Genomic DNA, 72,089 nt, shown 5'->3' on the forward strand with positions numbered 1-72,089 from the left:
GTGGAGACAATGGAGGAAATTTGATCTTAGAAATGACAACCCTTTAAAAGACAAAGCTGAAGTAATAATGCAAGAGTTAGATAGAAGGAAAATTCTTGTTTCAGAAGGGAATGACCAGCTAAGATGGGGCAACAACAATGAGGGCACCTTTAATCTTAAGGATGCAAAAAAAATTCTCCTTGGTTTGGCTTCCCAGGCTCCGGATAAAGCATGGCAAAGACTTTGGAGACAACAAGGTTGGATGAAAATTAAACTCTTCACATGGCTGGTGCAACACAGGAAGATTTTGACTTGGGACAATATTAGGAAAAGAGGTGTTCTGGGGCCCTCCAGATGCCAGCTCTGTGAAATGCAAGAGGAAACAATGGAGCATATTCTCAACAACTGCTCCTTTTCCTCCAAGCTGTGGGATTCTTTTGCCTCCATATTCCAGCAGTTGGACAAAGACCTTGGAAGCATCATCAACACCCTAAGCAAATGGAGAAGCAATTTCACGAATAACGAAGTTCTTAGCATTGCCTGGGCTCTAACACCAGGCTTCATCATCTGGAACACATGGAAAGAAAGGAATAACAGGATATTCAAGGAAAAAAAAACCGCCCCTGTTCCTTCATGATCAGATCCTAAAACAACTACAAGAGACTGTGAGCTCCATTGTCTGAAATCTTCTTGTGAATCCTCCCTCGGCTTCTGAGTGGAGGATTCTCTGCCAGCTTGGATTACAAAGTTTGACTCCTCAAAGCCTGGGAGGGAAGAATCTCTTTAAAGACTCAGAGCTTGATTTTTGGCAACCTCCCCCCAAGGGATTTTTGAAGTTCAACATTGACGGAGCCTCAAAGGGCAACCCGGGTACAACGGGTCATGGTGGAGTTTTAAGGGATGAAAAAGGGAATATCTTGTTTATTTTCCATGGCCATCTTGGAAAAGCCACCAACAATATGGCAGAAATTCTGGCTATGGAACATTGTTTAGAATTTTTGCTTCTAGATAATCGACACAATGTGATTGTTGAAGCGGATTCTGAGTTAATCATTAACTCAGTCAAGAAGATCAGCTGGGGTACTGCACCGGAAAAGGTCTCAAAGAACTGGAGGCTCAATCAGATCTTTCAAAGGATCCACAACCACCTTCTAGGCCTCTGTACCATAACTTTTAAACATGTTCGAAGGACGGCCAACAAGCTAGTGAACCTCCTGGCCAATCAAGGAGTGAATTGCGCATAGGAAAAGTTTGCAACAAACTGGCAAGAGCTAACTCAACTGAGTCTTAAGGTGAAATGCCATGATCAAGCCGAAGAAGATTGGTTGATGTTCAGAAGCAGGACCATGGAAGGTAACACTGATAACCCAGAAGCGGTATGAGCAGAGGAGTGGACTCTTTTAGTTTTACAGTGTATAGAAAGCTTTGGCGGTTTAGTGGTCAGAGAAGCAAGCTCATTCAAAGCCTCTGTGGCTGCAAAGCGGGTGGCTTTCCTCTAAGGGTTTCAGACAGGCCAGTCAAGGCCTCTTCTCACAATATCTCTGGCAAACTAGTTTGTCGTGTGGATGGGAGCAGGGCACTCTTGACGCCCTCGACTTACGTTTTCTTTTGCCTCCGAAAGGTTTTCAGTTTCCCGAGCGGTTTTCGCAAGCCCCATGAGTGGGAAGCGGTTTCAACTTTTTCGCAGCGATCACATTCAACGATTGACACGTGGCAGAGGGACCATTTGAAAAACCGTCGTGATCGCACGTTAAATGGCAGCATATAGGGTTCAACGATATTCTTTTCCGCCGTTGGATCTGTTGAATGAGATCTACGGTCGATTTTTAATGGGCTTGTTTGTGGGGCCAGGGTGTTTAGGTCGGACCGTCGGTTTAAATTATAGTTTAGTTTTATAGAGTTCTGTTACGAACAACTGTTCGGTTAGCTTTTAATTGCGCATTTTGGGTTGCTCTTTTTCCGAGAATGTAGTCCTTTGGTATTGGATGTTTTTTCCGCACCATTGGTTGGCATCACCATGGTTTGGTGCCCACTCCGTTCGTGGGTGTGTGTAATATATGTAAATCAGTTTTGAATTAATGCCATAGAAGGATCGTCTCTTGCACCAGCAAAAAAAAGAAAATATCTAATGTTGAGCTAATAAGAAGTTGTAAATGTAAAAGAATTTATTAAAATTTAGTTCAAATTAATAATTAGGAGTTCTTTTGACGTTTATGTAAAAATATTTAGAGAATTATAGTGAATGATTATGAAATTATCATTGAATGATTATTTTATAATTTTCTTCCTATAAAATTTTTGAATGCTTATTGATTGTCTTATTATATGGTTGCAATGTGCTATTTTGTGTAAGTGTGAATTTGATATGCAATATTGTATCGGATAAATGTAACATTGGAAGTGACGTGAAATTAAAACTTGGTTCGAGACAAGGGAGATCATGGCTCCTAAGCGTCGAAGACAAACCCAAGTCACCCCTGAGGTGGAAATCTCACCTCCCACCACTACAGAGATTGAAACCCCAGCTGAGCAAGCTATATTACGTTCCCTTGGGGAAATGACAAATATCTTTAAGGATTGGGTCACAAGGCAAGGTCGAGGTCAAAGAAATGATCAAGATTAAGGAGGGGAGTTGGAACAAAAACAAAGAAAAGACTTAAATTCTTAGTTCAATGCTGAATATAGATAAACAAACCTCGATATTATGAAAGAAGTCCAAAAAAATTCCAAATTTCTAGAGTTCACAGGTCAAGATGGGGGTTCAATAGCAAAATCTTGGGTAATCAGTGTTAAGAGAGCACTTAGCTTTAAGGCATATACTTCAAGGGAAAAGGCCCAAATAACAATGAGTCTACTAAAAGGAGAAGCTTTATTATGGTGGGTAAATGAAGAAACTAAGATGCAAGTCACCCCATTGCAAGTTACTTGGGAAATGTTTGAGGAAGCCTTCAAAACCAGGTACCTATAAGAGGAATACAAACACCAACAAATAGGGGTTTTCCATGCAATGCGACAGAATGGTAGATCTATCAAAGACTATGAAGCTGAATTCTATGTGTTGGTCCATCATGTGGACTATATGGCAGATGATAAACGTCAAGCTAAAAGATTCCTACATGGGCTCGATCCTTTGGTTCGAGCAAGGTCACCATGTGGAAACCCACCACTATGGCAACAACCACTAGTTTAGCCAAACAAGTCCTAAGGACGATAAATATGAAAAATCAAATGGTGGATGATGGAAGCACAAGGAAGGAACCCCCCAAGGCGAGGGTAAATAGAATAGGGGGCACCCATATGGATTCCAGGGAAAACAAAACAATGTTTCCCAAATTTCCAGTGCAACTTTTGGGTTGCCTCCAGGAGGACGTAGGGGTCAACCCTACTTGAGAAGAACTAATGGTGGAGGTAGAGGATTTGGTGGCCAAGGACAGGGACAAAGTGAGAATCGAGCTCAAACAGAATGTTGGGAATGCAGAGGTCCACATTATAGAAGGGATTGTTCGAGGTATCAAGCAGGGATTAAACAACAGGGACATAAAGCAAAAGGAGGAAGACCACAAAACCCACATTGAATTCATGCTGCCATAAACCATCGCCAGGTCGAGCACCAAGCCACCATTGTGGAGTCTGCTAGTATGATAAATAACATTATTCTATCTGTGTTGATTGATCTAAGGGCACTGATAGTTTTATTTCTCCTTCAACGTTGCTTAGATGTGGATTGACAACTCATGAGAAAAGTAAATTTAGGATGGTAGAAATGGCATCGAGCTCTCAACAATCAGTAGGATCATTGGTAAGGGATTGCATTGTTAACATTGGGGGATGTGACACTAACATGAACTTGTATATCATGACTCTGTGGAATTATGACTTAATTGTAGGAATGAATTGACTTGAATATCATCAAGCTATAGTGGATTGCTACAATAAGACAATTCTCTCCAAAAATGACCAGGGAACACCCACAATAATCGAGGGAATTAAACATGATGTTACATTGCACCTCATATTAGCCAAGAAGGTCAATAAGTGCATGAGGAAAGGATTCAAGATTTATGCAGTAGAGATGTTTCATGCCAATGGGAAGTCCTATGATAAGTTGCATCCCCTACTTTCTGAATTTGTAGATTTATTTCCTCTAGAGCTACCAGGCTTGTCTCCTATTTAAGAAATTGATTTTTCCATTTCCTTGAACTGGGAACAAAACCCATATCCAAAACACTTTATTGAATGATTGTCCCAGAGCTTAGTGATTTGAGTATACAACTTAAAGAACTGCTTGATCAAGGATTCATCTGACCCTCTGTATCATCTTGGGGTGTGCCCATGATCTTTGTGAAGAAAAAGGATGGAACTCTTAGGTTATGTTTTGATTATTGAGGTCTAAACAAAGCCACCATTCGAAAAAGGTACCCCATGCCTCGCATATATGACCTCTTTGACCAAATAAAAGGAGCTTTAGTATTTTCCAAGATAGACTTACGGTTAGGTTACCACCAACTAAGAATCAAATAGGAGGACATACCTAAGACAATATTAAGAACATGAGTTTATTGTGGTGCCATTTGGTTTGACTAATGCTCCAACAACATTCATAAAATTGATGAAAAATGTTTTCCGCAGATACCTAGATTGTTTTGTTCAAGTGTTCTTAGATGACATCCTCATTTATTCCCGCAATGAGAAGGAGCATCAAGAGCACTTGAGATTGGTACTTCAATGCCTTAAAGAACATAAGCTATACGGGAAACTTAATAAGTGTTCTTTCTTTGAGAAGGAAATTCAATATCTATTCCATACCATTAGTGGGAAAGGCATTGTAGTGGATCACAACAAGATTGAAACTATAACGGATTGGCCTACTCCTTAGAATGTCAAAGAAGTACACAACTTTATGGGGTTGGAAGACTATTATAGAAGATTTGTAGAAGGATTCTCACGGATATTCGGTCCCATCACAAACCTTCAAAGGAAAGGGGTTAAGTTTGTTGGTATTATGACACAGGTTTGGCGCTATGACATAGGTGTTGTCCTTGATGGCAACTCACTTAGATGACAGATCACAGTTCAGGATCACATAATGAAAGAAAAAGAGGTATACGCAAGTTCCCCTTGACCAAACTGCGTATACACGCGGGTTAGCAGACCAAAAGGCGCGTATGCGTATACATGCACTTTCACGCAAGGAAAAGCGCGTACATGTTGGAAAACTTGGTTTTGGTCCATGGTATTTGGTCCTTGGTATTTTGACCCATGGTATTGGTCCAAGGTATCTTGTCCGAAGTATTGACCCTAGGTATTTGGTCCAAGGTATTGATTCTAAAGTGGTTTTGAACCATGGTATTGAGTAAGGCCTAAGACTATAAAAGGAGGAGGAGATCATTAGGCAAAGGCACTCAAGCATTGAATATCTAATGAAGAGCAAGATCTAGAATAATGGTCATTGGGTTATGGTGCATAGCTGGATCTGAATCAAGGAGGAACCTGAGCGCGTGAAGAAGGATAAATTCTATTGATGGGTCAAGATCTTTAAGATTGAAGAGAAGTATCTTTGTGTGGTTTTGATCTTTTATAATTAGCGCATGTCGTAATCTGTAAATCTGATGATATGGGTATAACATATGTTTGAATAGCTATAAAGGTTAAATAATCTTTTACAGATTTGTACGTAGGTTCAATATAGCAAAGGCGCGTATACACGCTGGTTCGACATTTCAAAACAGCGTATACGCAGGTCTACCTTCAGATAACAACGTATGAATGCAGGTTCGACACATTGAAGTAGCATATGTCTCATAAAATATGTTTTAGCTACTTCTGTTTGTTGTTACAGTGTGCTAGGTTCTGCATTGGGTTCTGGTTACTGTTACTATGTTTTGGTTACAGCATTCAGAAAAGTGATTGTTTGATTCAGTTTTGGTTGGTGCAAAGGAGATTGATTGATGCTGATATATTTGATGTTTGATTGATGTTATTAACGGATCCAGTCTGAAAATTTATGAAACGTGGTCCCTGGAAGAAAAGAGAAGGTTGTAGCCTTCTGTAGGTCAACACCTACGTATTAGTATACACATCAGCTAGTACAAGAGCTAGGGGGTTGTAGCTCCCTTCTAGGAGAAGCTAGAGAACGAGAGAAGGTTGTAGCCTTCTGTAGGTAGAAGCCTACGTACTAGCATAAGACTGCACCAGTACAAAATTTGTAAAAATAAGTTTCTTATTAAAGAAATATAAAGACTATTGCAGCAGGTGGTTTTCACCCACATTGGGTTTCCACCTTATATCTTGTGTTCATGTGTGTGATTGCTTGTTCTGTTTGTTGCACTTGGTTACTGTTTATATGGTTTTGATACATAGATTAAGGATCAACTAACCAAATTATAAGTTTGCAAGATATACGCTGGTTGCTCTAAATACAGTTGCGTATACACGCAAGTTTCATTAACAGAAGTAGCGTATATAAATTTGTGTATGGAAATGTAAAATTTTTAAATTGATAATATTCATTCACCCCCCCCTTCTCAGTATTATTTCCAACAATTGGTATCAGAGCAGGTCCTTCAGAAGAAGCTTGATCGCTTGAAGGAAGATCTATCATCATGAGTACCTACGAAAGAGAGGGATCCATTAGACCACCAATCTTCGATGGGAGCAACTTCGTCTATTGGAAGGTAAGAACCACAACCTATCTTCAATCTCTTGGAACAAATGTTTGGGAAATCGTGGAAGGAGGATACACATTTCCATGAGAAATTCCTACAGATACTGCAGGTAAAAAGCAATATGAAACAAATGCCAAGGCTATTAACACATTATTGGGGAGTCTGTCACAATCAGAATTTGTCAAGGTTATGCAGCTCAAAACTGCCAAAGAAATATGGGACAAGATCGTTCTAAGCTATGAAGGAGACGATCAGGTAAAACATGCAAAACCACAATCTCTCAGAATTCAATATAAAACTCTCAAAATGCACAATGATGAAAGTATAGCTAATTACTTCTTACGTATAGATGAGATTGTTAATCGCATGAGAAACTTGGGTGAAGAGATAAAAAAAGTTCTTGTAGTTGAAAATGTTTTGAGATCCCTGTCTTCTAAGTTTGAATCAAAATTTCTGCCATAGAAGAAAAGCAAAATCTTCAAAGTATTACTATGACACAGCTGCACGGAATCTTAACTGCTTTCGAAATGAGAAAAGGGGATCCATCAAATATGAGAGAAGCCACATTCAAGGCTTCGGGAAGAGAAGATCTCAATGAGTCGGGACACATTTCAGAAGGACATGAAGAAGCAAACTTTGTCAAGAACCTTCAACGAGGTTTTGGAAGATTTAGAGGTAAACTACCTTTCAAATGCTTTGGTTGTGGAAGAGTCGGGCATTATGCAGCCAAATGTCCTCATAAAGATAAGCTGGATAAAGGTAAGGAACCGACAAAATGGAATAGAAAACAAAATGTAAGTAAGAAGAGCTACTATACACATGAAGATAACGATGGTTTATTAAATAGTGATGAAGATGAACATGGTAATGATTATAGACTTTTGATGGCTTTTGAAGATGATGATTTCTTCGATGATTTAGATGAAGATGGTCTCTATGAAGACATTTCTAAACTTAAAATCTGTTTAGAAGAAAAGGGTATGATTATAGATACTCTGACATTCCAACTTGCTGAAAGGGAAAAACACAATGAAAAGTTAGAGTGTGAAATTGTGGGTCTAAGAAAAGATATTGAGAAAACAAAAGCTCTCAATCTTAGATTTGCTAAAGGATCAGAAACTTTAGATGAAATTATCAAAGTGTAGCGTTTTCCTCTGATAGAGACAGGTCTTGTATATACAAAAGAAGCATCTCAAGCACATAAGTCATCAACCTCCAAAAGCTATCTTGATGCAGCAAGGAGAAGTGAACAGGTTGACAATAGTCAACAAAGTCATAAAGCAGATCACCAGGTAAATCGGGTTCAATCTACTTCAAGGATGAACAGAGGCTACAACCTACCTCAGGTAAATCATTTTGCTTCAAGAATGAATGCCGATGGAAACTACAATCATCAGGTCAGTAGATTCGATAATCGCAGGAATTTCTTTAATGCCAATGTTTTTCATGTCATAACTTTGGACACAAAGCTACTCAATGTGTTGCTTACAAGACCATCATGACTAGAGAAGTACAAAATCAAAGGAATGTGACTGGGATCATGAAAAAGACCTACAATAACTTTTCTGCTCTTGAAAATGAAATAGAATGCTCTATCTGTAACAACTTCGGTCATGAAGATTCTGAATGCAGGAGTAAATTTCAGCAAACATCTCAGAAGGAGCAAGCTTCATTGGGTCCCAAAACATTGAGAAAGAAAGAATCGCAAACAAAAAGATGTGGTATAGCCTTGTATGTAGAAGGACAAGAAAATCAGTGGTACATCGATAGTGGATGCTCGAAACACATGACAGGTGATAAATAAAAACTTCAGTCATATAATACCTTAGAAAAGGAAAAGAAGGTCTCATTTGGTAATGACACTCCTGCAGTCATAAAAGCTAAAGGTTCCGTTCTCTTAAAAGAAAAAGTTAAAGCTGGGAATGTTATGTATGTAGATGGTCTAAAGCATAATCTATTGAGTGTTAGTCAAATGTGTGATCAAGGAAATGAGGTAGTATTTCGATCAAATGGATGTGTTGTTCGTGAGCTTGATACAGGAGAAACAATGATCAAAGGTGTAAGAACTCCAAACAACCTGTACATACTCAAGGGGGGACAACAACAGTGCTACCTAAGCAAAAATGATGAACACTGGCTATGGCACAGAAGATTGGGGCATCTAAGCTTCCCTCAAATAAGAAAAGCATGCAGATACAAGGCTGTTCGTGATCTTCCAGATATCAGCATTCCAGAAAATACAATATGCAAATCATGTCAATTTGGTAAGCAAACCAGAGCACATTTCCCTGAGAAGGAAGGATCAACTAGTAAGCCTCTTGAACTTGTTCACATTGATTTATGTGGTCCATCTAGGAAAAAGTCACCTCGTGGAGAAGAATACTTTATATTGTTCATTGATGACTTTTCCAGAATGTGTTGGATAGGACTTCTAAAGCATAAAGACGAAGCTTTCGAAAAGTTCAAAGCCTTTAAAGCTTTGGTTGAAAATGAATCAGATTGCAAAATCAAATGTCTCAAATCTGATCGAGGAGGGGAATTTACCTCGGATGAATTCTTTGACTTCTGTGAAGAACATGGAATAAGAAGGGAATTCTATACAACAAGAACTCCTCGAAAAAATGGAGTGGTAGAAAGGATGAACAAAACTGTTCAACAAATGGCTTGTGCTATGCTAGATGAGTCTGGAACTCCTGCAACCTTCTGGGGTGAAGCTGCATTTGCTTCCGTTACTATTCTCAACAAAACAAACGTCCGGGTAAACATCACTCAAACTACTCATGAACTATGGTATGGTAAGACTCCTACTGTAAAATACCTCAAAGTTTTTGGAAGCAAATGTTACATCAAAAGGACTGATGAAAAACTTGGAAAGTTTGAAGTTAGAGCAGAAGAAGGCATTCTCCTTGGTTACTATTCCCGAAGTAAAGGATATAAGTGTTATAATAAAAGACTTGGGAAAATTGTTGAAAGTATTGATGTTGTGGTTGATGAAGCAGGCAAAAATCCAAAGCAAGTAAAAACCAAAGATTATGAAGAAGATGAGGACTATCCTTCCACATCAAATCAAACTAATTCTGAAGAAGAAGAAACCAATGAGGCACTAGAAGAACAGATAAGGGTAGAAGAAAAGACTCCATCCAGGTATGTTCAGAAGAATCATCCAGAGACTCAAATCTTGGGGCAGAAAGAAGCAGGTGTGCAGACAAGAAGAACTATTACAGAAGCTTCAAGCTATCTAGCATTGCTTTCCTCTGTTGAACCGCAAAATGTCAATGAAGCATGCAAAGATGAATGTTGGGTCAAGGCCATGAATGAAGAACTTGAGAAGATTGAAAAGAATAATACTTGGGAATTGGTTCCCAGACCTAATGATAAGAATGTCATAGGAACCAAATGGATATTAAAAAACAAGCTGAATGAAAATGGAGAAGTAATTAGAAACAAGGCCAGACTTGTTTGTAAAGGGTATGCTCAACAAGAAGGAATAGACTTTGAAGAAACTTTTGCACCTGTTGCTAGACTTGAAGCCATAAGATTTTCCTTGCTCTTTCTAGCTTTCAGAAGTTCAAAGTATACCAAATGGATGTGAAATCTACCTTTCTTAATGGAGACCTAGAAGAAGAAGTATATATTGAGCAACCAAACAGATTCATCCTTGGAAATGATCCAAAACTTGTATGCAGACTTAGAAAGGCTCTCTATGGTCTAAAACAAGCTTTAAGGGCTTGGTATTATCGTCTTGACAAATACCTTCATCAACAAGGTCTTTTAAAAGGATCAGATGATAGCAATCTATATATAAAAATTGACAATGATAAATTTCTAATACTTGTTGTGTATGTTGATGATATCATTTTTGGTAGCAATGAAGAAGCCATGAGTCAAAACTTTGCTTTGGTAATGCAGAAAGAATTTGAAATGTCCCTGCTTGGTGAGCGCACATATTTTTTTCGTTTACAAGTTCAACAAAATAAAGATGGTATTTTTCTATCACAAACCAAGTACTTCAAGCAGATCTTGAATAAATATGGCATGGAAGATTCTAAACTAGTATGTACCCCTATGGTAACAGGAGGCAACCTCAGCGCAAATGATGAATCAGCAGCAGTACATCAACCAACCTGCAGATCCATGATTGGTAGTCTACTCTATCTAATAGGTACCCGGCCAGACATCATGCATGCCGTGGGAATTGTTGGAAGATTCCAAGCAAATCCAAAGGAAGCACACCTTCAAGCAGTCAAAAGGATTTTCAAATATCTTCAAGGAACACAAAACATTGGTTTATGGTTCCTAGAGATACAGATCTTACACTTCATGCATATATAGATGCAGATTGGGTAGGAAGCGTTGATGACAGAAAAATCACTAGTGGTGGTGCATTCTATATGGGCTCCAGATTAGTGTCTTGGTTCAACAAGAAACAAAGTTCAATTTCATTATCTACAACTGAAGCAGAATATGTGGCTACTGCATCTCGTTGCACACAACTCCTTTGGATGATGCAAACATTGCAAGACATTCATATCACATGTACTCCACCCATCTCCATTCTATGTGATAATACAGGTGCAATCAATATTTCAAAAAATCCAGTCATGTATTCCAAGACCAAGCACATACCTATCAAATATCCTTTTCTCTGGGAACCAGTGCTTGAACAAAAGGTAAAATTGGAGTATGTTCCCTCCAAGGAACAAGTTGCTGATATATTCACCAAACCACTGCCCAGAGAGACATTTGAATACCTTAGATAGAAACTGGGAGTACTTGATGCATCATCTTGCTATTGACACTTATCTGTTTCATAGACAATGGTTGTACGCGAGTTTCATGAAGTGTATCTGCGTACATATGCCGGTTTCTGTGGATACAACCTCGTATATGTTGGTTTGACGAATATCAGTGGGCTAGACTCAGGATGAAAAGAGTTTGATATGGGTCTAACAATGATCATCTGGCACAGGTTCAGGGGGAGCATAATAATGCATTATCATTGTTGGAATTACCTTAGAGGATCTTGGTACAATTTCATGGTTGTTTTTGATTCAGGTGGAACAGGTGCAGAGGGAGATCATGGTTGCCGGTTTGGATGGTGATTGACAGATGCTGCTGATGACTATCATAGTCTTGTTTTAGGTATTTTGTCTCTATGTTATGTATAACTTTTATTATCAAGGTCATGTAACGACCTATTTTATTTCCCCACTATGCCTGGGATGGATGACGTAATGTTCTTGTTTTATCATGTATAAACTTTTGATGTATCCCCACCTGGTTGGGTGGATGAGTAATCTTGGTATATCCCCACTTGGTTGGGAGATGGATGTATGTATGAGTAATTTATGATGTATAGAGTCATGTTCTTCTTGTAGAACATCTTTTCGCATACCTTGCTTACAGTCAGGGGGAGCATGAACAACACACTTCAACATATTAGAGAATTCAACATGTACTCAGGGGGAGCATAACCCTTTGCCCTTGATGACAAAGGGGGAGAATGACTTGGGGTTGCCATCAAGTCCAAAGGGGGAGATTGTTGGCATTATGACACAGATTTGGCGCTATGACACAGGTGTTGTCCTTGATGGCAACTCACTCAGATGACAGATCACAGTTCAGGATCACAGAATGAAGGAAAAAGAGGTATACGCAGGTTCCCCTTGACCAAACCGCGTATACATGCGGGTTAGCAGACCAAAAGGCGCGTATGTGTATACATGCATTTTCACGTAAGGAAAAGCGCGTACATGTTGGAAAACTTGGTTTTGGTCCATGGTATTTGGTCCTTGGTATTTTGACCCATGGTATTGGTCCAAGGTATCTTGTCTGAAGTATTGACCCTAGGTATTTGGTCCAAGGTATTGATTCTAAAGTGGTTTTGGACCATGGTATTGAGCAAGGCCTAAGACTATAAAAGGAGGAGGAGATCATTAGGCAAAGGCACTCAAGCATTGAATATCTAATGAAGAGCAAGATCTAGAATAATTATCATTGGGTTATGGTGCATAGCTGGATCTGAATCAAGGAGGAACTTGAGCGCTTGAAGAAGGATAAGTTCTATTGATGGGTCAAGATCTTTAAGATTGAAGAGAAGTATCTTTATGTGGTTTTGATCTTTTATAATTGGCGCATGTCGTAATCTATAAATCTGATGATCACTGTATAACTGATGCCTGAATAGTTGTAAGGTTAAATCATCTTTTACAGATCTGTATGCAGGTTCAATATAGCAAAGGCGCGTATACACGTTGGTTCGGCATTTCAAAATAGCGTATACGCAGGTATGCCTTCAGATAACAACGTATGAACACAGGTTCAACACATTGAAGTAGCGTACGTCTCATAAAATATGTTTTAGCTACTTCTGTTTGCTATTGCAGTGTTCTGAGTTCTGCATTGGGTTCTGGTTACTATTAGTGTGTTCTGGTTACAGCATTTAGAAAAGTGATTGTTTGATTTAGTTTTGGTTGGTGCAAAGGAGATTGATTGATGCAGATATATTTGATGTTTGATTGATGTTATTGATGGATCCAGTCTGAAAATTTATGAAACGTGGTTCCTGGAAGAAAAGAGAAGGCTGTAGCATTCTATAGGTTAGCACCTACATACTAGTATACACATCAGCTAGTACAAGAGCTAGGGAGTTGTAGCTCCCTTCCAGGAGAAGCTGGAGAACGAGAGAAGGTTGTAGCCTTCTATAGGTAGAAGCCTGCGTACTGGTATAAGACTGCACCAGTACAAAATTTGTAAAAAGAAGTTTCTTATTAAAGAAAGATAGAGACGATTGCAGCAGGTGGTTTTCACCCACATTAGGTTTCCACCTTATATCTTGTGTTCATGTGTGTGATTGCTTGTTCTGTTTATTGCACCTGGTTACTGTTTATATGGTTCTGATACACAGATTAAGGATCAACTAACCAAATTATAAGTTTGCAAGATATACGTTGGTTGCTCTAAACACAGTTGCGTATACACACAAGTTTCATTAACAGAAGTAGCGTATATAAATTTGTGTATGGAAATGTAAAATTGTTAAATTGATAATACTGATTCACACCCCCCCCCCTCAGTATTATTTCCAACAAAGTTTAAATGGACATGTGAGTGTGAGAGAGCATTCAATGAGCTAAAATGGTGATTAACAACTGGCCCAATATTAAAGGTGCTCGACATGGACAAGGACTTTCGTGTATGCATGGATGCATCAGGAGAAGGATTAGGTGCAATCTTGATGCAGGATGGAGGGGTTATCGCTTATGCTTCACGTAAACTCAAGACCCATGAAATCAATTACGCCACACATGATCTAGAATTAGTTGTAGTTGTAATGGCCTTAAAACTATGGAGACATTATCTAATGGGGTGTCCATTTGAATTAAGAACGGATCATAAAAGTCTTGAGCATATCTTCACCCAAAAGGACCTTAATGCTCAACAACAACATTGGAGTGAGATATTTAGTGAATATGATTTCAGGATATCCTACATCAAGGGGAAAGAAAATAAGGTTGTATATGCTTTAAGAAAGAGACCCAGAGTTCATTCAATACTATCATTGAAGATAGGCTTGAGAAGCCGGATTCTAAACCACCTAATAGGGGACCAACAATACCAACAAATAAAATTTTCCTTACAAGAAGGAGTACCAGTGGCATCCAACTGGGAAGGATACACCTTAGATAATGATGGATTGCTATGATATAAGGGTAATATGTACGTGTCGGCTGATGATGAACTTCAAAAATTAATAATGAAGGAATCCCACCAAGCTCCATATGTTGCACATCCAGGAGTCCAGAAAATGTATGCGGATTTAAAACAACTATTTTTTTGGATAGGAATGAAAAAATATATAACAAAGTTCATGGCCTGATGTTTAGAATGTCAACAGGTTAAAGCTAAACATCGTCACCTTGCAGGTCTTTTACAACCCCATGATATACCAGAAACTATGTGGGAAGTTGTTTCAATGGATTTTGTTGGAGGCTTACCTATGACTTCCAAAGACATGACTGTATTATGGTCATTGTTGATAAATTAACTAAGAGTGCTCACTTCATTCCAGTTAAGAGCACCTTTGAGGCACCAATTATTGCTCAAGTTTTCCTAAAAGAAATAATTCGCCTTCATGGAGTGCCCCAGAAAATAATATCTGACATAGATGCATGTTTTACTTCTAGATTTTGGCAAATCCTTTTACAATCTATGGGAACACAACTCAACTTCAATATTGCATGTCATCCAAAGATAGATGGAAAAGCACAGAGAATAAACCAAGTATTAGAGGACATGCTAAAAATGTATGTCATGGATCAACAAAATGAATGGGAGAAATACCTTCCCTTAGTGGAGTTTGCATATAACAATAGTTATCACAATTAAATTGAGGCAACTCCCTTCGAAGTCTTATATGGAATACCCTGTCATACTCCATTAAGCTAGGATTGATTAGAGGATCGAGTCATGTTGGGCCCTGAAATGCTCCAAGAAATGGAAGAACAAATAGTTATAATTAGGTAGAGGCTAAAAGAAGCCAAGGATCACCATAAAAGTTATGCAAATGCAAAGAGAATTGATAGAAGCTTTGAGGAAGGAAGCCAAGTTTTTATTAGAGTAAAACCCTCTAAGAGTTCCTTCTTATTTGGCAAGGGAACAAAGTTATCCCCTAGATTTTTCGTCCCATTTAAGATCCTAGAGAGGATCAGACTAGTTGCTTATAAGCTCGAGCCGCCATTCCATTTTAGAAGGATGCATAATTTGTTTCATGTTTCTATGCTTAGAAAATGTGTACCCGACCCATCCCATGTGTTGAAATTTGAGAAATTATAGGTTTCTGAGGAGGAAGTCTGTTGGGATAATTTATTAACACAAATTAACACAAATATTTCATTATCAATCTAGGTTTGTAAAAACTTGGAAGCATGTCCAAAATGTATGGATATCAGATGTAGTCAAGGTTAGAAGATAAAATATGAAGAACTAAAGAAATACATATTATAAATATAAATCTAATTAAGTAATTTCTAATTCACTTATGCAATATATATGAGATGAAGTGACTCGTAACTTAGGAGAACCAGTTGTGTCCTTCCTCTACAATATTACTTGATGAATATAAATAAAAAACCATTAATTGACAATAGCTTAAGATGCACAAATCAATAATGAAAGAGGCTCCTAACTTAGGAGATCCTTGATATTCCTCATCGCAAATTTATTCATCATAATACTATTGTTATAAAACTGAAACTTCATAAAATTACTTGAAAGCAAGAAGGATGAACTTTAGTTTTTATTCATTAATCCAATAGAAAGAGGGTTCAACTTGAACACTTGGTTGTCCCTTCATATAAAGATGATAAATAAACCAAGATTCATCAGCAAACATAAATCATCATACATTAAATCAAGTAAACAAATCTGAAGCAAAACAAGTAAACAAATATGAAGCAATTAGTTTATGAAAATCATGCTAGATTAACCTGAAGTGTACTTAGCTTCTGCAAATTCAGTCAATCATCCACACCATTGAAAAAAAAAATGAAGATAGAATAGGTTTATCAAATTAACTCAAAGTATTCAGATGTCTCAACATAAAATTATACAAACTCTACATACCATAATCTTTCAAAGTTTTGGCTTAAATAGAAGATTATGAAACAAATTGATATAAAGTATCTCTAACAACTATATCTATCCATATCCACTTATCTAAGTCGAACTCATCCAACTTATCATTAAAAATATGGAAAATCCCATGAAATCATAAAACTGCCCTATTTCCTAGGGATTTTCTTAATGACTGGTCTTGTTTGACCGGCTTTGACCGGCCTGATTAAGCTTGATTTGACCGAACCAATAGGAGTTAGTTTAGTCCTAGTTCCCAAGCTTTCCATAAATGTATCCAACTCATGCCCAGGTGTCCTACAAATATGACATCCATATAGCCATTACGAAAATTTCTGATTCTGTCCAAAAATGCACTTGAAATTCAATTTTCATAAAAACTTCTAAAAATTGCAAAATTAAATTTATATACCTGAATATGCATAAATACATCAAAATGAGGTGGATGTGATGACAAATGGATGGAAAATATAGAAATTAAGTATGTTTTCTTAAGAAAAATTGGACCAGAAACGAGGGCTAACATCTCCCCCTTGTTGATTCACAAGCATGTCCTCATGCTTGTTTCTTCCTCTTGGATCTTCTAACCTCTGTTGTGAACCCTGTGCCTGACCCTGATGCTTCCTGCTGTGCTGCCTCTAGAAGATAATCTATCCCCTTGCACTGTTCTTCCTTGTAAATAGTAGCTTTGACCTTCTATTTCTCATACTTGTTTTTCCACATGTTTTTATCTTTAAGCCACTTGAAAGCTTGTTTGCAAAGTAGATCATTCTTTCTTTTCAGTTTTCCTACCTCCTCATTTAGTTTTTCATTCTCCCTCACTAACTTTGCATTATTTTTCTTGTATGCTTTATTTTCTTTCTTCAAGTGCTTCTCTAAGATCTTGTTTATTTCTAACTGATTTGTCAATTCTTTTATCTTACTCAAGTGCAATTCTTTTTCTAATTCCTATGTATCTTTTGCAAATGATGTTGCCTCTACATTATCAAAGTATGAGTCTTTTTCTAAAGCTTCTTTCTCCAATCTTTCAATTATGTCTTCTACTTGTTTTTCTGTAGAAAATGTGTCTACAACTTGTACTTCGGGGCCTTTGCTACTTGTTTTTTGTTGGGCTCTTTCTCCTATGCCTCTGAGGAGTGGATATAAAGGATGCTTCCTTCTCAATCATGACAGTGTTGTGTTGCTTCTTAGATCTGGTTCTTGGATAGAGTGGTGAATTCATGATGCCTCTGGTTTCCTAATCTGTTTTGTACTGCTCCTCTATGACTTGTTCTTCATGCTGGTTTTGGACTAAAATCTCTTTCCAGATTATATCTTGAGTTTTTACTTGATGCTCTACAAGAATTTTTATAAGTCCCTGATGATAAACTTGAGCTTTTTTTGGTTTAGTTTCATTTTTTACTGACTCTATCATCTTGATTAGATTCCGGGAGAAGAAATATGGCAAGTTTATTTTTACTTCTCCTTTAATGTGTTGGAGCAGCCTGACATGGTAAAGGTGTGCCACACTATGGCCTCTATCACATGTGATTTTTTTTTGAATGATCAAAACTAACTCTCCCCATGGCTCGTTGAACCATTCCCTGGGTATGCCTTTAGTTCTATCAAATGATCCATTCCTGTTCTTTTCTAAGAAGAAAGTCCATGATTTTTCTTTAAAGTGTACATCTTTATGATAATTTTTTCTTGTCAATGGAAGATCTAATGCTTAGGAGATGTATTCTGGAGTCAATGGAATGATTAAGTTTCCTACCATAGTTTGATCATGGGCATATTTGTTTACAAACTCCTGGTTATACTCTCACTATGCCCATTAAACCTCTAAAGAAAACCTATAAGCCCAGCTTGATATAATTTCTCTACTGTTTCCTTCTTCCACTGCTCAATCTGGAATTTTGGTTCTATTCTTGTGGTCATGTTTTCTGAAAACCAATTGATATATCCCTCTACTGTCATTAATCTCATTTTTGAAAATGAAAATAAAAATCATTCATGCATAGAGATCTTTTTGATTCAGTTATACATTGTAGTAGTAGGGCTTACCTTTTTCTTGATACTCTTTAGAAACAATGAATTCAATCTTGTTTAATCTCTGTCTCACTGCAACAATAAGTCACTGTTCTTTTCAAAACATTACTCTTTGTAGATGAAAAACAAAAACAAACATCCTGCTTATTCTCTGATGCAAAAACCACTCTCTGTTCTGTTCTCTTTCACCCAAAACTCTGCTCTGTCCATATAAATGAAATGTTCTTCTTATGCATATCATTCATTATATTCACTGTTTATAGGAAAAGAAATCGAAAATCGAAACTCTGTTTTGATTTTGAAATATATATATATATATATATCTATATATATATATATATATATATATATATATATATATATATATATATATATATATATATATATATATATATATCTATATATATATATATATATATATATATATATATATATATATATATATATATATATATATATAAAAAATCATGCCATAGCTTCTCCTTTCGATTTTCATTTCTATAACTCTTTCCTATGGTTAACAAATTCATTTATATGTCAAATTGAAGTTGTTTTCGAGTTCACTGTTTGTGCAATCAAACTATAATTAATTCACTGTGTATTCAACACTCTGTTTCATCAACTAACTCGATGATTCATGATTAAACATGTGTTTATGCAATCAAACTACAACTAACACTGTTTCATCAATCAACTCGGCGATTCATGATTAAACATGGAGGATCTAAATCGATTTTACTTGTTTGAGATGAAATGTCGTGATTCCCTCTGTATCGTGGCCCAATCAACCTGCGTTTCATAATGTTTTCTACCGTTAAACTTTATTCAAAAACCTTATGTCTTTACTGATGGCAGAGTCTTAATGAATGACAACAATGAAACATTATAAATAGTGGTAGAAGTTCTTATATCTTGGAGTCAAACTTGTGTTTCATTAAAAATGCCGAGATTTCCTCATCAAAACATCCGCTGCATTTATTGAAAGAAATCGAATTTTCGCTTACCTTCTTTCTCACGAGATCTTTCTCAGTTGATTCCACTTGCTTTACACGAATGCCAGTTCTCTCGTCTTATCCCTTAGTCTACTCTGCTTATTCTTCTTATCTCTTCGATTCTCCACTGCTATATTTCTTGCTTCCCTTCTCTCGATTTGATTTCCTTTATTCCTGCGTTTTCTTTGTCAAACCATTCTCCACCCGCCTCTCGAATGCATGCTAATGGCTCATACAACATTCGTTGTCCTCCCCGAGCCTGCAAATGGCTATGATGGTGGAGAGGAAGCAATTTTTACATAGGTCTGTGTGTAAAAATGGCGAAGGTGCAGTGTATGAGTTTTGGTTGAATTCAAAGACTTTGTGTTGTTTTTAGTTGAAACATTTATTTCTGTGTTTTCAAATTTGGTTGACCATTCCCACGTGCTTCAACCTCTGACTGCTTTCCTTCGTGGCTGTCTTGCGTTTCTTCGTGGCTGTCCTGCGTTTATTCATGGCTGTCCTGCGTACTTACCCATGGTGCTTACCTCCACGTCTCGACTTTTCATTACCTTAACCTTTGACTGTTGTTTACCCTTATCACCATATAGTCATCCTGCCATACGTTTTCATTTTCCACCAGCTCATTATTTCTCCATCCCATACCTATTCACAGTGCATTTTGATTTGATCGCTGCCCTTTGAAATTCATTATAGTTCTATTGCATGGCCTTATGCCCGTTAAACTTCATCATGCCTCCACTTCATATCCATTTCCAATGTATTATGCCACCGAAATGACTTCATGATGTTTGTTTCGTTGCATGGCATCACATTATTTGTTTCATTATGTTATGATAACCTTACACTCCATAGCATCATATTTGTTATGCGCTTTACTTATAACTTACCGAAATGAATTATTTCGATTTCCTTTGACTTGTATTATTTCATAATGTGCGCCTTTTCAATATATGTAATTTAATTTTAAAATGACCATGTTAAGGTCATATTTAAAATTAAATTTATGATACTAATTTTTGTATGGTTTTGTAGGTCTAGGTTTTGAGTATTGGACCCTCCATTTCTAATCCATTTTCTTTTTGTAAAAATACTTAAGGTTAATATGAAATGAATATGTGGTATTTGGAGTATGAATATGGAATTAAATGGGTAGGATAATGGATATGGAAATGAATATATATGAATAGGATAATAGGAATATAATGAGTAGAATAATGAAGGTAGTGAAATGTAGGTAAAATATGCATGTCAGGTATTAAATTAATCTTAACAATCTCTAGAAAATTTTTATTTTTTTTGAAATTTCAAGAGCAAAAATGTTTACTCACTGTACTTTACTCCCTGATAGTATTTGATGATGTCTTCTGGTCAAATAATAGGTGAAAATGTCTTTGATGGATTATCTAGGATAGATTGCAATGTAGAATTTATTCCTGCTTCATGTTTTTTCATTCATCATTGATTCAGGATCATTGAATATTGATGTTGTTCAGGTCCCTTCTGCAATTGGTACTTGATGATTCAGGTCCCTTTTGACATGTATATTTCTTATGCAACATTTGTCATATAATACATGTTTCTTCTAACATTTTAGGTCCCTTTGGCACAATGTTTTCAATAATGTTTCAGGTCCCTTCTGCAATACAATTCAAGTTCCCTCTTCAATTCGGTTTCTCAAACTTTCAGCTGCTCAAACTGAGTTCCTTTTGCAACTTCCCCCTTGCTTAGTTGAAGACTTGTCCTCAAGTTTTGTATTGTTTTGAAGGGTTCATTATGCAAAATGGAAGGCATATTTATATGTTGTTCCATTACTTCCAGATCAATATCTTTTGTCATTTGTTTCATAAAATCTTCTTTATTGATAGGCTTATTGTAGACTTTAAGCCTATGTCCGTTAACTACAAATGAAGTAGATTCTTGATCAATTGTTTTTATCTTGACAACTCCATTATCAAAGATCTCCTCTATCTCATATGGCCCCAACCAATGAGTTGTAAACTTTGCCTTGAAATATTTAAATTTGGAGTCAAACAATAATGCCCAGTCTCCTTTGTTGAATGTTTTGTTCTTGATGAATCGATCATGCCATTTCATCCTTTGCTGCTGCACAAGAGTTGTGTGCTCCACTGCTTGCTGTCTCATTTCATCCAGTTGATTCAATTCCATTATTCGTTGTTGTTGTGCTTCAGATAATTCCAGGCCTAACTTTGCTGCTAACTTGAATGTGTGTATTTGAAATTCTATGGGTAACAGGACTTCTTTTCCATACACTAACTGATATGGATTGAACCCAGTTGTGTTTTTCCATGTTATCCTATATGCCCATAGTGCATCTCTTAATTTCTCTGACCAGTCCTTCCTATTCACTTGTATTGTTTTCGTCATGATATTCTCTAGGACTTTGTTTTTCGACTCCACTTGTTCGTTTGTTTGAGGATGGTACGGAGTTGATTTTCTATGTTTGATCTTGTACTTTTCTGTAAGATCACGAATAAGCTTGGAAGTGAACTGTGTGCCTTGGTCTGTTACAATCTATCTCGGTACTCAAAATCTGACAAAGATTTCCTTGAAGAGGAATGTGACTACTGTGTTTTCTGTTTCTCTTGCTACTGCCTTTGCCTCTACCCACTTAGTAATATAATCAGTACATACCAAGATGTACTTCTTTCCATTTGAAGGTGGATTTATTGGTCCAACAAAATCTGAAGCCCATTGCTCAAATGATTCTATGAGCACTTGTGGCTTAAGTGGCATTTCGTCTTATGTTATTGGCCTCCCTATTCTTTGGCAACTGTTACACTTTTTGACATAGGCTTTGGAATCCTTGAAGATTGTTGACCAGTAGTAGCCTAATGGCAACACCTTGTAGGCTGTCCACTTGTCTGCAAAATGACCACCACATGGCTCGTCATGACATGCTTTCAAAATTTCTAATATTTCTTCTTTTCTAACACATTTTCTTATTATCAGATTAGAGCTAGTATAAAAGATATCACCATTCACCCAGCTATATCTAAAACTTTCTCTAATTATTTTTTCGTTTTTGTTTATTTGTAAACTGGGATGGTAATTTTCCAGAGGATAAATGGTTTGCTATATTTGCAAACCATGGTGTTTTGATAGTTATTGCAAAGATATGTTCATCTGGAAAATTATCTGAAACATGATTCAAATCACTAGGTGTATGAAGCCTTGAGAGGAAATCAACTACTTGATTGTCTTTACCTGGTCGATCTTGAATTGTAATATTAAATTCCTGCATTAACAATAGCCATCTTGTAATTCTACCATTTGTGATTGCTTTGTTCATTAAGTATTTGATTGCTGAATAGTCTGTGTGAATGAACACTTGGTATCCTGTTATGTAATGCATGAATTTGTTTACTGCATGTAGTACAATTAATATCTCTTTTTTTATGATTGTATAGTTCAATTATGCTTGTGTTAAGTTTTTACTTATGAAGTATATAGCATAATTAAACAGGTTTTATTTCTGTCCAAGTGATGCACCTATAGCTGTATTAGATGCATCAGTGGAGATATGAAATGGCAAAGACCAATTTGGTCCTCGAAGAATGGGGGCAACTGATAGTTTTTCTTTCAATATTTGGAATGCATTTTGACAATGATTTGTCCATTGGAATTCAACATCTTTTGCAAGTAACTTGAATAGAGACAGAGCTATTTTACTGAAATTTTCAATAAATCTCCTATAGTAGCCTGCATAACCCAAGAAACTTCTTACTTCCTTTTGAGTTGTAGGTGGCATTAAATTCACAATGACTTGTATTTTTGTTGGGTCCACCTTGATTCCTGATGAGGAAATATGGTGTCCTAACACTATCCCCTCTGTTAACATCATGTAGCATTTTTCATTGCTTAGGGATAGATTTGTCTCTATGCATCGTTTTAAAACTTTCTCAAGATTTTTCAAACAATCGTCAAATGTGTTTCCATATACAGTGAAATTGTCCATATAGACTTCTACACATTCATGGATCAGATCTGCAAATATTGCAAGGATTGCTCTTTGGAAAGTAGCAGGTGCATTACATAACCCGAAAGGAAAAACATTGTATGCATATGTTCCCCATGGGCAAGTAAATGTTGTTTTGTCCTGGTCTTCCATTGCTATTCTAATCTGATTATACCCACTAAATCCATCTAGAAAAGAAAAGTATTTCCTCCCAGCTAATGAATCTAGGACCTGGTCAATAAATGGTAGTGGGAAATGATCTTTTAATGTTGCTTTGTTCAATTCCTGGTAATCTACACATATCCTCCACTTCCCATTTTTCTTTGGCACTATTACTAATGGAGAAACCCATTGACTGTCAGAAATAGGATAGATGAATCCAACTTGTAACAATTTATGTAATTCTTCTTTCAATATTTCCTTCATCATGGGGTTCATCCTCCTTTGAGGTTGCCTTACTGGTTTGATATGGTCATCAGTATAGATGTGGTGGATACATGTGTTGGGATGAATCCCCTGCATATCTGTGTAATCCTAGGCAAAATCTTTTGAATATTTCATTAACAATGCTATTACCTCTTGTTCTTGCGACACTTGTAAGTTATTACCAATATTCAAATGTTTTCCAGGATAAATCTCAATAGTTTTAGTTTTTGAATTGGTAATTGTGTTAATAGGAAAAATATTTGTGAATGAATCTTGCAATGATTGAATTGTGCAGGTTTCCTAAAAACAATGGTTCAAAAGATTACTTGTAGCTTCATACTGGGATACTCTGAGATGACAATATCCAATAGATCTTCATTATCCTCTTTTTCTCTAAGGTCAAAGAATTGGTTAATATTGAGAACTGATTTAGTTTGTTGTTATTCTTGTCCTTCAAGCAATGTTAATAAAGAGGGTGCTTGTGCTGGAGAATAAAGTGTGATGTGATTTCTTTCATTCCCATGTGAAATAATCATACTTCCCGATCTGCATCCTATAAAGGCATCGACAGTGGCTAACTACGGTCTGCCTAAGAATAGAGGATGTCCTCCTAAGTTTGTTTTTGGCTGCTAAATAATGAAGTCTATAGGATATTCCCATGAATCCAGAGATATTATGATATCTTCTAATATTGTTTTTTGTACAACCTTAGATCTATCTGCTAACTCTAAAATGGTAGTAGTAGATCTAATGTTGTTTAAATCCAAATGTTTCATTGTCTCTATAGTCATTACATTTATAACTGCTCCCAAATCTATTAAAGTGTTTGGAACTGAAAAATTATTTATTGAGATAGTAACCATAGGGATACCGGGGTCAATATATTTTTTGACTGCTGTCTTTGTAGACATGAGGCTAGTTAGTTTTCCAATGACTTGGATTGTAGTAGGATCCTTTTTCTTCTTACCAATTTTCTTTATGCATAACTCCTTTACTGTTTTAGCATAAATTGGAATTTCTTTTATTGCCTGTAATAAAGGAATTTTGACATAAGCATTTTTAATTTTTTTAATTCATCCAAAATATCAAATTCAGGAAGAGACATTTAAGTTTTCTGCTTTACTAACCTTTTTGGATAGAGTGGTGTTTGAGTTATTACAATTTTTCCGTTCTGACTTTGATTTTCTAAATGTGATGTTTTAGGTTGTTCTCTTTGTTCAATTGGTTCTTCTATGATTGGAGGAGAATTCTTATGCAGTACTTTCCTAGACCTTAAATGGACATCATTTATGGGAAGAATGGAGTATGTTGGAAAATATGTTGCTTCTTCCACATTGTATGCACGTTTATCCATTTTGTTACTCAGATTTTCTACTAGTTGAGATGGTAGTTGAGTTGGTCTAGGCTGGTTCGAAGGCAACTGTAGCTGCTGTGGTTGAGCTAATAATGGTGCAGAAATTTTTTGCGGGAATGACATGGATTGTGGATATTGTTGAAATTGTTGGTATGGAAATGACTGTTGATATTGTTGTTGGTATTGCTATTGGTATTGTTGATGATACATTTGTTGAGGTGGATGAATTACATAAGTATATCCTCTCCAACCTTGTGCAGGTTGGTTTTGATATTGTTGTGGAGGCCAAGCTTGCCATGAAATTGGGGCATTCCAATAATTTTGAGGAGGACACTGATAGTTTTGTTGAGGGAATTGCTGAGGAATCCTTGGCTGCCAAGGCCTTCTTGGTGCCACATAGTAAAAGCCTTCTGCTCCTTGTACTTCTTCCATTGGATTCATTTGCAATTCTTTAAAATTTAGACAGTTTTATGTTGAATGGTTTTCTGTGCACAGGCCACATAACAAAATACTATCTAAAGGACATTCTCTTAATGGATTTTTTTTTCTACATTTGGGACAAAAGATTGCTAAGATTTGTTCTTGTTCCTTTTTCTTCTTGTTTGCTTTCAGAACATATACTTGTGTCCCTAATGTACTTAGAAGATCGGTTTTGAAATTTTCCAGCAAACTCCCTATCTCTGCTCTTGTTACCCCTCCTGCTTCTGATTTTGCTACTTTTGAACTAATATCTCTCCTTCCAGTTTTTGATCTTCCTCTTGAATATTTTTGACATAGATCTGCAATTTCATGAAATGACAAGTTTGAAATATCACCCTTGCCCATTACATTCAGAATATCAAGATATTCATCTCTTATATCTTTCAGAAAGATTGTGTGAATGGTATCTGAGTTCAGAGTGTTGTTTAGATTTTTGAAGATTGTAAGAAAATATTTGCAAATACTCTTCTAAAATTTCATCTTCTTGTTGTGTCATTCTAAAAACATCCTCTTTCGAGTCCCTAGGCCTACAATAGGCTTGATAATTTTTAAGAAAACTTTTCTTCATGTCATCCCAAGAAGTGATTGTACGTTCTCCTAAACCCATGAACCATTTTAATGCTGCTACCTTCAAAGTAGCAGGAAAGAGGTGAAGCTTGTATGTGTTATCTGTGTATCCATAAGTTCTATACAAGATATCGAATTCAAACATAAATGATTCAGGATATTCTGTTGAAATTCCATAAAAGTTAGGCAATACAGAAGGTGGAATGTTTTTCATTTTCATTTCTTCTGCTAATATTGCACTTGTATCTAATATTGGAAAGCCAAAAGTAGCTTCTTGATCATCCATTTTTTCTTGTTCATTATCATTTAACTTTTTGTTATCATACTCTGTTTTTATTTATTCTTCCCTCTTTCTATCAACTTCTCTTTTTTCTTCTTCCTCTCTGTCTTCTCCATTCTCTCTGTTGTTTTTTATATTGAAGTCTCTGTTATGGAGTGAGAATAACAGATCCTTGCCCTTCTTCTGTCAGAGTTTCAACTATTTCGGTGGAAATCTGAGATTCAAGTTGTTGTTTGTTTTCGAAAATAAGTTGATCTATGGGCTCAAAAATGGGTTGGTCTATTGGCTTAACAATTTTCCTTGTTTCATTTTGTTTTTCTAAAGTTGGTGATGCTTTTGGAGTTTGTTTTCTTTTTACTTCCAAGGCTAACAAGGTTTGTCTTTCAATTAAAGTTAATCTTTGTCCCGATCTTTGTTTTTCTTCTAATTCCTCTAATGTTGGTTTACCAACAACCGATGTAGTTATTTTTGATGGTCCTTCCTCTATGGATGGGGGGTTTTGTTTTAGAAATCTACCTTTCTAATTTCTATTTCTAGGCATAAAGAAACATAAGTAAAAGAAACATAAAATAAATAATTTTTTATTGTTTTTGTTTTTATCTTCTATTTGAATATGTTGATGAATGCGTCCCCGGCAATGATGCCAAAATGTTGGGCTAATTTATTAACACAAATTAACACAAGTATTTTATTATCAATCCAGGTTTGTAAAACTTGGAGGCATGTCCAAAATGTATGGATATCAGATGTAGTCAAGGTTAGAAGATAAAATATGAAGAACTAAGGAAATACATATTATAAATATAAATCTAATTAAATAATTTCTAATTCACTTATGCAATATATGTGAGATGAAGTGGATCCTAACTTAGGAGAACTAGTTGTGTCCTTCCTTTACAATATTACTTGATGAATATAAATAAAAAACCAGTGATTGACAACAACTTAAGATGAAAAAATCAATAATGAAAGAGGCTCCTAACTTAGGATATCCTTGATATTCCTCATCACAAATTCATTCATCATAATACTATTGTTAGAAAACTGAAACTTCATAAAATTATTTGAAAGCAAGAAGGATGAAATTTAGTTTTTATTCATTAATCCAATAGAAGGAGGGTTCAACTTAAACACTTGGTTGTCCCTTCATATAAAGATGATAAATAAACCAAGATTCATCAGCAAATATAAATCATCATACATTAAATCAAGTAAAAAAATCTGAAGCAAAATAAGTAAACAAATTTGAAGCAACTAGTTTATGAAAATCAAGCTAGATTAACTATGAAGTGTACTTAGCTTGGAGTGGGGGCCCTCCACCCTTGCCTTGCACACTTAGATTATCAACGACTGCAAATTCAGTCAATCATCCACACCATTGAACAACAAAATGAAGGTAGAATAGGTTTCTCAAATTAACTCGAAATATTCAGATGTCTCAACATAAAATTATACAAATTCTACATACCATAAGCTTTCAAAGTTTTGGCTTAAATAGAAGATTATGGAAAAAACTGTTCTAAAGTATCTCTAACAACTATGTATATCCATATCCACCTATCCAAGTCGAACTCATCCAACCTATCATTAAAAATATGGAAAATCCCATGAAATCATAAAACTGCCCCATTTCCTAGGGATTTTCTGAATGACTGGTCCTGTTTGACCAACTTTGACCGGGCCTGATTAAGCTTGGTTTGACCAAACCAATATGAGTTAGTTCAGTCCTAGTTCCCAATCTTTCCATAAATTTATCTAGCTCGTTCCTAGGTGTCCTGCAAATATGACATCCATATAACCATTACAGGAATTTCTAATTTTGTCAAAAAATGCACTTGAAATTCAATTTTCATAAAAACTTTTAAAAATTGCAAAATTAAATTTATATACTTGGATATGCATAAATACATCAAAATGAGATGGATGTGATAGAAAATATAGAAATTAAGTATGTTTTCCTAAGCAAACTGGACCAAAAACGAGGGCCAACAAAGTCCTTTAGGTTTAACCATTTTGTATACTAGACCTTCGGGTTCGTCAACTCAGGAATCATGAGTTTGAGCAAGTCAAGATCCATTGGGACCAATATAGCCCAAGGTTAGCTACCTAGGAAGATGAAAATGTTATTTTTAATGACTTTCCTTATCTATTTAACTAAATTATGTGGTGAACTAGATATGAGTGCATAACTTAGCTAATTGTTGACGGTGTTGGAAATCCATAACCAAGGGGATCTCCCCAATATGAAGTCCCAACTAGGCCTCACACCATTTGGTGTAGGAGTCCCATCTGGTATAAAGGCCCGGTTTCCATATACTTAGAGATCTACCTTGGCTCTAGCTGTCAGCACGAGAGAGTGATGCAATGGTATCTTTGAACAAGAAGGTAAGTGTGTCTGGTGAGTGTGTAACGTTTTGAAGGAAATGTAATCAGGTTCGGTCTTCATAAATTTACTTTTGATATTTGTATTTATTCAAGAAAATAAATATTAATTTTATAATATATTTCAATGGGTTTCTTGCTCATTGAAATAGGTCTAGCACAAGTTAAAGTGATACAGGTGAGTCAAATAGTCAAAAGAAAATGTTGAAGACCTTAAGGGCATGTTGCATCATGTATATGTTTTTATAGAAGTCAAAGAAAACTCCTCCAAGCAAAGTCAAGTCTCCTCCAAAGCAAAGGCACCATGAAAGAGTTTCCTCCAAGCATGTGACACTACCAAAGAAGCCATCTGAGGTAAGATAGCAAGTCGGCCTACAAATAGTCCTCAAGTCGGCCTTCTAGTCGGTCTAAAAGGAGGGACATTCCTCTATATATAGAGACTGTCCACTCCATTAGAATGCACTCACATAGCTCTGAAATCAATGAAGTTAAGGAGATAAGAAAAGAACGAAAAATGATGAAATCAAGGAGCCTCTAGTGCAATGAAGTAAAGGGAAGCATAGGCAAAGGTTGGAGGCTAGTTTCTAGAGAAAATACAGTCACGTGCGAGGAAGAAGAAGGATGCCTACAGTCATAACAATAGAGACTCACAACCAAACATATCTTATCATTTGGGCTAGAGACATAGGCCTAAAGGGTCTCCCACTCAAGCGAAGTAGCAAGGAAGAAAAGTGAAGGTAATAAGGATGTTGTAAAGCATATTACAGTCACATGTGCGAGGAGAAGGAGGCTATCTCTACTGTCATAACAACCCTCCCATTATAGTCATACAAGTTCATTGGTTGGTGAAGAGAAGGAAGGGATCATCATAAGGAAAGGGTCTCATCAAAGGTATATCTTCTAGAGAAAGTGCAACAAGATCTAACAACACTTGGAAGAAGGATGAAGTGACGGAAAACAAAGTGTCAGAAGAAGGAAATATCGGGGAAAAAAGTGTAGAAAGGAGGAAGGACTTGAATTGTGCTTGGAGGACATTCTAATCAAGGGTCTAGGGTTTGGAATTGATCAATAAGAAGCTTCAATAAGAGAAAATTACTAAAGGGTTTTCCTCTCAAGAGAAGAGAGGTTTTGGCCGTGGCAGAGAGCCAACATCTTGTGTTCTTGTTCTTATGTTTTTGATAGCAGTTTGATGGAGTACAAACACATGCATTAATAAGAAGAAGAATATTAAGCTAACAAGAAAAGTGAAAAGACTCCACAAATTGTTATTAAGAAGAAGAACAATCATACTAAACCTAATTGCCCTAGATTCTTCAACACAACGCAAATGTGTCAAGGTTCTCTTACTACAAAAAAGGGGGAGAAAAGTGAACCTCTAAGTGAGAGGTAATAGTACCACCCAGGAAGAGACACACATGAACTAGAAAGGTTTATCCGACATCCAGCGGAATAGTCCACAACGGATGCAGCATTCGTTAAAACCAAAGTACAAGGGAAGATCCGCCCATCATCCAACAGAGTAGTCCACAACATATGTGATGGTCATTATAACTAGTAAGCGAGGAAGGTCTGTCTAATATCCTACAGAGTAGTCCACAAGGATGAGACAACAATGATAACCAATACAACACATTCCCAACAAGGTAAGTACTAAAACAACCAAAATAGTTCAAATATATTAGTACATGTGAAACAAACATGAATTACAAATTCCAAAAGAATAGCCTTACAAACATCCACAAGACATGCATGAAAATGTGCTGGCCTAAACATGCTTCTGTATTAAGCAAAAGTTCCAAGACACATATTTACATCATACATCACTAGCCCTAGTAGTGGGACATTGGAGCCACTCCTCGCTCCTCAAAGAACTGACTGAAAACTCTCTATGCTTCATGGGAGGAGCCAAGGTGAAAAGCCCTTTACTCATACAATGAGGGGGTATATATAACCAAGGGCGATGCTTGACCGTTGTGACTCTTCAACTAACCTCATGACTGTTCAAATTCCTCTGACTTTTCAACTGACATGGCTCTTCATATTCATGTGTGTCCATTGGACTTCCACTTTACATTACATTTTATTTACAATAGACATGGTCCATAATAGTGATGTGGCTCTTGAAAACTCATGACATGACTTGACATGACACTACTGACATGAACTAGTTTTCTTAGGTGGCAATGTTAATCCGTTGTTGCTACTGAGTGATAGATGTGTTCTTGGATGCACTTTCTCTTCTCCTCCTCCACATAGATTGATGATGCAGGGTCTTTAATGATCTTTGGTCTTGAGAGGTGGTTGCATGCATGTGTTCCCTTTGCTTGTCCGTCCAATTGTAAGTGAGTATTCTAGCATTTTTGTTCCTCCTTCTCCTTCTTCATTGTCTCGCCATGATCTAACAATGTACATGTTCCTGCAATTCACTCATGATAGGACACAATCAAACCCAAAATCTTCCTAGTCTAAGATGATGCAGTGTTATTTATGGACTGAGCCCGGGATAGGTGACAAGGAGGGAGACTGGTCACTGAGATTGCGCAGAGGCCACTGGGAGATATGATTGCGTAGTTGAGATGATTAGTGGCAATTGCAAAGTGGGACCCTGGGAGGCAGGTCTGTGCATTTTTCTGAGGGAAGGAAGGACTGGGATGCAGAGGAACCAGAGGAAAAATATGCGCAGTTTCTGAGATCAGCGAGTCTCAGCTGAGGGAGGACAATGGGGGACACTTCTTCATAGTTCTGAGAGGCAATCTAAGCTTGGGTCTCTACACATTATGGGGTTCTAGTAGGCAGGGAGGAGGCTTGATGACTGATCTTGCGAAATGCACAGTTCAGGTCAGGCCTACATTATTCTCACCCGAAGGAAGGAAGTTTGCTGAGCCTTGGAATTGTGCAGTGCAACTGCCCTGGGGGGACAAAATTCAAAGAGAATTCAACTCCAAAATCACAAGTAATGAATATCGTCGATACAGGTAAGTTGTCTCTACTCATGTTTTTTGAAAGTTCTATGTTAAATATTTGAATAATTGGGTGTTGATAATTAATCATATAAATTGATGTAATTATTTTTATATTTTAAAATGGGGTTGTTACAGTTTGAATTGTTATAACACATATATGTTACAACATAATGTAATTTTTTTTGTAAGCTTGGTGGGACCTTTCTTTTTCATTAACATCAAAATAGGGCAAGTTACATCCATATACATATGGTTAGGTGGCCTCAACTCCCCCAGAGAGAAACTAGATCTATTGGCCACCTAACGGCATGAAGCCATCTAATAAAAAAATGTGATAAGTCTAATCATCCATGCCAAGTAAGTATGATTGTATTTTTACTCCCTTGAATCTAAATAATTATAAACATAAATATAAACATACTGGACATTATAGGACTATTGCACACAATAAAAAGAAAGACAAGTGGACAAACACCAAGCTAATCATCTTCCATAGACTCGATGATCCAGGTGGATATTGGTGGCCACCTGCCAAGTCCACCTGGACCCCCACCATTGTCTTTCTCAGCATTTTCAGTTTCCTTAATTGTAGCACAACTTACTATTTTTAGCAGTTTTTCGGGTCCGGAACTTCCAGAGCCGTTTTGAGGCCCTAAACGACGTTTTTTGGGGAATCCGGGGGCAACATGGGTCCATGGAATGGACCGATGGACCGATGTTGCCCGTTCCAACAATGATAGTGCTCGGATATATCTTTCTAACGAGCTATTGTACGCGTCAAACGGAGATCATATGCCAAAGTTACGACCCCGGGAAGTTGATGTACCAATTTACCCCAAACGGGGCCCACAGTTTGGCGTTTCATCTCCTAGGGTTAGGTTTTGAAATGTTAAGGGTTTTCCATTGTTTCTCAACAATAAATAGGCCTTCGAGCCTCATTGTAACACAGTTCAGAGGCATGTAGCCATCACATCTCTTCTCAGAGATAAGCTACCATCGCCCTAGCTGGTTTATTTCCATTTCTGGTTGTAAGCATATTTCAGTATTTTCCATTAATGAAATGAAGTATTATTTCCGCTGCATCTTTGTGTATATGGTTATCTCTGTAATTTGTTGCGTTCCTGTTTAAATCCGGATCAGTGGTATCAGAGCGGTCTGCTTTTTCTCTGTTTTTCTTTGCATGTCCCCAACAAGGTCGGGATATAAGGAGTTAGGGCTTGAACTGGTTGAACCTTTGCAAGACCAGCCTCGCAAATCCCGACGGCCTCCCATGGCGGACGAGAAGAAAGACGAGGGGGCAGGAGATACCATCAAAATCTTGCTCGAAGAAGCCCTCGAGCGACAACGGAACGTGATGATGGACAGCTTTGCCCAGATCCTTCAGCGACTACCCAGAAGCGACGCATCGGCTTCCAGCAGCTACTCTGGAAACGCCACACCCTTTAAGGTACAAGTTAATTTTGAAATCCCCATATTCGAGGGTGAGATAGACACAGATGCCGTAGATAAATGGTTAAATCTGCTAGAAGGTTATTTTTCTGTTCATGAATTTTCGAGTCGGGAAAAGATTGTTTTTGCTCTTCTCAAAGCAACCCCCCACGTCAAGGACTGGTGGGAAACCTACTGCGAGCAGAAGGATGAAAGTACTGGCTCCCTATTTTCAGCCGCACCCACCTGGGATTCGTTCCGGGATGCCATCAAGGAGCAGTACTACCCTGTCGAAAGCTATGAGGATGAATACATAAAGTGGACCACGCTGCGGCAGGGAAGGGACCAAGACGTGCTGGAGTTCACCAATCTTTTCCATACCCTTCACACAAAGTTGGGTATCAAGGATTTAGAGCAACATTTGATACTCAAATACCGTGGCTGCCTGCACAAGTACATCCAGGAAGAAATACAATTCCTAAACATCCCCTCGCTCGGCGCAGCATACCGATATGCCGTCAAGGTCGAGCAGAAGTTTAAACAAAAGAAGTGAGACTTTGGATCTGCGAATCCAAAGCAGGGGAAAGGTGCCCCTAAACCACAGAACAAAGGACAAAGCCAAGGTGGGACAGCCCAAGACAACCAGCCGAAGCTGCAAGCAAAGAACAGCGCCGCGAAGCCGAGAAAGGACACGGGAAAATGGTGCGAGTTCCATAAGAGCTCCACTCACAACACAAGTGAGTGTCGAGTCAAGCAGTCACTGGTGGCTGAGCTAAAGGTTTCAGAATCAGATGCATGTTCTGACTCTGAGTCAGAACCCGATAAGGGGTATGAAAAAGGGAAGCAGATCATTGATGCGGATCCCAGCGCCACTGTTGCTACCACAAAGATCCAGAAAAATGAACCCAAAGATCCAGAGGAGGAGGAGCGTCTCTTCCACTCCCAGATGTGGGTAAAGGGATCCCCGATACAGTTCATTGTTGATAGCGGGAGTCAAAAGAACCTCATTTCGGCAGAGGTCGTGAAGCGGTTGGGCTTACCGACCACAACACATCCACAACCATACACCATTGGGTGGCTTCACCAAGGACGAGATCTTCGTGTGAGCCAGCAGTGTCGCCTTCCATACAACATCAAGCCCTTCATGGATGAGGTATTGTGTGACATTTCTCCCCTTGAAGTTTGTGATGTATTACTAGGACAACCATACTTGTGGAAGTGACATGCTGTGTATGAATCAAGGCCCCGTGCTGTTATTATTACATTGGGAAATAAGTTGTTCAGGATACCAGAGGTAGCACCACCTGCCGCCATCTCTTTGATTACTGCAAAACAATGCAGTAAGATCATTTCCAAAACCAGGAAATTTGTTTTCCTGATGATACGCCCTCAAGGAAAGAAGAAGACAGTGGCCGCGGCCTCCAGACGGGGTCCCTCTGCACGACAACTACAGATGGACAAGATTGTGGAGGAGTACGAGGACATCTTCACCTCCCCGGCAGGGGTTCCTCTGCACTGTCAAGTCAAGCACTCCATCGATCTGACCCCAGGTGCGCCGCTACCCAATGGACCAATTTATCGGTGCTCCGTTATGGAGAACAATGAAATCAAGAGGCAGATTCAGGAGCTCCTGCAGAAAGGTCACATCCGTCCGAGTTCATCGCCCTGTGGGAGCCCGATCGTGTTGGTACAGAAGAAGGATGGGACGTGGAGACTCTGTATTGACTATCGGGCGCTGAACAAGATCACTGTCCGTAATAGGTACCAGATCCCGTGGATTGATGACCTCTTAGACCAACTAAAGGGGGCGAAATATTTCAGCAAGATCGATCTGAAGTCAGGATATCACCAGGTACCAATCGAACCCTCTGATGTGTGGAAGACTGCCTTCAAATCCAAGGAGGGCCTCTTCGAATGGTTGGTCATGCCTTTCGGATTGACGAATGCTCCTGCAACCTTTATGAGGCTAATGGATGACATCTTGCGGCCATTCACCAACTCCTTTGTAGTAGTATACTTGGATGACATTCTGATCTTCAGCCAGAGTTGGGAAGAGCACCTCCACCACATCCGACAGGTTCTCCAAACACTGCGGCAACACAAGCTATGTGCCAATTTGGAGAAATGCACTTTTGGCATGACCCAGGTTCAGTATCTGGGATACATCATTGATGAACAGGGGGTGCATGTTGATCCAGCCAAGATCCAAGTCATTCGGGATTGGCCCTCTCCAACCACTCTAACAGAGCTCCGCAGCTTTCTAGGTCTTGCCAACTTCTACCGCAGGTTTGTGTTGGGGTTTTCTCATATTTCTTGGCCCTTGAGTCAAGTCACCAAGGGAGGGGCGAAAGCCAAGTTCTTTTGGTCTGAATCTCAACAGAAGGCATTCTTGGAGTTGAAGGATCGCCTCTGCACGGCACCAGTGCTCGCGTTACCATATTTACAACAACCATTTGAGGTCGAGACAGATGCCTCTGACTATGCTATTGGGGCAGTCCTTACTCAACATGGACATCCAGTGGCATATCACAGTGAAACACTTTCAGACACAGTCCGGAAGTACCCCACTTATGATAAAGAGATGTATTCCATTGTACAAGCCTGCCGACAATGGAAGCATTACATTTTGGGGAAGGAAATGGTCATCCACACAGACCACCGACCCCTGCAGTTCATACAGACCCAAGGGAAATTGCAGAATGATCGCCATCAGAAGTGGTCTACATACCTGCAACAGTTCCACTTGAATATCAAGTATAAGAAGGGCAGCACCAATAATGTTGCAGATTGCCTCAGTCGACCACCGATCATGGCGTTAACCACCGTGCTCAACTCTTGTGGGCACGAGACTTCTGATTGGCCACTTCTCTACAAAAGCGACCCAGAATTCGGCCACACATACCAGACACTCTTGGAGGGTCGGCATGTTGCAGATTTTCACCTCCAGGATGCCCTATTATGCCACCTCGGTCACCTTTGTGTTCCTTCAAGCGAGCGTGCCAAGATGATTTGGGAAGCACACTACAGTCGGGTTGCTGGGCATTTCGGGGTCGAGAAAACAGTAACAGTACTACAAAATTATTTCTATTGGCCGAATCTTCGACAGGATGTTGGGAAGTACATCCGATCATGCACTGCCTGTGCCATTGCCAAATCGGCCATTAAGAAGCACGGCCTCTATACCCCGTTGCCTACCCCTAGTCGACCTTGGGAATCCATCTCCATGGATTACATGTCAGGCCTTCCTTCCACTAAGCATGGAAATGACTGTGTTTTTGTGGTCGTCGACAGGTTCTTGAAGATGGCCATTATGGTGGCCTGTAAGAAGAATATCACAGCAGAAGCCACTGCTAAACTCTTCTTTGAACGAGTGTGGGTGCACTTTGGGATCCCACAGTCTATCATCTCAGATCGGGACAGTCAGTTTCTCAGCACATTTTGGTCCAGTCTCTAGTCAATGTTGGACACCAAAATCACGAAGTCCACAGCCTTCCATCCTCAAACTGATGGCCAGACAGAGGTTGTCAATAGGATGATTGTGCACATTCTGCGCATGTATAACTCAAAGCATCCACGCACATGGGACGAGAACCTCCCATATGTTCAGCACAGCTACAACCGAGCTCTTCACAGCTCCACTGGCCATAGCCCTTTTCAGGTGGGTTTGGGATTCCAACCACTATGCCCCATTGATGTGGCCATGCCACTTGCAGCTACTCACATGAATTCAGCTCATGTCCAGTCCGAAACAGATAAGGCCACCAGCTTCATTGAGCGCATCCAACATATTCGCCAGCAGGTCCATGACATTCTTGAGAAATCAAATGCCAAGTACAAGCAGCGACATGATCAACATCGGGTGCCACACAATTTTCAGGTGGGCGACAAAGTCTGGTTGCATTTGCAAAAGGAACGCCTTACTGGAGCCTATCGGAAATTGAGACCACTCCGATATGGTCCGTACACCATTAATAAGGCTATGGGAGACAATGCATTTGAGCTCAGCATTCCCCCATTCCTTGGCCTGCACCCAGTGTTCAATGTGGACCGCCTTCGGCCATACTTTCCACCATTGCTAGACACATCCGACATTGCAGAACAGCTCAAACCCACAGAATTAAATCCAGATTGCATGGAACAAGCTGCAACTGATCAGATCATGGACACACAGATCAAGAACACTCGCCAACAGAATATCCAACTGTATCGAGTTGTCAAAGCAGGCCAACTCCTTCAGTAGGGCAAGTGGCTCACCAGGGAACAAGTTCAGCAAAAGTTTCCTCATCTCATGGAGGAGCTCAACGCAATGGGGACCATTGCTTCCTAAGGGGGGAGGAATGATCCAGGTGGATATTGGTGGCCACCTGCCAAGTCCACCTGGACCCCCACCATTGTCTTTCTCAGCATTTTCAGTTTCCTTAATTGTAGCACTACTTACTATTTTTAGCAGTTTTTCGGGTCCAGAACTTCCAGAGCCGTTTTGAGGCCCTAAACGACGTTTTTTGGGGAATCCGGGGGCAACATGGGTCCATGGAATGGACCGATGTTGCCCATTCCAACAATGATAGTGCTCGGATAGATCTTTCTAACGAGCTATTGTACGTGTCAAACGAAGATCATATGCCAAAGTTATGACCTCGGGAAGTTGATGTACCAATTTACCCCAAATGGGGCCCACAGTTTGGCGTTTCATCTCCTAGGGTTAGGTTTTGGAATGTTAAGGGTTTTCCATTGTTTCTCAACAATAAATAGGCCTTCGAGCCTCATTGTAACACAGTTCAGAGGCATGTAGCCATCACATCTCTTCTCAGAGATAAGCTACCATCGCCCTAGCTGGTTTATTTCCATTTCTGGTTGTAAGCATATTTCAGTATTTTCCATTAATCAAATGAAGTATTATTTCCGCTGCTTCTTTGTGTATATGGTTATCTCTGTAATTTTTTGCGTTCCTGTTTAAATCCGGATCACTCGACAGGAGCAGGGTATTTCACGCTAGATCTAGGGAGCTCTGTTTGAGGGATGCATGGTATGTGTTGCTCAATACGGCTAAGGCACCCATTCTACTTCTGTAACTGAAACTGAATTTTCTAAAATTCCTTGCTATAATCTGGAAACCCATGAGTGGTCATGGCCCCACCAAACGGAATCTGATTTAATGCTTTGGCCATGAGGCTCTTCATCAACCAATACAAGTGTAGTGTTTGCTTGAAATGAGTTTCCCTACCTTTGGTATGACCAGGATCGGGCACTAATGTTTTCCATTCATCCAAATCGATGTCCATAATCCTTGCATTTTTATTAATCTCTTCTTCCCATTCCTTGATTAGTTGATGAACATGGGTCGAGGTGCCCTCATAATACGTTGTTGTCGCTTCATTGATGATGCTTGAAAGCAACTTTCGACCCTGAGCTCTGCTCCCAGAGGAGCTTGGATGGTTACCCCTAGGGGATTCCCATGAGATTTTCCTACGGTTGCACGAGCTCTGGGTAGCGTTGCCCTTTTCAGAGGCAGAATGAGCCATGAGAATTCGGTACCTGCAATTACTTTGACTAACAAACAGAGGCCCTGAAAACCACCCGGATGGGAGATTTAACCCAGAAACACAAAGCTTCCAGGGGTCGCCACAGAGCCAGGAACTTGCTAGAGGAAATAGATACGAGACCAAAAACTGATCCAGACGCCAATTCAATCGCATGATACAAGCAGACAACTGGAAAGAAAGAAGCCCCTTGAACCTAACATGAAGCTACTTCCTTTCAAGGAACCAAATGATGAAATTGTAAGTGGAACCATCCTCATACCAAATCCATGGAGGTTCCTACTCAAAACTATTGACATACATACAAGAAAAGAGCCCCTGAGAAGGGGATAGAGAAAAAAAAATACCCAAAAGCGACGAGAGAACCACAACCAGTATAATCCCATACAAGACAATATAATACCAAACACCACAGACACAGGAAGACAAGAAAAAAAACAAACCACTTCCACTTATGTATCCTCCACATAGAAATCCACATATTCCACCTTCCGGAGTGATCAAGTTGCATCAAAACCTTTCAACACAAAGTAAAACAGAGAGATATTGCGAATCATAGGGGTATGGATAGAGGAACTGTAAACATACCCATGAAGCAAATCTTGGAATAACCGCAACTGAACCCGTGCACAGGGAAAACACACCGATGGAGCCTTCTCCAAGCCACCTTTCCGCACGAATCAGAGCCAAGGGAAACATACTTCACTATCAAGAAACTTACCAAACTTACCACAGAAAACACTGGTTATCCCATCCACACTTATGCCCCTGCCACCTTCGAGGATGACATTAACTCCTCGCATGCAAAGAGTTACTACTCCATGTGCTTTGTGCATGTGGAGGGTGGCGAGGAGGCACCTTGGGATTATAACCCTCATTCATATGCAAGTCTTATTACTGTCAGCTCGCACCCCGATCGAGAATACAACATAATGTAATTAATTACATATATCTTGTCACATATATGTTACAACAAATATATATATTTTTGCTTAAAGTTATCCTTTTCAGTATGCCATCAATAATTTACAACTAATTTGTCCTTGCAATATTGATCTGCCCGATGGGAAACTAGACCAATAACACAAGTTTAGAGTCTTGAGATTAATGGGGTTTTTCTTTACAAGAGAATATGACATAACAAAGACTATGTTATAGGTGTGTGAAGGATAGGCACGTAGGCCTTCATTCACGCTGAATTTGCTGCTATCTTGGAAATTGTTATCAAAATTGAAGTTGTTGTTACCTTGGAGGTTGCACGTAGGCCTTCATTCACGCTGAATTTGCTGCTATCTTGGAAATTGTTATCAAAATTGAAGTTGTTGTTACCTTGGAGGTTGTTGTTTCCTTGGAAATTGTTGATGCCTTGGAGGTTGTTGTTTCCTTGGAAACTGTTGTTACCTTAGAAGTTGTTTTTACCTAGGAAACTATTGTTACCTTGGAAGTTATTGTTTCCTTGGAAACTGTTGTTGCCTTGGAATCTGCTGCTAGCTGGGAAAATGTTGTTACCTTGGAGGTTGTTGTTGTCTAGAAAATTGTTGTTACCTCAGAGGTTATTGTTTACTTGGAAGTTGTTGTTGCTTTGGAGATTATTGTTACCTTGGAAATTATTGTTACCATGGAAAATGTGAGTACCTGTCACCATATTCTCAGCCGACTAAAACACGTAACCCAACTCCCTGCGGACAAGGTGATCTATATTATTCTCACCCGCACCAGCCATTATGGCCCTAAACCTACTATAATGTTAACCCATATGATTATGATGACCCATCATCATTGTATCAAAATCAATGTTCTCTTCATCTGCACTGAACGAGACGCAAAGAAAGATCGTTTTAATGGTTTCGTGCTTCTGGGTAGCCTTGGACGTGTGACGATCCAACTATCGTGTTCAACAATCCTAGGTTGTTATTTCAACGTGATTAACTCTGTTCAACGCCCTCCATGGGGGAAAATTACCACTTAGCAATATCCTCACAGGTCACTTTCAGTGACATCAAGATTGTATGGGACCAATTTAGCTCCAAAGAAGTGGTGTGAGTATTCAGAACATTGTTGGCCATATGATCAACTAACTTATTTCTGATCCTTCGAACATGAGAGAGAATGGTAGCCTTGATCCTTTTAATAAGATCAGAGACCCTTCAGAGATGGGATTCCAAGTGCCAACTCGAGGAGGCCTTAGATAACAGTGTGCCATTCTATGCTTTTTTCAAAATGAAGATGAGAAGAGTGAATCACCCTCGATAATCAGTTGGTGCTGATTCATTTTCAGAGCGACAAACAAACCAAATTATAGACCCCTTTATTTTGCTTCATTATTGGTAAGGAAAACCAGCGTGCTAGCGCAGACCAAAATAATACCTCTAGCACTGCCACGGATAAGTCCACCATAGCTAGCAGGACCAAGATTTCCCCTCGACGCCCCATCAAAGTTTAGTTGGAGGAAGCCTTTTGGTGGGAGAGACCAAAGTGATGGACTTGAGGCCAAGGGTATGGAAGGCGTGCTGGCAGAGGGTGGAGAACACTAATGGATATTTAATTCATTGAGAATGGATTTATCATTAATGCGGAAGTCCCAATCTCGAGAGTTCCAATGATGGGTTGCAATGGCTTCATCCATATTAGTAGTATTGTCCTTCCAAGATCCATCAAGGGATGGGGCCTGATTCTTGAAAAGTTGAGTGTTTATTTCTTTCTAGATGATCCAAAGAGTAAATCCAAGAGTGATTTTCTATATCCTATTAAGGATGGGGCTCTTGTAAGACAGGGTGTTCCAACCTTCTGTGTTGAAAGGGATTGAAGAAGGGCATCGGTGAAGTCCCTGAAAATCCCTGGTCAGCACTCCCATATACTGGCCGTGAAAATGCAATCCAAAAAAAGGCGCTAAAGAGTTTCCTCCTATGCTCTGCATATAGGACATTTTGAAGGACCAATGAAACCTCGTTTCCTTAGATTTTCCTAGATTAATGTTGTCTTGTTATTGAGAAGCCAAAGAAAAAGGGTTACTTTCGGCCAATGCTGCAATTTCCATAAATTTCTTCAATTGAGGTCAAATTCCATACAACGATTTGAGATTAGGAGTTTATAGGATTCCTTTATGTTGTAGTTCCTCGTCATGCCATATCCCCATCTAAGTATGTCAGGATTTTCATTGACAACAATGTTCCTATTTGCTAAAATCTGCTCCAGAATTTGATACTCATCTTGGTGGTGCTGGAGGAGAATTTTCCATGTGTGCCATTTAGCTTCTGAAGAAGATTTATTCTCCCAGAAGTGGGCCACAACTGATAGACCCTATAGAGCGTGATGATTTCTAATCTAAAGAGAATTGGGCACAAAGGAGAGTCGAGGCCACTAGTTCCAAGAATCTTCCTAGAAAAGGGATGAATTTCCATCCCTGATTTCCTAGAAACAATGATATTAGATGAGAGATTGATTACTACAAGCTGCTTTCCAAAGATGCGAGCCTTGGGGATGTACAACCAATCTGATACACTATGTTCTTAGGAATCTTGGAGAGTATTTGTTTGACCACATCTTGCTCCAAAGAGTTCCAGGAAATTTAAGTCATCTCCACCAGACTTTTGCGCTTAATGCTTTGCTTAGAAGTGTTAGATCTCTCAGGCCTAAACCCCCTTGAGACTTGGGCAGGCAGAGAGTGTCCCAAGCAATCAAAGCCCATTTATTTTGAAGAGAAGCCCCACCCCATAGGAAAGAGCGTTGGGTGCTTTGGAGCTTAGCTAGAATGGATTTGGGTGCCACTAGAGAAGAGAGAATATATACATGTAAATACTACAAAATTGACTTAAGAAGAGTGACGTGACCTGTAGATTTCAGAGAATGAAAAGTCCAGCTTGATAGCTCCGCTTCAAATTTTAGCAGAATATCTTGCAATAATGAACATCTAAGAGGATTTAAAGTGAGAGGGGTGCCAAGAGATAACAAATATATTATTACATATATATTTATACAAATATGTAACAAAATATATAAATATAAAGTAATAACTCTCGAGAATGAATATCATTGCTTCTTATTAAATTGAAGATTATAGAGAAATGTGGTATTTGATGTGAATTGGAGAATCCCATGAATCTTTGAGCTTTTAAGTACCATATTCATCTAATACTTTTGCCAAGGGCACCTTTATCTAGTTGTTGCATCAAATATAGGATTTCCCATGCCAAACTTTATGCAATTGGTTGAAATACATGCCTTGTTCTTTGTCTTGTATCAATGAATAGTGACATTATCCACTTGGTTAGGTAAGTTGAAATTTGTTAATGCAGGGCGTGTGGGGAATAAAGGGAACTTTAAATCCCTATTATATATTGGATCCTAGTGGATGGTTTTGGTTATATTTTATGATCCCAATATACAATGAAATGACCCTTGAAAATTGACATTCCTTGTTCTTATTATGATGTAGAATGTAGAAAATTGTGATACTTAGTGTGAATTGTATAATGCTATTAATCATTAAGTTTTTTAACATGAATTTCACCTAAGGTCTCCACTAAGAGAACATTTATCTAGATGTTTCATCCAATATAATGTCTTTCATGCCCAAGGGCATGTGATTGGATAAAATGCATACCATGTTCTCTATCTTGATTGATGATTGGTGATCTTACCCCCTTGATGGAGCAAGTTGTTGATTGCTAATGTAGGGTGTTTAGGGCATTTAGAGAATTTTGGTATCATATAGGAAATAAGCATACCAAAGTATTAATCGTTGAGAAATGGTGAAATGGTCTTCAAGGTGTTACAACTCAAGCATTCCCTTGGATTTTAGTTATAATCAAAGAATCTATCCAATAAAGATATCAATAAGACTCATTCAAAATCAATAATTTTAATGAATATAATAATTTACTCACATCATTAAAAACCAAAAACCAATGCTTTTTATTATCAAGTACAAAATAATTGGAAACAACAAAAACTATGAAAGAGTTAATAACAATGGATTTGTTTGGATTTAACAATAAAGTAGACATAATAGGAAAATATATAAGTTGATTAACATCTCTACATAAATATTCACTAGGAAAAAAATTTGAATACCTCCACGAAACATTTCCACACTTTATGAGGATGCACTTTGGTATTATCTTTTTTGACTTATTACTTCTGCGTTGCATGATGGACAACTTAGTTCATCTCATCTTTATTGACCTCTAATTTTTGAGTTTTGAAATCTAAGATGTGTTGGAGCTCTAGCACATTGATACACCAAAGTGATAATGAATGGTTGGATTTCCCATTTGAAACTCTCTAAACTGATAAAAACATTGGATATAACCCATTAATAACCACCATTAAAATGCATACTCCATATTTATGTAGGTTAATTCCCTTCATCACAAAAAATGTATGAATAGATTTACTTCTTTTCCATAATAGCATACAACACAAATACAAGATGCACTATCAAAATGGGGTCCAACCTTCAATGCAAGTTCTTATCTTTCACATGGACCAATAACTTGTCCTCCCTTGGGATTATGATCACGACGTTTATGTAGTGGACCATCATAAGATTGCCATCATTTCTTACGAATCTTCCTATAGGCCTTTTCAATTCCCTTTTTAGTATTAGGGTCCTTAAATACTAAAAAATATCTATTATGATGATAATCATATCTATGGATATTTGAAAAAAAGTGTAGCCTTAGACTCGGGTCCTTAATTTCTCATGTGTCTAGAATGGATGAGAGTCAAATCTACGTATTTCGGCTAGGCTTATAGCACCAAGTTCACTCTAACACAAAAGGATATAATCATTTATCAAGGATTATAAGAAAAAATTATGTTTGAAAACCTTCTGAAGTATTTGAAATAGGATAGAGACCCTAAGCAACATAATGATAGTTATCTTCCAAAAAAATTAGTACATTATAATTTCAACAATGTTCTTAATAAAATTATTAATGGTAAGAATTATCAAATATGAACAAAATATAAGTCTCAAATATTTAATAGTATTTGAAATATAACATACACATGTTGATGGTTGGAAAAATTCCTCCACTAACAAGGCATAATCACCCGATGGTAGGTATGAATTAAACCTATTCTCATTTGGGGTAGTAATTTCCAGTAGTATGTGGGCCAGATTGCCACCTAAAATGTTGGAATCAATTTAATATTGTTTTTTTAAATAATCAATCTAAAACGACTAAAATCTAATTATATTATATGTGCTATTTCTAATAATACTATATCTAATTATCTATCCTAGCTATGAACATGTTTATGGAAATAAAACACAAAGACTAAATACTTTATTATTGAATATCAAGAAATAATTCACTAGTCAGTTGGGTTTATCTCGGGTGGTTGGGATGAATCATTATTATCCTTCCACTTAAGTTCAGTTCCTACAAGTGACATTATGAGCTTTGTTGTAATGGCTTCGAGCATTGTTATTGAATTTGAGTGGTTCCATCCAGAACCAAAAAATGTATATTCTTCATATGGAATATAAAAATATTTCTTGTGGAAAAAAGAAAGAAAGTAATTCATTCATTCAATAATATACTTAACACTCATATGGAATCGTTACTTTCCAAATAAATAGTAATTCAAAAATTACAATAAACGTATTCTCATATCTAATCTATGATCAAATTGAATAATTTAAATAAAATATCAAAATTCACAATCATGCAGAAAAATAGTCTTACATTCACTAGTATAGATTTATCCATAAATTTTCACGCTTCCACTTTTCATGAAAAGTATAATAAAAATTTGCAATCTTCAAATGCAAAGTTTCTAAAGCCTCTAGTAAGAATTCCTGAAAGCAAAAACTCTTCCCATCAAATAAAAATGCCTCTCTTTCTCTTGATAAAAATATGCAAGAATCGATTAACATGTCCAGGAAGTAAATTTGATTTAGGTCATTGAGCAATGAAGGGAGAATGGATGAGTAAAATCCATCGAGGTTGTGAACGACTAGGGTTTCTTAGCCATCATTTCTCCTCCCATCTCATTACAAACCTACATAGCCTATTTTTGCAAATTTTAGGGTTTGTAGTGGTTGCATGCAAATGTATCTGTGATAGATCAAGGTTTTTAATTATTGATTCGAGGTTTGAAACCTAATTTTATATTGATTGTATTGTTATTGACTTGGATGATTTATTATCTCAATCAATTCTATTGAGTTCATTGCTTATACAATGGGTGGCCTTTCCAAACCAAGCATGGATGGTCATGGCTATTTTCCTTGTGATATATTTGTAAAAATGGCGGATAAAATTCCTTCTCTTGATTTTGGGTTTGTTGCCTCAATGGGGAAGAACGTTGACACCCTTAAGGAATGAGGGTTGATTGGTAAGTTCACCAAAATTTGGCCAAATTATAGCTCTGTTTAGAATGGATATCTAATAGTTAGGCAGATAATAAACCCATTGGTACTTTATATTGTGGAAATGGCTTTTTTGCTTATTTTTTTAAAATCAAAGAGGACAGTGATTTGATCTACATATTGAGGCCCTATTCATGGGCTCCATGGAAATGCTTCTCACCCATTGGACTCTAGATTCTAATCCTACCATGACAATCTATTTTGTGCCTATATGGATTATATTGTTGTATCTTCTCCTTCTTTTCTACGACAATGGTATTTTCAAAGCCGTAGGTGACAAATTGGGTACTAAGGCTTAGATCAAGGACAATAACTTCTCTTGTGCTATAATTTGTGTTGAAATGGATTTTGCAAAAGGTTTCCTTAAGGTGATTCAACTTGAATTCAAGGGCTAGTCCTATCTCCGGGCTCTAGATTATGAGTAGGTTCCTTTTAAATGCAATTTTTTTCCATGAGTATGGGTGCTTTGCAAAAGTTGTCCAAAAGATCCAACATCTCAGTCTCCTTCTATCCCTCTTCCATTTTCTAAAAGGAATGATGAATAAGGAGCATTTAAACAAGTTTCAAGGAAATACAAGAATCATCCATCTAAGAGGTCTCATTCCTACATGCCTAGATCTCATTAGTATCCTCCCTTTGGTAATAGATATGAAGCTTTGAAGTCCTCGAAGGAAAAAGTTGAGGAAGATTAGACAAATCCGGATCAAGTGCCTTCAAAGAACATAGTTCAATGGTTGAGGAAGATATTACTTCTAAGGATATTGAAAAAACCCCTCCTTTAGATTAGAAGGAAGAAAACGCCAATTTAGAGTAAGAGGAGGTAGATCACTCTTCTTCTCCTTCCTATTAAAATGTTCTAAAAAGCAATCAATGATCCTCTCCTCCATTAACAAGAAGTAGAAAATATTGAAGCAAGAAATCCTCAAAAGATATTGCCCGTAATTCTTTAGCTTCTCATGATTCTAGTGGGGAGTTGGTTTTGATTAAATCTTAGAAATATTTTTTTTGGTGCCATCTTGTGCAAACAATTTATAAGAACCTACTCATGTTCTCAAGATGTGATAGGCTCAAGTATCAGATGGTCTAGTATTGGATCTCCCCTTCGTTTGTTGGGAGAAAGATGGGTTTTTTTCTTTTTTTAAAATCATTGAAGAACCCTTCTCTATAGTATTTATTGATTTTGATGTACTTCAGCTGTGTGTTCCGACCATAGGTTTTTTGCTTAATATAAAATTCTTGTTTCGGTTTAATATATATATATATATATACAAAGGATTCCATACTCTTCCTCCCTTTTGAACTTCATATAAATACACAAGAAAAATCTCAAAAGTCCCAACATCGTGGCAAAGGAAATCTAGTCCCTCCTCCATTGAAAGAGATACCTTTTAAACTATTCTATTACTCAATACATTCATTCAAATTCCTAAGACTTTTCATTACAACATTTTTATTTTTTCAACTCATATATACAAAGGATTCCACACTCTTCCTCCCTTTCAACTTCATATAAATACACAAGAAAAATCTCTAAAGTCCCAACATCGTGGCAAAGGAAATCTAGTCCCTCCTCCATTGAAAGAGCTACCTTTTAAACTATTCTATTACTCAATACATTCATTCAAATTCCTAAGACTTTTCATTACAACATTTTTAATTTTTCAACTCATATTTCACAATAAAATGAGAATAATCTAGAAAACCGTATGATTGTTCCTTTCAATAAATATATTAATATATGACTTTTCCTTTTTCTAGTAAGGAAATTTCTCATTATATAACAAATTGATTTTTTTTTACATGTGATTGGGTTTGAATGAGGATGTTGAATGTGTATTATCCTTTATTTGTCCATGAGTAGAAGCCTTCACCCTCATTTGCGCAATTCTCCTTTTATTCTTTCTTTGCCTATACTCCTTGTCTTTAGGGTTATTTCTCCTATCTATAAATTTGAAAAAAATAAACCAGATAAGATAGTCAATATAATTATCAAATTTTGTATTGATATACACATCTATGTAATTTTATTTACAACAATCAAAATTAAAATGATTAGTAATCAATTTGTTTCCATGATTTATCCTTTGACAATTGTACTTATCCCAATTTAGTCTCTAAAGAAATAGGACCTAAACTTAACAATTGACATGAAAAGCGTGATGTTGGTATGACATATGGCTTATCATTTTTTTCTTACACAATCATGGAGGTTTATATCACATTAGTCGAGGAAAATGGAAACAAGATATTTAGAATAATTTATTGAAATAACGTATTTTGTATGCAACATGGCATATGATATAGTTGATAGTAAAATAAGTATTATTTTGATCTCGGTTGTATATCTAATATGCATACAAAAAACATGTGACTTTGGTCTCCACATCAACATGTACACCTCAATATTGACACGCAAGATAACTTTAGTGCCATATAGATCCAATCTTGTTGACATCACTGAAAACATAATGACATGGCAAAAGATTGGTAGTTGACATGTGCTTTGGTTCAAACACCTAATTGTAGTACAAAGATTCACATATATGTGTATCTGGATATTTGGATAGCTTGAATAGAGTTCCAATTGCTAGGGCTTGGATATTCGATGCAAATCTCATGTGGAAAGACACTCAGGATATATAATAACATGTATAAGCAATCCTTCTAGATCCGGATGCAATCCAACATCCATGACATTCAAAAAAATTGCAATAAACCACTTCCCCTATCCAAATATAAAACACTTGATGGAAATATATACAACATTTTCCATCCAAAAAGTTTCAATTGATATTCACATAAGGTTAACTCTAATTTGAACACAATAACCACCTAACACGTTATCAATTCAAATCAATTGACAAATCAACATAACTTGTTAAACAAGTATCCCATGGAGTGACATGGAATATGACACATCATATTTCACGTTAGCAATGACGCACATCCAACGTTGAAAATCCAAATCATGGAATGCCTCATATTAAGGAAAAATCATGAAGTTTGAAGGAAGGAAGCTTAAATAACCATTTTTGGAATCCAAGTATCTTATGGGTTCAAATAATGATACTAAATGATCCACTCAGATTTGGATACATTAAATCCAATCTTCAACCAACTTGAATGAACCTATTTGAAAAGCATCCCGATTCGAAAGTAGGATGACTTGAATTAAGACTATTTTCCTTTGATCCCACGCTAGATTACCCACATTCAATATCTAGAATAATTAATTCAATCAATTTATGAATCAAGTCAAGATACTTTGCAAAATCATTTTCTTCATAAAATTTTGACATTCCATAAAAAATAAACTAGAGATATAATTGAATCAAATTGATATATCAAAACAAATTCAAACAAATTACGAAAAAATCTAAAAATTGCAAGATAAATCAAATTATAAATATGTATAAACTTGTTAAAATAAAAATTAAATGATCATAGCTTATTAAAATACAAAAAATAAAGGAAATTTTGAAGGGTCTCCATTATTTTTATAAATATCATATAATAATGGGGGTTTGTTCTACAACCTACAACATGATTGGAACACATCATAAATGTGATCAAGAAATGAAGTAAGAAAAAGGAAGAATATCAAACTTACATATCCAACCCAACAATAAAACAAGCAAAAAATGAGAGAGCCAATAATACTTATCATAAAAAATAGTAAATTCGATACAACCATAAAACCTCAGATCAAGACTTAAAACTAAAGTAAACACAAATAATAAGTTGTCTGTAAATTTATTAAGGGGGATGATTTCATTTTGAAAAAATGAAAGGGGAGTTGTTGTAGGCAAAACAATTGGCAACATATTAGAAGAACCAATTATCTCTATAAACAAAAATAGAGGGCCTCTACTTCAAATCTAAATGTTAATAATATCTTTTATAGACTACAAAGTATATTCAAAGGTTACGAGTACCACAATGATTCAGAATTTAAAAAATATACCAAATTTTCAAGTTCTTGCCATCTAACATACTCTTTCAAAGTGACAATTAGCGAGGTGTTTTATTTAATTGGAAATACAATATTGGTTGGCTCTAGTTTTACAATGGGAGTTATACTTTTATAACAAACAAACATCCACATTAAGTGTGTTCCTTATATCTCTTTTCCCAGTATTGCTTTGAGACCATAGCCCTAACCAGGTTGCCTTGGTACCATACAAACTTGGCCCCACTACCACTAAGCACCCATAGCTCCAAAGAGTTTATTTGTACTTCACACACTATTTATAATGCTTTCAAGTCCCTATTTATTGCATTATACTCACCCTTTTGATTTGTATGTAAATATTGCATATACAATTTTTGGGTGTAGGAAGCGGGTTAATACAAGAGTTTCTTTGATTTAATAAGTGGATATTATACATTTAAGTTAAACTCCACGACCTCTCCAAATACCATCATATATAGTAACCACCTTATAAATGTGACGAGGATGAAGCTCAAAGAAAACAAAATATATAGACTTTCTTTACTCTTGGATTTCCCTTATTTCTTAATACACACGTGTTCAACCACAACTTTCACTCAATGCCAAATAGCTTAGAATTCCATGAAAATTATTTTAGACATAACATCAAATGTTTGTTAATGACTTGTAGGAATGTCTTCAATGTATGGCCAAAGCTAGACCTCACTCAAACTCAAGAGTTAAAAAATCATGACAAAAAGGTGCCGAATGAGCTCAGGAAACACTAACATAAAATATGAGAAGTATTTACAATTAGAAAGCAAGCAAACACTAGATATAAAGAATAAAACTAAACTAAAACATAAGAGTGAAAGCTAAATCAAAATAGAATTAAACTAAATAAATTCTAAAAGAACAAATGTTAGTCATTTATATCAAAGTAAATGAATTGAACTAAAAAATAAACTTGATATCTAGTATCTTATGATAAATCATAAAAACCACCATAGTATGAATGATATGTGCAATCACATTTACACACAGGAATTAAACCAAGGGTAAGAGCTTTACCATATAAGATTTCTATACAAATTAAACCCAACAAAAAGTATTCTCTGGGTAAAATGCATATTTCTTTAAAATTATTGTCATGGATAAGGTTTTGTTCAAATTTAAAAACATAAGACCTTCATTACTTTCAATTTCAGAAATTGCATTTATTATCTTTTATCAAGCTATTCACTAATTTTTATGACATTAAAAACGATCATTAATTCCAATAATTTATGCAATAAGGCAAGAAAACAACATTTAGCCATGGAAACACTCAAGTAAAACAAAATTAAATAATAAAGACTCAACAACCATTTCTAAAATATGAAAAACCCGTTCCATTAAATTTATATTAAGGAACAAATTAGAAATATGAAAAACCGGTTCCATTAAATTTATATCAAGGAACAAATTAGAAACATAAATGAAGGAAATAGGTCCAGATTCCTAATCACTTTGTTGCATTTGTGAAAAACAAGATTGATAAATTCTATAGATTGATAACATAGAGATCCAAGTTAAAAAGTTTAGTTGTAAAATTTCTCTGAGATGTCCAAATATACTTCAAGTCTATAAGTAAAAGGCCTTTAATTGCTAAGTAAAATGTTTTATTTCTTAACCAACTCAAGCACAAACACAAAATTATATTATGCAAGCTAGAGCACGATCAAGAAAATTATCATTAAAATGCTTATGAATTAAAAATTGATAAACGGAAGTGAAAAAACAAAACAAACTAATCCCAAATACTCGAAAATTTTACTATACTAATTTCAAAGAAAATGCATCCATCTGCATCAGTTCAAAGAAAATGCATCCATCTGCATCAGTCCAAAATTGAGATTAACTGAGTATTAAAAGACATTAAAAATAGATTGTAAGAATTTCAATAAAACACTGATAGAATTCTAACACTTAAAACTTTTATTAATTGTTTTCAAAACAACTAAATAGAAACTCAAAGAAAGACTAACTTGGGAAAATGTTTCCAACCAGAATGCAATTGGAAATCTTTAGTGTTTATTATTTTTCAAAATTTTATATTGAATTAAAGAAATTACTACTTTTTTATATTGTAAAATGGTAATATGTCGATAAAGAAGTGTGGATAGTGATCATAAAACTAAACTAAATACATAAAGAAAAAATGTTGAGACTTCTAAAATTAAATGTTTTATTTTTGTAAAAAACTGGTTTTGCACAAAATTTTTCCTAGAGGAAATTTTTTAATATGTTCATTCTTTTTGTGCATTAAATTATTTTATTATTTAATTAACAAATTATTTTTATTAGTCCTTGTCGAATTAGGGACTATAATATAAATTATTTTATTATTTAATTAACAAATTATTTTTATTAGTCTCTGATTTGTTAGGTACTATAACATTTAGCTGGCCACTCCAATTTATTGTAATTTTATCAAAGATTTGAGAAAATTCTAATTTTTTGGTAATCTTATTTCTAATTTTTTATTAGATTTGGATATTTATCACTCCTGACAATTTATTAAAAAAAAAAAACTAATTTTATGAGTAGCCATTCAGTTGGTGATTTCGATATTCATTAGTGCTGATAATTTATTAAAAAAAAAACCTAATTTTATGAGTAGCCATTCAGTTGGTGAATCCTCTGATCAGTAACAGTAACACTAACCTTGTTATGTTACTGCTCTGTCCAATTATGCCAAAATTAACACAGTGATAGGTCCTTTACTTAAATTGGGTTTATGCTAATGCTCTGCCCAATAATACCAAAATTGACACGGTTGTAAGTCCTTTGCTTAGACCAAGACTAAACAAAAACATATAGAAATATTAATAATTTAATTGGTCACACATACTCCTAATGATACCAAAATTAGAAAGTTCTAGGGCCTTTACTTAGGCATAGGCTAAACAAAAACATTTATAGAAATATTAATAATTTAATTCGTCAATAGCTGCATAACGGTGCCATGAATGAAAGTGCCGAAGTTCATTGGCGATCTTCCATAAAAGATTGTGCTTTGCAGACGTAAGTTGATTGATTAGTTGTTTGTTGATACAATTGTGCGGAGGTGCGCATGGCGGAGGAAGAAAACTAATCCGTGCGCACTCTGCACAAAATTAACCATGAAACGATGATTGTTAGTCGTCTTACTGCATAAATTGTTCCATCAATTGCCTTAATTTTAATTCATCAACTGTTACTCATGCATCATCGATTGTTTCATCTATTGTTATTGTTATATGTGTCATGATTTTGGACATACTACGGTTGAATGCAAAGTGTATAGGAAGAAAAACATCAACGCAAAAAAAAAACACAAATCATTTTTTCTATTTTTGGCCACACAAGATGTTTTATGTGTAATAATGTTGACCACAAAGCAAAAGATTATAAGCTTTCATATATTCTAAAGAACACTAAACAGAAAATGGAAGCAACTCAAAGCAGATAAAAAAATAAAAGAAATGGAACTAAGAGAATACAATCTACTAAAGTGTCGAAGAGAAAGAATAAGGAACAATCTTAGATTGGTCTCTAGGGGAGTTACTCAAGAACAAAAAGAATAATCTGTCAGTATTAGATCAGTAGCACCTGAGAAGGAGAGAAACCCCAATATTGACAATAAAGCCTTGAATATGAAGGTGTGAAATACATTTATACTCTGGAAAATATGTTGAATAAAATAATTTAGTGGATGACATTGCCACTATATTATATCCAACTTACAGACAAAGAAAAGGAACATAAAAGAAGATGCTAGAAGTGTTGGATTGAAAGAAAGTCAAGGGACTTTGCAGAGCCTTGAAATAAATAAAACATCTAACCACAACCTCAATCGTAATAATGGACCAAGCAACAAATAAATTGATCTTCAATACCTATAAAATTCCTTGTACGCTTGCACTAATTTCTATCCTTGTACGCTTGCACTAATTTCTAATGGTTCAAAGAAGATGGAAATTGTAACATCATTAATATTTTGAGGAGAGTTGCTCATGAGATCAATAAAGAACCAGGTTAATGACAGTGTTAGAGAAGAAACATCCTGAGAGACACATAAAATGTCCTGATATGATAACGGACATGGTGAGATCAAAGTTGTGTATGAGATCATACTGAAATGGGTAACATGAAGCAAACAAAAACATCAACAATTCAATTTATGATGCGGTCAGAGACAAGCTGCGACTTATGAGAGACAAAATTCAAAAGGAAGATCCCGCCTCCAAGGTTACTAATGATGCTACACTTGTATGTTTCTTGTATGCCTGGGAACCAAATGTGGAAAAGGCTTGTGAGATGTTTTCAAAGTATAGAAAATGGAGACATACTTGTGTACCTCTTGGATACATCCCAGAAACAATGGTCTATAATAAGCTCAAGGAAAAAATTGTCTACATGCAAGGATTTGACAAAGTAGGAAGGCCAATAATGGTTCTTCTTCTGGCAAGGAACATTGCTTACCAGTCGACTATGGAGGATTTTAAACGTTTTGTTGGCTATGCCTTTGATAAAATGTCTGTTAGTGCTACAAAAGGACAAACAAAGTTTTCCATTATAGTAGATTTTGTTGATTGGACATACAAGAATGTAAACCTTCATGTCACCATTGCAGTTGTTCAAACCTTGCAGGACTTCTATCTAGAGCGCTTAGGGAAGATGACGTTGGTTAAAGAATTTTTCAATAGGAAGAAATCAGAAAACAATAGATCTTGCTTCTTAGCAGATGTAAGAGAAAATGCACGTAAGATCTCCTTATAATTATTGCAGGAGAAATTTTTTCAGGGCTTGACTCTAAAATATAAAAAATAGAAAGTGTTAGTGAAGGAATAAAGCTGCTTGAAACTCGTCTTTTATCTTCTCTGGCATTGGTAATTTTAGATGATGTATATCACGTTCAAATGTTAGATGCACTTCTCAAGCCAGAGGGACAATTCATGCGAAGACGCAGAGGGGACAGTACCTGAATCAAGAACGTTATGGTATCATTATGTGATTACAATGATGGTGGAAAGGAAAAGTAGGGATGAAAGAATAGACATCAAGGATTATAGGTGACAGTGACAGGTAATGCGTGGGTGTTATATTCCAGCGGTCTCAAATCTTCAGCAACGAAAGAGAGATTAAATGGCTATTGTCTAAATAGAATCGATAGAGGAAAAACATGCAGAATACGTTGCACAAAAAGTGGTCATTACAATGCCCAACATTAATACAATGCATGCATTATAATTGTTGTATTGGTTGTTGAGTTGTTGGCGCACGAAAATAATACAATGCATTCAACATATCTCTTGTAACAACATTCATTACTTTGAGCAATGTTTCATTTATGCTTGGCATTCCGCCTCTCTCTGTATTCTCTATGCGTTGGTGGCAGTAACGTTTATATATATTGTACAGAGGTGACAACTTGCATTTTCTTTATCCGCTAGAAAGAATCATGCATTAAAAAGATTCAGGCCCACGTGGCGGTTTTAGGTGAGTGCGGGTTCGCTAATGAGTAACGACAGCTGTGGGATACAAACCAGAATCAATTTATTGCCTATTACATTATGAATCATGACCTTTTGCGTTGATAGATGATGGCACAACTTTGGCATGTTTTTTTTCGGTTATGATTTCAATTCGACCACAAAATCGCTTGCATGGACAACATATTAAGATGGTTATATATATATATATATTATATTATATTATATTATATTATGATATACTATTATTACGTCCAACATGGAATCACTGTTCCTATACTCGATTATCGATCTCCTAGCTCTCAACCTTTCTAAGGAGGGAGGTGCTTCTGCCATAGAGTCTCAGACGATTTTCATCTATTTGTTGTGGGCTGAATATTAACTATTCATTGGGTTGCATATACTCAGAGTGGCCTACAAGGCTTTACAATAGGTCTCTGAAACTATAGCACTGACTTTACATGCAGGCTCTACCAATAAAATTTCCTTTGAAGCACCGATTTCTGCAGAGTATGTTGGTATAAAAGTCATCTTGGCCCCAAATTTTGAAATGGGGGTGACAAATAAATCCCCATAATTTCTTAAAATGAATCCTATATGGAAGGTCCTAGTTTTGGAGACACCAGAGGGTGCAGTTTTTGAGAGTAATGCCATTGCACGTTCTGTTGCACGATTAAAGGGTGATAATTCCCTGTTTGGATCTTCAGTAATTGATTATGCCCATGCTGAACAATGGATCGTTTTTTCTTCTTTATAAATTGGTATAAATATCATGCGGTGGTACTATCCTCGAATTGGATTTGGAGTGTACCCCCCACCGGCAAAGGAGGCCACCATTGCTGGCCTCAAAAGAGGTTTAACTGCATTGAATTCACACCTAGCTACAAATACCTATCTGGTTGGGAATTCCATAACATTGGTAGACATTATTATGACATGCAACTTGTATTTGGGTTTTACACCTTGCATGACAAAAGACTTCACTAAAGAATGTCCTCATGTTGAGCGGTACTTTTGGACTATGGTTAATCAACCTAAATTCAGGAAGATTATGGGTGAAGTTAAACAAGAAGATGATGTTCCTCCAGTTGTGCACACTAAGAAGGTTTCTACAACCAAGGGAAAAAATCAAAATCCTAAACAGGAGGTCCTAAAAAAAGGGAACCCGCAAAGCCCAAGGTTGAAGATACTCCAGTCATCGATGACAAAGAGGAGGCCCCCAAGCGAAAGCCAAAAAAATAAAAAATTCTCTTGATCTCCTACCACCAAGTAAAATGATTCTTGATGAGTGGAAGAGACTTTATTGGAACATGAAGTCTAACTTTCAAGAGCTTTCTATTAAAGGGTTCTGGGATATGTATGATCCAAAGGGTTATTCCTTGTGGTTCTGTGAGTACAAATACAATGATGAGAACACAGTTTCATATGTCACATTGAACAAAGTCACATGATTCTTGTAGCACATGGATCTTGCACACAAGTATGCTTTGGGAAACTTTGATTCTTGTAGCACATGGATCTTGCACACAAGTATGCTTTGGGAAAGATGCTTATTATTGGAGAAAATAGTCCTTTTAAAGTCAAGGGATTATGGCTCTTCCGTGGCCCAGAAATTCCCAAGTTCGTTATGGATGAATGCTACGATATGGAATTGTTTGAATGGACTAAGGTGGACATCAATGATGAGGCTCAGAAAGAGCATGTGAATGCCATGATTGAAGATCAAGAGCCCTTTGAGGGTGGGCCTTTGATGGATTCCAAATGTTTCAAGTGATATTGAATCCCAATTTTGAAGATTTGGTCGTGTTTAGAAATATCTTGTTTTTGTTTAGTGTTTCGTTTACAATTTATGCAGAGAAGATTTTTATGCAACTGGTTATCCTATGTTATAATATTATTGTGGCTGAAGTTCTTTCTGCGCAGCAAAAGTTGTCGCCTGCTATCATCGAAGCTCTTTTGCTTCTGCTTGAGAGGACTGTAGATTTTATATCCAATTGAGGGGTGCAATTTTTTTTGTAGAGCCCTGCATGGTTGTATAGGGCCATGTGGCAGATTGTCTTGAAAAGGACGTTGATGCACTGAGTGATAAGACCAGAAGATACTCCTTTGGTACATTGTCCATTGTTACAGAAGTCACCATGCAGAAGGCCGCTATGTACATATTGTATCAGCTGCTTATTTTTATTCGAGTGGTTTCGGGTGCAGACGACTCTACAACTCTACAATCAGCTAAAGCATCAACGACTCGATAAACGAGGATTGATGGTTTTCATTTTATAAATTGTGGCATTTATACTTTCTCATTGATATTTTCTTTGATGCAATTGCCATATGTTATAATATTATTGTGGGTTATTGGTACAATGATAATATTTCATCATATTTTCTTAGAATTAGGGTTTCGTGCCCTAGATTCATTACAGTTACTCAACTCATGCAGTGTAGCAGCATCAAGATACCAATACTCATTCTCTGCATTCTTCAAGAAATTACCAGATTTTTATGTAGCTAAGACAATACAGATTCTCCAATTCAATGTGATGACATAAACATTGGTAATATATTACAGTGCCTTGAATAAATAATGTATGAAGATAATTGGTATCAACATTCAAATATTGAAGAACGTGTTCATTGTGGTATCATCATTCAAGTCGTGGAGGGCACATTATTAAGTCTTGGAGAGCGTGAATACAATTTCCAATTGAAGAGCGTTGAGATAAAATTGTTGCAATAATTCCCAAGCAGATAGGCTGTGTTATCCTCTAGTTTGTTGTGTTAACCATAATGCTTTGTGCTGTGTTGATCGAATGATTTGGACCGCCAATCTATGTTGAATGATTGAAGATCTCCCAATTGGCTTGAATTCGAATTACTTGGTCAAAATAATTTCATATATGGTATGTTGAATCATTGTGAGTGCGACCACAACATTATATTTTGATTAAATATTTATGGGTCAGGAGTGCAACACAACTATTCACATTGCTTTCAGTGCCATCTCATTTTATTTAAGTTGTTATCTTACCATACAGTGAGTGTTCTGCTGACAACCAGAGCCAAAGATGATGTCCTTTTAAGATTTATGATGTCCTTTTAAGATTTTCTATTTGCTCGCCAATTTCTATTGCACATGGACAATTTTGAATTGAAGATTAAAATTTTAATCATTCGACCGCCAATCTATGTTGAATGATTGAAGATCTCCCAATTGGCTTGAATTCGAATTACTTGGTCAAAATAATTTCATATATGGTATGTTGAATCATTGTGAGTGCGACCACAACATTATATTTTGATTAAATATTTATGGGTCAGGAGTGCAACACAACTATTCACATTGCTTTCAGTGCCATCTCATTTTATTTAAGTTGTTATCTTACCATACAGTGAGTGTTCTGCTGACAACCAGAGCCAAAGATGATGTCTTTTTAAGATTTATGATGTCCTTTTAAGATTTTCTATTTGCTCGCCAATTTCTATTGCACATGGACAATTTTGAATTGAAGATTAAAATTTTATGTACATCCTAGTCCAACTTTTGGCACTTATTGTTCATATACATACAATTGCAATGCTTTACAAAGTGTTCTCTCAACAATATTCTCTATAATGCGTACATCCTATGAGTCCTTGCATTATTTTATAGTGTTCTCACAACAATGTTTTGCAACACTCTTGCAATGTTAATACATTTTGAAGCGTATTTGAAGCAACATTTTTATACCATATGCAGCATCATTCATTTTGTAATCCGCCACTTCTAGCGACGTTCATTCCATGAGTGTGTCAATCTTGTTTGTGCAAGACAAAATTTTGTAGGTTGTAGAGAATTAATGCATTGGTTCCATCACATGGTGATTGGAGGGCTACAATACAACTTTAACCCCCTTGTCATTGATGTCAAAGGGGGAGGTTAGTAGAGGTTATGAGCGGCAACGAGAAATATTTTTTGTGGACAAAAGGGGGAGGACAAATGTGTTGCCATCAATGCCAAAGGGGGAGTGTTGGCAATATTGTCATTGATGGAAAAGGAGAAACACAAGGAACAACAAGCAAAGGAGCAACACAAGGAACAACAAGCAAAGGAGCAACAACAATGCAAGGAGCAACAAGCAGTAAAAGAAGACAAAGGAGCAGAAGAAGAAGACAAAGGAGCAGAAGAAGAAGGAAGAGTTGCGATACATTAAAATGTTTTGATAATGTTGTAGAGGTTACTATATTGAAGAATTTGTTGTGATGTAAAATTGTTTATTGAGCTAAATTGTTGTGATGCAAAGGAAAGACTCCAAGGCAAAGGAAAATATGTTGCAAATATTGTTGTGATGCATTAATGATAAATATTTCTATTTGATGTTGGCGTATGTGGATGAATTTAATCATTTCATATGAATGAAAATAATATTGAGTGGATTATTTATTTGTGTGTTCTAATATTCAGGACATGAAGAGTTTGGAAACAAATGAGTGGAAGGGAAAGAGTCAAGCATGTTCAATTCATATCCCTATGTGGAATACAAACAACCAACAAACTTCCTTTATAAAAGATGTTTGTTTTGGAAGCAGATTGAGATTAGAGAATGGGGGAATGTGAGAAAGTTGATAGAAATATTATGCATTAGTTACATGACACATATGGAGCTGATGCGATGCAAATTTGAAGGGAAGAACATGCAGAAATGAAGAGGGAGACATGCAAAACTTATGACCAGGTAAACCAACACATTGTTGTTTATTGTTTGCATCAGGTGATGGTAGTATCCTTTCAAGTCGTGGCTTGATAAATATCCAGTTGGAGCTAGTTGAGGTAGGAGCCTCCTATAGGTTGTAGTCTATATAAAACATATGAGAGTTAGAGCTTCCTTGCATGTTGCAACTTGCAGAAAATTGAGGTAACAACCTCTTGTAAGTTGGAGCCTACATAAAATCAGATGTAATAAGGAGTAAGAGCTTGCCTTTGCATCACGACAACAATAAAATCGTGGTTTTATCCCTTTATGGGTTTCCACATATATCTGGTGTCAATATGTGTTATTATTATGTGCTGATATGATGTTTTGGTTTGCTTATTAATTATTGTTCACATATTCAATCTGTTGGTCATCATTTGTTAAGTTGCTCATGTAATGGTTTAATTAATGAGATTAATGAATATACTTTTAATGTCCTTGAATATACTAAACTACTTCACCCCCCCTTTCAGTTTAGCCAAGTTTTCATCAGCAGTCTCACATGAGATATATGTAGTCTTCCTTGATCTTAACATGGTTTTTAAAATCCGCATAAAATATCTTATCAGGTTCCACCTTCAAACCTTATTTGGATAGGAGGCCAACCGTTGTATTTTGTTCCCTGAATACATGTTCAAATTGGATTTGCTGGAAGTAATTTACTAGGACTCTAATAGGTTTCATCCAATTGGATAATATATGTGGGCTGAAAACATTGTGATCAATTGGATGTGTTGGAAGTAATTTACCAGGACTCTAATAGGTTTCATCCAATTGGATAATATATGCAGGCTGAAATCATTTCGATCCTTAAGTCAATTGATGATCTTTGCATCTACATATACTTGCATTTTCTCAATTCCCAACCACTTTGCAGCAGATAACACACCCCATAAGTTAATATTCTTTGCCTATTGTAGGTTTCTGTACATCCTTCCCACCAGGAATGATAGTAGAAAATTGGACTGATTTTAATGAAAACCCCACATCCACATTTTTTCTTCTTGTAGACACCGTCAAAGAAACCCATCAAGAAAACCCTCCATATATTTTTGGATTTGACCTGTCCATGTTTCACCTTTATTTTTGTAGGGCCAACCTCATTGAAAAATTCCACTAATTTAATGATGTCCTATGAACAAAAACTGTTTTTTGTTCAAATATACCTGCATTCCTGTTTCTCCAAATTGATCAGAAAATATAAATTGGGAGAAAACAATATTTCTTGTGATTTTTGTAGCAAAAAAGTAAATAATATCTCACTGTAAGATAATTTCAACAAGGGAAATTATATTTACAAAATTAATTACTACTCGTTGGAATTGTTGTTGAAGAGGCAAAAGTCGTAGGGTAAAAATCATTCTTATTAATTTTTAAATCACCATATTTAGACGAATAGTGTCATTATCAGAAGGAATATTATTATAATAAATATGATTGATGGGTAAAAATGGAAGCTTTCATTATGGGAAGGTTCGCACAAGAAAGTTTTGTGCGCCCTCTCGTCCACCTCAGCTGTCGATGTGGAGACACCTGCCAACCTTGTATGGCACTTGCCAAGTAGCTCCTGCCATGTGTTGTGGTGGGTGGGGGCATTTAAGTTAGCAATTACTTCGTCGTTTAGGGTTTCATTACATCTATTTTGTGTGATGTATTATTTGCCTTGTGTTGTTTCGTTCAAGTCCGGTGGGTGGGTGATGCGCTCCACTGAAAATGGCTTGGTATGGATCCAATACTAGTTCGCCTTGTCCGCCATTATTGAGCCGCTCACCGGGTGAGATTGCTTGTAGTGGTTCATTAACCATTTAGGGTTTATGGTGTGGTTGCTTAATTGCGCTTGACATTAATGTTTTCACACGTTCGTTTCTCGTTCAGGGTTTAGGGTTTTGTTGCTTTACCTGTTTCGAGGGGGTTTAACTCTGTTGTTGTTGTTCATTCTTCATCGTCAAGGGTTTACAAATGCTGTTGTTGTTGTTCGTTCTGCACCGTCGAGGGTTTACAAATACCTTGGTTGTTGTTTCATCATCGTGGCTTGTTGTTTGGGAAGGAGCCAATGTGAAATTCTAACCAGTTCGAGGTCCATGAAGGTAAATTTGTAAATACATGGGTTTTTTCGAGTTGGCTATAATTTGTTTGTATGTTTTTTTCCAACTGCTAATTTTTTCATGCGTTTACAAGTTTTGGTTGTAGGTAATTTGTGTGGCTATTGCAGAAAAGGTATGGCGAGGTTTGGGGAACATTTGAACACGATGGTGGATTGCTGTTGGAATTTTTGTAATTTTGCTCTTGTTGCACTATTGTGTTTTTGAACACTTGAATTTGCTCGGAAATTAGCTCTTATTGCATGTTTTTTGCATTTTCTTTTGATTTCTGTTATGATTTTTGTTTGCTCTATTACGATTCTTCTTGCTCTGTTACCCTCCCCTGAACGATAAATTGATATATCTTTCATGGAATGATTTTACGGTTCAACTACTGAATCCACACTCCTGTCCTCTGTAGGTGAGTTGTTTTCTTAATTTTTTGGGCACAGTGTTTGATTTAATTTGACCCTAGGTTTAGCCCATGTACCCACTAAATCTCAGGTGATTTTTTGAGTCTAAAATAATTGATACGCTTAGGAAGCTCCTTCGATAAGCTACAATTTGATAAGCTAGGGCTATAAATCCTCGTCTGGGGCAGGAACCTATAAATGGAAGCTCCACTTGAGGGTGATGCGATTTAAGTAGGGTGTACAGGGGTAGCCTCGACCCTATGGTCTATTTTGGGATTGAAATGCTCTATGGTTCTTCTGATTTATGTTGTTTATACCTTCTTTACCTTCAAATCAGATGCGGGCAATTGTTTTTCTGTGGTTTGATTAGCTCTGTAATGAATTTTGACGTGGAAATCATCTCTGTGGTGTTTTTTGGATATTTGGATTGAACTGTTATAAGGGTTATCTAATTTTTATATGGTGGAGTTTACTTTCTATGGTATCCAATGGAGGTCCTAAAAAAATCACACAACTAATTACCCAACCTTATCAGTGTGAGATGGAAGACTGTTTTTATTGCCAAATGTTTTTTTGGAGGTAAATTGATTTATAAGAGCAACTTTGCATTGTGTTTGGATTCAAAGTAAATTGGGTTATAAGGGAAATTCAATGCCGAGAGTGCATTACCCATTTGTATTATGTTTTAATTGGAAGTACATTGATTTATAAAGGTATTTTGATGCTCATAGTGGGCAGACCAACCCATTTGCATTGTGTTTTAATTCATTTATGTATTGTTTGGAATAGAGTCTGTGATAATATGCAGAGATTTCACATTTGAACTTCTTAGACAGATACTTTAAATGCAGTGACTGCATTAATCTGTGAAATTCATTTTCCGATTCCTTCTTCTATAACACTTACAATTAACAAATGTAATTGCACTTAATGTTTGGGTTGGAACGAATGTACACTTAAGAGATGTTTGGGTTGGAACAAATGTACACTTAAGATATATTTGGGTTGGAGCAAATGTACTTGTGTATTGTTGTTTCATTCCTTTGTGGCATCTGGTTTGTGGAGAAATCTAGATTTTGTGTCATTTTGGAAATGGTTTTGGTTCTAGTCAGATTTAGTCTGTTGTCTTATTGAGTTTATATCAGATGGATCTAAGTTGTCCTTTTGTAACTTGCCATCTTGAGGAGCTTCTTTATTTCTCTATCTCCATATTTGTTGATGTATGGAATGTTAGGTTCTTTGACATATTTGTTGATGTATGGAATGCTAGGTTCTTTGTGAATATGAAACTAATAGCTATGTAACTTTTCTATATTAATGAATTTCAAGTGCTACAGTTTATAAAAAGAGAAAAATCCACAAGTTGGTATAACCATTTCTCTCATATTATTGAACTTATTCCTAAAATGTTCAATGCTTCTTTTAATTACATTACAAGTTTTTTGAGCTTGTTGGAGTGGATTCCTCTTTGTCAAATTTTTTTTCTCCATGATCATTGTAGTCATTAACTCTAAGGGATTTTAATTTGTCCCAAAATTTGGTAACATACATAGTGGTGAGTAGAAGGACTGCAATTTATGTATTATTGCATTATGTTAAAGCAATGAATATGGAAAAATCATTGTCAACTTGGACAAATCTTTCTGCTCTACATTTGCGTAAAAGTAAAGTTATGAATATGGGAATTCTTTTGCCATCAAGTCAAGTGTTTGCATTGCATTTGATGTGTAGTATATTCATTTATAGAAGTAATTCAATGTCCATAGTTGACAACCCAATTGATTGTGTTTCAATTGGAGGTAAATTGATTTATAAGAGCAACTTTGCATTGTGTTTGGATTCAAGTAAATTGGTTTATAAGGGAAATTCAATGCCCAAAGTGCATTGCCCATTTGTATTGTGTTTTAATTGGAAGTGCATTGATTTATAAAGGTAATCTGATGCTCATAGTGGGCTGGTCTACCAGCCCATTTGCATTGTATATTCATTTATAAGAGTAATTCAATGTCCATAGTTGACAGAATTGGAGGTAAATTGATTTATAAGAGCAACTTTGCATTGTGTTCGGATTTGAAGTAAATTGGGTTATAAGGGAAATTCAATGTCGAGAGTGCATTACCCATTTATGTTTTAATTGGAAGTACATTGATTTATAAAGGTATTTTGATGCTCATAGTGGGCAGACTAGTTCATTTGCATTATGTTTTAATTCATTTATGCATTGTTTGGAATAGAGTCTGTGATAATATGCAAAGATTTCACATTCGAACTTCTTAGACAGATACTTTAAATGCAGTGACTGTATTAACCTGTGAAATTCATTTTCCGCTTCCTTCTTCTATAACACTGCCAATTAAAAGATGTAATTGCACTTAATGTTTGGGTTGGAACGAATGTACTTGTGTATTGTTGTTTCATTCCTTTGTGGCATATGGTTTGTGGAGAAATATGGATTTTATGTCATTTTGGAAATGGTTTTGGTTCTGGTCAGATTTAGTTTGTTGTCTTATTGAGTTTATATCAGATGTATCTAAGTTTTCCTTTTGTAACTTTCCATCTTGAGGAGCTTCTTTATTGCTCTGTCTCCATATTTGTTGATGTATGGAACGTTAGGTTCTTTGACATATTTGTTGATGTATGGAATGCTAGGTTCTTTGTGAATATGAAACTTTTATATATTAATGAATTTCAAGTGCTACAATTTATAAAAAGAGAAAAACCCACAAGTTGGTATAACCATTTCTCTCATATTATAGAACTTATTCATAAAATGTTCAATGCTTCTTTTAATTACATTACAACTTTTTTGAGCTTGTTGGAACAGATTCCTCTTTGTCAATTTTTTTTTCTCCATGATCATTGTAGTCATTAAATCTAAGAGATTTTAATTTGTCCCAAAATTGGTAACATATGCAGTGGTCAGTAGAAGGACTGTAATTTATGTATTATTGCATTATGTTAAAGCAATGAATATGGAAAAATCATTGTCAACTTGGACAAGTCTTTCTGATCTACATTTGCGTAAAAGTAAAGTTATGAATATGGGAATTCTTTTGCCATCAAGTCAAGTGTTTGCATTGCATTTGATGTGTAGTATATTCATTTATAGGATTAATTCAATGTCCATAGTTGACAACCCAATCGATTGTGTTTCAGTTGGAGGTAAATTGATTTATAAGAGAAACTTTGCATTGTGTGTGGATTCAAGTAAATTGGTTTACAAGGGAAATTTAATGCCTAGAGTGCATTGCCCATTTGTATTGTGTTTTAATTGGAAGTGCATTGATTTATAAAGGTAATCTGATGCTCATAGTGGGCTGGTCTACCAGCCCATTTGCATTGTATATTCATTTATAAGATTCATTCAATGTCCATAGTTGGAAGAATTGGAGGTAAATTGATTTGTAAGAGCAACTTTGCATTATGTTTGGATTCGAAGTAAATTGAGTTATAAGGGGAATTCAATGCCGAGAGTGCATTACCCATTTGTATTATGTTTTAATTGGAAGTAAGTTTTCCTTTTGTAACTTGCCATCTCGATGAGCTTCTTTATTGCTCTGTCTCCATATTTGTTGATGTATGGAATGTTAGGTTCTTTCTGAATATGAAACTAATATCTATGTACTTTTGTTGTTCACCGTTTTATGGAATTTTCATATTAAAATAAGTGACTTGTTCAAGATTTCATTATTCACTCGTTTGTCATCATATTCAAAACTCAATTATAAATGTATTGTAAACCATTTGGTGTGTAAAGGCATAACAAAAAATCCCATTTTCATTCTCAGGTAAGATTTATACATTATAATAGACTATAGATGTTCCTTCTAAAATGGATTTTGGTTATAATTCCACAAACAGTATGAAATAAAACAACCTAGGTTGTAAGCCAAAATATTTTTGTGACAAGAAAAAGAGACAATCCATCAAAAATCCACATCACAATGTGGTTACAACCAAAAACATATGACACCCCTATTCTTTATGGCCTTGAGAATCTTGAGTGCCAAGACTCTCTGAGTTACCTGCTTGAGATAGGTAGGTTGGCCTACCTAAAAAGGGTTAATTAGGAAATGGTTAATTGCTGCCATATGATTGAGTCCAATTTGCACCTTCCAACCATGGAGGAATTGAGTACCCATACCTCACATTTGCACTACTAACCCCTGCATTAAGTGGAGGTGTGTGATGAGAATACATAGAATTGACACCTCCTATGGTAGAAATAAGGCAAGTGGGTAAACCCTCAATTTGATAGTGAGGCACTTGAATGTTTATGAGGTCTTGGAATAATGGTGTATTATCTGCAATATTGTCCAATGTGTTTGAAATAATCCTGGTTTCATCAGATATGCTTGCATCATTGTCAACCATATTGATCATCCCTTGTTCCTTTTCAAGCATTTTTTGTGCCTTTCTTGAATCCTTTATCTCTTTCAAGCCTTTCTTCTGCTCGACGTTGTGCTGCAACAATCCTTGTTGCCTTCTTCTCCTTGGATAGATCCTTCTTTTTCTATTTTAATTCCTGCATTTCAAATTTCTTTTTTCAGACTCAACACACAAGTTTATATAGTCTTATGAGGTGAGTAAGTGTGAACTTCGACCCAAACGAAGACTACCCGGTGTACCTTGATTTTTTTTCATTGATACTCCCTCTAATGGTAGCTTTAGGAACCAGTCAAGTATCTTCTCCAACCCTCCTACCTGCATGTTATTGCTTGGTACTTCCCTTTCAGTATTTGAGACAACTGATTGAACTATATTGTTATCTTCATTTGATGCCTCATTATGTGCTTCATCTCCTTCCATTGATTTATTGTCCAAAAAAATGAACAATTTCACTTTTCAATTCTGTTGTTTATGAGGGCATGTTAATGTTTTTTCCATTGGTTGTTGAGACATTATGTTCATTCATTTTAATCATGGCTTCTTCTAGCCATGATGATGGGGTTACTAGCTTGGCAATGTCAATTGGTCATTGTCAACTTCATGTTCAATAATGTCATTAACAATATCAACAACAGAAGTTTCATGTTCTTGAGTTGGTAGAACGATCTCCATGTTACTGCGAATTTGTTCATGATTTTACTGTGTTTCATATACAATTTCATCATCTTCAACATATAAGTGTCCTTGAGAGAGGGAAATCATATTACCAGCCGCAACCACATCATCTTGTTCATCTAATTATTGCACTTCAACACCTGTTTGGACATGCCCTTTTTCCTGACCATCCACATGAAACGTCTGGCTACAACCAGTATCATGCATAAGAGCATCATAATTCAGTGGCCAGATTCCTGTCCTCCTAAAGCCAACCTTGATATTTGATTGTGTCAGATCCCTTTTAAAAGCTTTACTTGAAAGCTCTACTAGCTCAAACCTATTCACCTCAACCCCTGGATTCTTTACCATCCATGTAGCACACCCCTGACCTGAAATAGTTCTTGAAAGGGACAAACACACTAACATCAAGGGGTTGCAATCTATGAGTGGTATGAGCAGGCAATGTCAACAAGTCGATGCCAATATTGTTTTCTTCCTCAATTGTTTGTACAACCATGTGGCTTCCGTGGCCATCTAATATTAATAGTTGTCTGTTATTAGGTGAGACGCCACCTGGTACAAATGCAACAAAGTGAAAAAGCCAATTTAAAATAATTCTTTAGTCATCCATGCATGGGGATGTGCAGCCATGCATACACCTGGTTCACAGTGTTGTATATAATTTTTCAATTGATTTTTACCTTTGAATAGATAAAATCCTGAGATTGAAGTACCAATTGCATTGACACAACAAAAAATAGTTATCCACTCCCTGCTCTTAGGAAAAATCTTTGGCACATTTCATCTCCCTCTCTTGGCAATTACTCACATGCTAGAATTCCTCCCTTCCTGTAAACCTGTTTCATCACAGTTCCATATATGGTCTGCACCATAAGAATGTTTGTCATAAGCACTAGAAAGAGTGTCATAGAACTTCTGCACAACTGTAGGGCGCAATGTCTCCGTCTCTGGATGCCATTTTTGAAATCCAAACCACCATGATTTACCAGGAAACCCATCTTTGAATGGGTTTGGCCTCCCTTGACATATTTGAGCAACTGTGGATTTGAGTTGTATCAACTCTAGCTCATGTCCCAATTGGGCCATCTCCTTACACCACTCAACCACCTTGGCCTCCTCCTCTTTAATCATAACTGTAAGAGGTCCTCTACGTTTTGTATGAGTCATTCCATTTATCCGATAATGTATTGATGAGGGACGAATACCATGTTATTTTGCAGACGCCTGAACTAAGTATCCATTAAACTCTATGTCGTCAATTGCAACTAACATTTCTTCTTTATTCCATCCTCTTATAGCGCTGATCTTTTTAGTTGAACTTTCCCCTTGGACTGTTGTTGATGGTGGCTCTATGAGTGATGGGATGACAACATCAGCTTTAGTCGCATGGTCATCCTCAACAACGTTTCTTGGGGCATTGTTGACATTCACATCACCCGTCCTGTCCTCATCTGACGATGGGCTTCGCAGCTGGGAACCCCTTTTCACTCTCCTTCCACTTCTCCTTGTATGCGCAACATAACTAACTCTCGCCATAGATGCAATAACCTGCATAATTACTGCATTCATTTAGTTAAGAATATTTGAAAATTATGCTTTCATACAAGGCAAAAGTACTTTTGCTTATTACAGGTAATTATCAACACGTATGTTAGTATCCTTGAAAAATCAAATCTACAGAACGATTTGTTGTATGTCTTCAAAATTATCAATGGTTGTTGTTTTGATAACTTGTTTTTACACTTAAAATATTATGACTGTATTTGTACTTATAAAAGTATTGTCGGTTTCCACCTTCTTCTGGTACTATGAGAAGACCCCTCTACTCTACTTATTGTTGACACCAATGCTTCATAAACTTCTGAGTGAGGCTTGTTTTATATTGGCGCTATCCTGGTTCCTTTTCTGGTTAAGATGTTGATCTGGTAGTTACTGTTGTTTGAATTAATTTGTTTAGCCTCATGTTTGTGTTTATTGTTATTCATAGTGACCACAAACATCCTAGGTTTGGATTGGGAAGACATGATAATTCTACAAGTTGTTTGGTTGCTGAGGGTAGCCTTAGTTGTGTTCTTGGACCTAGTTATAAAGTGAATTGGCTTACTATTTTTCCAATTAAATTTAATCCTTAAATGTTGAAAATTTAAAGTCTGACACTTTTGGAGACACTCACAGACATCCTAGGAATTTCAACTGTTATTTTATAAACAATTAGTTTATTTCTTTTCTATAAATTGTTATTTAAATTAAATTGTTTAGCCTCATGTTTGTCAGTATTGTTTAGTTTCATTAGGTCTCTAAGTACCACGTATGCCTTTACTCACATATTTGCATGCTTTTAGTATTGAATTTACCCAAAAGATCGTTTGGGTTTCTACATTCTTGTCATCTGAGCAGACCCATCTATTTATTGTTGACTGTAATGCTTCATAAAATTCCGCATTACTTGTTTTCCCTAGGTTTCCACCTTCTTCTGGTACTATGAGCAGACCCCTCTACTTATTGTTGATTGTAATGCTTTAGGTACCTCTCCATTGCTTTTTTTCTTTGGGGCTATCCTTGAATTCTCGTTTGTGTTCTTTGGCAACTTCGAGACCTAATGTCAATATTGTTGTTATTCCTATAGCTAACACTCTTCAGACATGAAAGAAGCTCTACGAGGAATTTTAACTATAAAAAGTGTCACCCAGTTCCTTTTCTGTTTAAGATGTTGATTTGGTAGTTACTGTTGTTTGAATTAATTTGTCTAGACTCATGTTTGTTATCACAATTGAATTCATTCATGGCCCACACTATCTCACCAAGTGGACCTGCATTGTCAATCATGTAGTTCAAGTAGTGTTTGTCTTATGTTGCTTTCAAGTTGAAAATAACTTACATCATATCCAATAATTGACTCATAATATTCTCTGACTATTGTAATACTTTTGTCATACATTCCTTAGTACTTGTCAACAAACTCAAAAAGCTGCAAATTTCTCCTAGCCATTTGAATATCAAGATATCATATTAGATTAATTGTTTCGATGACCTAGCCGACGCTCTGCTTCTGGTTCTCCCCTGCGCTTGAGGCCGCAAGTCGTCTCAGCCCTCTGGTTGCTCCGGAGGGCATCGTTGCTTTCCAGCTGTGTGCAGGGTTTCTAGTTCCAGTCCTTTTCCTGCGTGGAACATTCACTGGGAGCCGCGGCACTTGGTGTTGGCCCCCCAGTGCTTCTTTTGTTTATGCGCGGCACATCAACCCTTTGCGACGCACTAGCCATCCTGCACGGCGCATTGCCTCTCTGCTGTTGGATTCCGCAGGGGCTCTTTAAATCCACTTGTTTGTCCTCTCCTATGTTTTCTACGTTCAAATAGTCTTCGGGTTGCAGGGTACCTCTTCGTGTGCCCCTGTGGCTGCTGCGCCCCTATGCTCAGCCCTTTGGCACCCTTCTGTGATCATGGATACCAACGGGGGCTCTTCCAATCCGCCTCTTGAGGTTTTAGCATTCCGTGTAATGATCGATGCAGGTCCGAAGCGTGCTCCTTCAGTGACTCAACAAAAGTTCATTAAGAAGATGGAAACGATCCCCTCAGTGGCCCTTCCTGAAGAAGAGACGTGCAAAGAAGCTTTGAACTTGGCAGAGAGAGGCCTCATTGGCCAGTTCACGGGCCTCTAGCCTTCTCCTAAGTCAGTAGAAGACTGGACACAAAGAAACTGGAACCCACTGATCAAAGAGGGCGTCAAAAGCTACTTTGTAGGCAAAGGATTCTTTGTCTTTGTGTTCGAAAGCCCGGAAGATAGAAGCTTAATATTCAGAAATGGTCCATACTTCATGGGACTGCAGGGATTGTATCTAAAAAATGGTCCCCAGACTTTGACCCTTCCCAGGATGTCCCTTCTGCTGTCCCGGTTAGGGTGAGGCTCCCCCATCTGCCTCTCCACTGCTGGAACCAAAAATCCCTTAAGAACATCAGAAATGTGCTGGGTAAATACATAGACCAAGCTGCAAGAAAAGATCAGTACTCATGTGCTCACATATGCATTGAAGTTGACCTAGAGGAAGGGTTACCAGAAGCAATCAAGCTCATTGTCGCTGGATGGACTCATGTTCAGGAACTGGACTACGAACATCTCCCCTTCAAATGTAGACACTGTCATGGGCATGGACACTTCGCCAAGCACTGCAAGAAATAGGCCGAAGAGAAACCAGACAAACAAAATGGGGATCAATGGACTGTAGTTCAGAAAACAACACACCCAAAAAAAGGTGCCGGCAAAGGAAATACAGCAGGAA

The 72,089-nt window shown here is 36.8% G+C and overlaps 1 protein-coding gene and 1 pseudogene across 1 annotated transcript; both read left to right on the forward strand.

The window, feature by feature from the left end:
* Nucleotides 1-3,378: 3,378 nt before the first annotated feature.
* LOC149158023 (CRAL-TRIO domain-containing protein C365.01-like) lies at nt 3,379-54,811 on the forward strand. Its single transcript, XM_089433855.1, has 2 exons — nt 3,379-3,487; nt 54,186-54,811. The coding sequence occupies exons 1-2, from the start codon at nt 3,379-3,381 to the stop codon at nt 54,809-54,811; spliced, it is 735 nt and encodes a 244-aa protein (XP_089289981.1).
* Nucleotides 54,812-55,783: 972 nt separating this feature from the next.
* On the forward strand, nt 55,784-57,298 carry LOC149158024 (elongation factor 1-gamma 3-like; annotated as a pseudogene).
* The last annotated feature ends 14,791 nt before the right edge of the window (nt 57,299-72,089 follow it).

The sequence above is a fragment of the Pinus tabuliformis genome, chromosome 5_2 (genome assembly GCF_031772625.1).
Source record: "Pinus tabuliformis cultivar Carrire ecotype Pingquan chromosome 5_2, CPIR1, whole genome shotgun sequence".
Classification (NCBI taxonomy): Eukaryota; Viridiplantae; Streptophyta; class Pinopsida; order Pinales; family Pinaceae; genus Pinus; species Pinus tabuliformis.

Coding starts and splice junctions, on each gene's coding strand:
- LOC149158023 (XM_089433855.1), top strand. CDS start 3,379: ATGGTGGAGGTAGAGGATTTGGTGGCCAAGGACAGGGACAAAGTGAGA. Junction 3,488..54,185: donor TATAGAAGGGATTGTTCGAG/GTATCAAGCAGG, acceptor GGTAACATGAAG/CAAACAAAAACATCAACAAT.